Here is a 72,089-nt window from a genome sequence, read left to right on the forward strand (position 1 = left end):
AACCATGTATAGCAATAGCAATGACTACCCAAAATTCAGGGGTAAACAAGGTAACAAGATAATCAGACTAGGGTGACCTATTGGTGAGAGCACTTAGAGGGGGGTGAATAGGTGATCCTGTAAAATCAAATACTAAATAGCACAAACTTGGTTTATAAATGTTAGAAAGATTGAAGCCAAGTTGTTAAAGCGAGAACTCTTCACTTGATTGTTCCTTTAGAGTGAGTAATGAACTATGGAACAATATCACAAGTGATTAAGCGAGAACTCGAGAGAAGAAACCAATCACACAAAAGATGGCACAAGAGACTTGGTGATTTTATCCCGTGGTTCGGCCAATGCCTACTCCACGTTGTGGTGACCTCCTTCGGTCCAGGATTGCACTCAATCCCTCTCAAGTGAATCAACGATCAACCTTGAGTACCATGGTTTTATTCCTTAGTAGTCTTTTCCCATTTGCGAGGAATCTCCACAAGTTGGAGCCTCTCGCCCTTACAATGTTTGATCACAAGAAAAGCACAAGAGTAAGGGAGGGAAAGCAACACACACAAAACTAGAATCGCAGCAAACACACGCACACAAGCCAAGACATGAGCACAAAACACGGCGCAGGGAGTTTACAACTCAAATGGTGCTCAAATCTCTAACACGATGATCCGAGTGCGTGGTGGCGAAGTCTAGGCATCTTAGAATGTTTAATGAATGCTTGGTTCAGTGCTCCATGCGCCTAGGGGTCCCTTTTATAGCCCCAAGGCAACTAGGAGCCGTTGGAACTCCATTTGGTAGGCAATTCTTGCCTTCTGTTTGTCGGTGCACCACACTGTCCGGTGGTGCACTGGACAGTGAACAGTACGCGGCACAGAATCCCCTGATTGGCTATCTTCCTTTTCTATGGGGCACCGGACCGTCCGGTGCACCATGTGACCGTTGGCGCTTGTCGATGTGGCAGATAGCCGTTGCACGGTTGGAGCACCGGACTGTCCGGTGCCTCACACGGACTGTCTGGTGATTTTTAGCCGACGTAGCCAGCAAAAATCTGAGAGCGAGGAGTTCGCAGACCTTGCACCGAACTGTCCGGTGCACACACCGGACTGTCTGGTGATTGGCTCCGGATCGTCCGGTGCACACCGGACTGTCCGTTGAGTAGCTCCATACCGTCCGGTGTTGCGTAGTTCAGCACCTTTTCTTCATTTCTTTCTTTTTCTTCTTTTGATTCTTTTGGACTTCACTTAGCTGAGTCCCCGGCACTTAGACTATAGTGTTTAGCATATAAAATAATTGACCAAGTGTATAGAGCTTACCTTTACTCTTTATTTGCACCTCTTTAACACTTGGCACACATCACCTTGATATAATATGTCTTGGGCATCTAATCACCAAAATATTTATAGAAATGGCCCAAGGGTGCATTTCCCTTTCAATTGGGTCCCATCAAAATTAAGCCTATTCATGGATAAGTGATAATAAAGAACATTATTGGGTAATAAAAGTGGTCAACGGCACAACTTGCCTTCAATGAGCCCCTGCTCATTAACTTCTACCTGCTGAACACCAGACTCCTTTGCTAGTGGCTCTTCTACTCGCTACAATACAAACAAGCATAGTACAAAGGAGAAATCAACATCACACTAAACATGTATACAAAATACATATTAATAATCTACACATTAAAATGAGATCATAGGAAAAAGAATCACTAAATTCGGAGTTACGGATCTTAAGTTATTAATTTTCGAAGCTTTATGTGTTTGGTACAAGATAAATTAAAAGATCAATTTTAATACAGTGTTCATGTTAAAATAGAGGCACTATGTGATGAACAATATTATTACAAAATTATAGAAACTGGAATGGAACAATTTGGAGTTAATATGATTTTTTTAGGAATTAAACAAGTTCTAGGGTTATTTTTATACTTAGAAATTCATTTCTTAAATTAATTCCTGATTAAATCTCTGTTTGGACTGCGCGCGCAAAAACAGATAAGTACAGGGGCTTCTACGTAAAATCTTGAGACTCAGTACAAAGTGGCACTGGACTATGGGTCGATATCTATCTTCTGCGGGGTCTCTTTAATAAAATTCCCTGGCCCAAAGGTACCGCGGTACCCAAGCCGTCAGATCGGGAGCCAACAGCCCAGATTAGATCTAATTCTCCGCGAAGTGGTATGTCATCATGAGCGTTGGATTCAATCCTACGGCCTAGATTTTTATGCGGATCCGAACGACGCCGTTCATCAGATCAACCGTCAACGCTCCCGATTTTATTTCCCCCGAACCGGTGTCCTACATCTAATTCGAGCCGCATCTGAAAGATCTAACGACTCACACAAACTCGTGCACCTTCTTCCCTATACCGGCCGGCGGCGTCCTACGCACGGCGGCGCTCTCATCGGAGCTTAACGTCTCCCTCATTCTCGGCCCGATTACCCGCGCCAATGACTGCAAAACGTAGAGTACGGTACGACGAAACACGGGAAAGGCATCTCACCACTGCTAGACGCACGGACGGCCTCAACCGCGGGAGCTTGCAGTCGGCGACGGATTTCGATCGACGGTGAGCAATTCAGGCGGTGCTGGCCACGAATCCCATGCGACCCGGCTTTGTCAACCTTCCTTCAGGCCAGATGAAGCCTAGGGACACCACCTCGAGGACTGGGTCAACGGCAAGTAGATCTCTCGTGGTGGCACACGGCGCTCGGCTTCTCTCGGTCTCTCCGTGCGGCACAACTGGTGAGACGAGGAGAAGAGGAGAGGGGGGTCTGCCCACTTATCCGACGATGACGCGAAGATCTCGCCCGCAAGCTACGCCAGAACGAGCTGCGGGGTGGTCGTTATGGCGCCCACCACGTTGGAATTGCAGGCACGAGGACTAGGTGGACAGAGGGCGTGGGCGGGAGAGAACATATGCGCCGACGACCCTGGCCCACCCATCAATGCGTGGTTGATCATGGCAAGCGGAGCTGCGGAGCCCACTGGTCACCGCCTGGTGCTAGGGACGCACGGTACAGGCGTCAAACCGGACCATGCGGAGAGGGAATGTGTGTGTCTGGCGCGTGGGCCAGTGGTGTTGGCGCCGATTCCCGGAACTGGGTTGAGCGAATGGTAAGGGCTATGTGGGCCAAATTTAGACACAGCGAGGCCCAATTAGATGTTTTCCCTTTTTCTTTTATATTTCCCCTTTTCTTTTCTTTTCCTTTTTATTTCCAAATTCATAATTTAAATTCCATTTAAATTCAAACTTTGTGGTAGATTTATCTTCACATTAAATGTCCAACTTAAACATGGCATAGGCTGAATTTATCTATTTTAATATTTATTTTGTGATGACTAGTGCTTCTCTTTCTCCAAATTCTAAAATTCCAAATTTAGGTCTAAATTCCCAGTTTGAACATTGATGTCTTTCTATAGATTTTTATTATTATTATTATATGCACTCACAAATAACTCCAGCATGATGCATGATTTATTTTATAGGTTATTGGTTAATTACTCAATAAAAATGTGTTTGTTCACATGTTTATATTAACTAGAGGCAAACATACAAGTAATTCAATTCCACCTTCATTATTTACATTTTTGGGCATTACAGCCAGCATGCTGGCCAAGCGTCCCCCTGCCCCCACCCCCCATACTGCGGCTCCCCTGCTTAGGGATGGCAATGGGTACGGGTATGGGTAAGTAACCGCAGATAATTATCCATTGGGCATCAATATGGTGGAATTTTCTATCCATGGATACAGGTATGGATATAATAAGGTACCCATAGATAATGTTTTCGCGGATATGGATATCCAGTATCCATACTCATTACCCGATGGGTATCTGACATGTGGGCCATCCTAATTTAATATATTATCCTAAATTCTATTTTTCAATTTTCTTCCATGACATGTTGTTTGGTGCTAAAATTATCATTTGATGCTGCTAGAATGATCAAACTTTTGAAATATGATTAAATTATTGTTTGGTGTTGAATATAAAATTATATTGAGCAGGCGGGTAACTAGAGATGGCAATAGGTACCCACTACACGAAACCTGGTGGGTTTTTTCTCTATTAGGATATGGGTTTGGATCAATTTCTCTACCCATAGGTTTGTTAATAGGTTCAAATGGAAATCCAATGGGTACGTGGGCATGGGTTTGTTCTTCTACTACTCATACTCGCAAACCCATGGGTTTTTAAAATCCGCCTTAAAATCAGCATTCCTTATAAATAAGTCTCATAATATTATTAATTGAATATGTTCTAATTGAAATAAACTTCATGTGACAAAGTTTAAGCTAAAATTAGTTATCACTTGTTCCTTTTATCCTGGCTTATTAATGTATTGACTGTCATTTACATGATGAATTATTTTTTATGTTGATGTTAGTGGGTATGAGAAACCCGTTGGGGTACCGAAACCCCATAGGCATGGGTTTGTGTAAAATTTTATACCCGACATGGGTATGTGTTTTTTAGCGGGCATATTTTTTCTTTGTGGGTATGGGTTTGGGCAAGTAATACCCAGCAGGTTTTTAACCATTGTCATCTCTACGGGTAACGGGTATCCGCCGGGTAGCGGATACCCGATGGGTACGACTATGAGTATAAATCCATACCCACGAACATATATGGGTACGAGTATGGATTGAATTTTGTCTCACGGGTATGGGTTCACGAACCATATATCCGTGTCCTACCTGCCCGATTGCCATCCTTACCCCTGCTCCCCTTGTCGCCGAGCGCCCCCCCTGCCCCCACCCCCGCGGCACGACCCCCCTTCCTCGGTGCGGCCCCCTCCACCCTATGGCCGAGCTCGCCCCACCCCTCTCCTTGCCATGGCAGCTGTGAGAAGAGAGGAGGGAGGTAGAAGATGACATTTGTGCAAAAAGGACCCTGGAGTTACATCTAAATGTGCGTAGATATTTGATTTATTAGAATATTCGATATCTTTTGCGTTACAATTTCGATTCACTCCATTCAAGTCACGTTAAATTCGTATTAAAGTTATCTACATGTTAAAAATATTATTTTATAATGTCACATGTTTTAAATAATTTATTAAATGTTTGTTTGGCTAACGTTTATTAAATTAGAGTTCCAATTAAATCTAATTTATAGTTTTCAACTTGCGCTTTTATAAATAAATATCAACATGGTTAATATTAACTTAAATACTCTTTCATTAATAATTGTTTGGTATAAAAGTGTCATCTATTTAGTAGTTCTCGCTTGTCGCGTTTGTCCACGCGTCGTTCGGTCGTGTTGTTTCGCGCGTCGCGCGCTGCGAATTCGCCTCGCTTAGAATCGCTCATATTAATTAAATTACTTATTTAACCGAAAGTTATTAGTATAGCAAATTGATCGAAACAAGGTAATAGCTCTAATTTATATTTGATAAATGTTGATTAATACAAGTATGTCGAATTAAATGTTCTAGTTCATATTTATATAATGTAAACGCAATAACTTCTCAATCGTAGCTTCAATCTCAGCGTTTCTTTTTCTTATGTGACCGTAGAAGCGAGCTCTAATTTGTATTGCACGATTTTATAATGTTTCCCCTGTATGGTGTATTGTTCCTTTCTGTTTCAAGAATGTTGAATGTATGTTCACACTCGCCTAGATAACGTTCCGTCCACAGAGTCCGAAGAAGTTGCAGGAGAAGCCCCATGAGCAGCAGCTGTTTAGTGAAGGCAAGTGTTCTCTGACCTATTATGTCCTATTTACTTTATAATTCATTGTCCCGCATACTATCAGTAACCTAAGGATTGGCTATCTTTCTATTTATCTTGTCCTTGATTACCTTTTTGGGTTAGGCTATTATGATCAACTACATGCTAGTGCTTTACTATCAACGAACATGATGAGAATTACTTTATGATACGGTGATTTTATTCTGGATATGATGATGATCTTGTGACACTCTAGGGGGCTCGGGTTGTTTCCTGAGTACCTCTACATAAGGACCTGTTCATTGAGAGACCACTCGGGTAAACAGTACAACCATGAGGGTGGTATGGGACGCCCTTAGCCGATTAATTGGAGGAATCTAGGGTGTAGTTTGCTTCGCCGTTGTGCCATCAATGGGGACTAGGGCATAGTGCTTTCTCTGCTAAGGGTGGGGTGCTGAGGTTCATTCGATTTGGTTTTGTTAGCCATCCCTTTATGGATTATTGTGTTTGTACGAATGGCGAAACTAATGAGCAGCTATACACCAGGGGAATCTTTGTAAAGGCTACATAGTGTTACCTTGCCAGACCACCTATAAGTGATCAATGGGGAGTAGCGCTCCTCGGGCAGAAAGGGAATCATGGATCATGGGTAAAGTGTGCGACCTCTACAGAGGAACGAAACTGATATATCAGTCGTGCTCACGGTTAAGAGTAGCCTTGGGATCCTCTTTGATTAGAGTTACAGATGATCTGAGATACAATGGTTACAGATGATGATGATGGTTCTATTAATAATGACTCTTTGGGATAATAACTCGAGTTTACTAATAAAACTTGGCCCTTATTAATGTTAATAAATAAAACTTGACAAAGTAAAAGTAGTTTGCTTTTAGCCTAACCCCACATAAAGCTAGTCCACCTCAGCCCAACGGGACATTTGCTGAGTATATTGATGTGTACTCACCCTTGCTTTCATAAAATACCAGGTTGCCTTTGATACAACCTATTCTCAAGCAAAGAAGAAGAAGAAGAAGGGGTTGAGGCGGATCTCTATGAGTTCCAGGATGTCAATGAGTTTGAGGATTAGACTAGCGACCTCCCTCAGTTAGCTGCCTATGGTGGGTTTATTTACGTTGGTTACGTTTCTATTATGTGCACTTCGATATATATTACTGTCGGGGACCATTATTAGGGGTACCCTCAAGGCTCCTAATTCTCAGCTGGTAACCCCCATCAGCATAAAGATGCAAAGGCCTGATGGGTGCGATTAAGTCAGGGATCAGTCCATTCGAGGGACTCGATCACGCCTCGCCCGAGCCTAGCCTCGAACAAGGGCAGCCGACCCCGGAGGATCTCCGTCTCGCCCGAGGCCCCCCTCCATCGGCGAACATATTTCCGGCTCGCCCGAGGCCCTGTCTTCGCCAAGAAGCAACCCTGACCAAATCGCCGCACCGACCGACCAAATCGCAGAGGCATTTAATGCAAAGGTGGCCTGACACCTTTATCCTGACGCGCGCCCCCCAGCCGACAGAGCCGAAGTGACCGCCGTCACTTCGCCGCTCCACTGACCGGCCTGACAGAAAGACAGCGCCGCCTGCGCCGCTCCGACTGCGGTGCCACTTGACAGAGTGAGGCTGACAGGCAGTCAGGCCCGACCGTAGGCACCATAGGAAGCTCCGCTTCGCCCGACCCAAGGCTCGGACTCGGGCTAAGCCCCGGAAGACGGCGAACTCCGCTCCGCTCGACCCAAGGCTCGGACTCGGGCTAAGCCCCGGAAGACGACGAACTCCGCTCCGCCCGACCTAGGGCTCGGACTCGGGCTAAGCCGCGGAAGACGGTGAACTCCGCTCCGCCCGACCCAAGGCTCGGACTCGAGCTAAGCCCCGGAAGACGACGAACTCCGCTCCGCCCGACCCAGGGCTCAGATTCGGGCTAAGCCCCGGAAGACGGCGAACTCCGCTCCGCCCGACCCAGGGCTCGGACTTGGGCTCAGCCCCAGAAGACGACGAACTCTGCTCCGCCCGACCCCAGGGCTCGGACTCCGCCCTGGCCTTAGCCGACGGTCTCCGCCTCGCCCGAACCAGGGGCTCAGACTCGACCTCGGCCACGGAAGACAGACTCGACTTCGGCTTTGGAGGAGCTTCCACATCGCCCAACCTAGGGCGTAGACCAGCCACGTCAACAGGAGGCGCCATCATCACCCTGCCCCGAGCTGATTCGGGCCGCGGGGAACAAGACCGGCGTCCCATCTGGCTCGCTCCGCCAGATAGGCAATGATGGCGCCCTGCATACTCTGTGACGACGGCGGCTCTCAGCCCCCTTACGGAAGCAAGAGGACGTCAGCAAGGACTCAACAGCTCCGACAGCTGTCCCTCCGCCAGGCTCCAACACTCCTCTGACGGCCACGACATCACACCAGCTGGGTGCCAAAATCTCTCCGGCTGCCACGACGGCATGTACTTAGGGTGCTAGCTCTCCTCCGCTAGACACGTAGCACTCTGCTACACCCCCCCATTGTACACCTGGATCCTCTCCTTACGCCTATAAAAGGAAGGACCAGGGCCCTCTTAGAGAGGATTGGCCGCGAGGGGACGAGGACGAGACAGGCGCTCGCGTGGGGCCGCTCGCTCCCTCTCCCGCGTGGACGCTTGTAACCCCCTACTGCAAGCGCACCCGACCTGGGCGCGGGACGAACACGAAGGCCGCGGGATTTCCACCTCTCTCACGCCCATCTCCGGCCACCTCACTTCCCCCCTTCGTGCTCGGCCTCGCGTCGACCCATCTGGGCTGGGGCACGCGGCGACATTCACTCGTCAGCTTAGGGACCCCCCGGTCTCGGAACGCCGACAGTTGGCGCGCCAGGTAGGGGCCTGCTGCGTGTTGACGAACAGCTTCCCGTCAAGCTCCAGATGGGCAGTCTCCAGCAACCTCTACAACCCGGGACGGTGCTCCGTTTCGGGAGTCTTGAGTTCATGTCCCTCGACGGTAGCTACGACATGATACTCATTCCACCGCCGGGCGGCAGCGGCAACGGCGGCCGACAACCCGCCCGCCGGCGGCGGAATCGACGACGTCTTCCCCGCGTGGTGGAAGAACAACCTTCGAGCTCATCCCGCCCTCTTCCCCGCCGACGGGGGGAAGGCGGGGCAACCAAGGCCAAGCAGGAGGCAGCGCCTCGTCGGCTGTCGAGCGAGTCGACAGTGCCAGCACCCCAACGGGGGGCGCACCGGGCATCGACCTCGCGCTTAAGACGAAGACAAGCACCGTCTCCCCACAACACGCCAATCCCGAGCAAACGGACGACGCCAGCACGCTCACGGAAGGCTTGCTGGGTGTCACCCTCGTACCTGAGACGACGGTGCAGTCAGTCCCCGACGTGACTTCATCACTGCTCGTCGACCAAGAGGTACCGACCGATTCCCATCCCACGTCATTCGGATTCAGCCTCGACCCGCCTAGCGGCTTCGCTTTGGCGGGCGCTCTCGTAGAGGCGAGCCCAAACCCTCTGGGGTTTCGTATGCGGTCACCTTGGGACCGGCTGACGGACGTCTCGACCTACGGGCCCTCTGGGTCCGAGGAAGACGACGAGCCCAGCTTCTGTTGGGATTTCTCCGGACTTGGCAACCCCGGTGCCATGCGGGACTTTATGACCGCATGCGACTACTGCCTTTCCGACTGTTCTGACGGTAGCCGTAGCCTCGGCGACGAGGACTGCGGCCCAAGCCGTGAATTTTTCCACGTCGATCTAGGGGGTCCCTCCGAAGGCAACCATCTCGGCATGCCGGAGGACGGTGATCTCCCTAGGCCGGTGCCTCGCGTTGACATCCCACGGGAGCTAGCTATGGTCCCCGTTCAAGCGGGGGGCCATGACCCACAGCTCGAGCAAATCCGCGGGGTGCAGGCCAGGCTCGACGAGGGAGCAGGAGCGCTTGAGCTGATCCACCGGGACGTCGGGCAGGCATGGGCGGCTCAACCTCCGGCCGGAGAAATACGTCATCTACCCCAGGGCTTCCAGCACCGCATCGCCGACGATGTCAGGGTCAGGCCGCCGCCCGCATCCAGTTGGGTTGGCCAGAACATGGCTGCAGCAGCAATGCTCCTCCGCGCGATGCCAGAGCCATCAACCACCGAGGGGCGGCGAATCCAGGGAGAGCTCAAGAATCTCCTGGAAGGCGCCGCGGTCCGACGGGCCGAGAGCTCCGCCTCCCGAAGGCAGGGGTACCCCTCGGAACCTCATGCCGCGACTTCCCGATTCATGCGGGAAGCCTCGGTCTACACCGGGCGCACGCGCAACACAGCGCCTGCGGCCCCGGGTCGCCTCGGCAACGAGAACCATCATCGCGACCGTCGAGCCCACCTCGACGAGAGGGTGCGCCGAGGCTACCACCCCAGGCGTGGGGGACGCTACGACAGCGGGGAGGATCAGAGTCCTTCGCCCGAACCACCCGGTCCGCAGACCTTCAACCGGGCCATACGACGGGCACCGTTCCCGACCCGGTTCCGACCCCCGACTACTATCACAAAGTACTCGGGGGAGACGAGACCGGAACTGTGGCTCGCGGACTACCGTCTAGCCTGCCAACTGGGTGGAACGGATGATGACAACCTCATCATCCGCAACCTCCCCCTGTTTCTCTCCGACACCGCCCGCGCCTGGTTGGAGCACCTGCCTCCGGGGCAGATCTCCAACTGGGACGACCTAGTTCAAGCTTTCGCCAGCAATTTCCAGGGCACGTACGTGTGCCCCGAGAATTCCTGGGACCTCCGAAGCTGCCGACAGCAGCCGGGAGAGTCTCTCCGGGACTACATCCGGCGATTCTCGAAGCAGCGCACCGAGCTTCCCAACATCACCGACTCGGATGTCATCGGCGCGTTCCTCGCTGGCACCACCTGCCGCGACCTGGTGAGCAAGCTGGGTCGCAAGACCCCCACCAGGGCGAGCGAGCTGATGGACATCGCCACCAAGTTCGCCTCCGGCCAGGAGGCGGTCGAGGCCATCTTCCAAAAGAACAAGCAGCCCCAGGGCCGCCCATCGGAAGATGCCCCCGAGGCGTCAACTCAGCGCGGCGCCAAGAAGAAAGGCAAGAAGAAGTCGCAAGCGAAACGCGACGCCGCCGACGCGGATCTTGTCGCCGCCGCCGAGTACAAGAACCCTCGGAAACCCCCCGGAGGCGCCAACCTCTTCGACAAGATGCTCAAGGAGCCGTGCCCCTATCACCAGGGGCCCGTCAAGCACACCCTTGAGGAGTGCGTCATGCTTCGGCGCCACTTCCACCGGGCCGGGCCACCCGTGGAGGGTGCCAGGGCCCACGACGCCGATAAGAAGGAAGATCACCAGGCAGGAGAGTTCCCCGAGGTCCGCGACTGCTTCATGATCTACGGTGGGCAAGCGGCGAATACCTCGGGTCGGCACCGCAAGCAAGAGCGCCGGGAGGTCTGCTCGGTGAGGGTGGCGGCGCCAGTCTATCTAGACTGGTCCGACAAGCCCATCACCTTCGACCGAGCCGACCACCCCAACCATGTGCCAAGCCCGGAGAAATGCCCGCTCGTCGTCGACCCCATCATCGGCGACGTCCGGCTCACCAAAGTCCTCATGGACGGAGACAGCAGCCTCAACATCATCTACACCGAGACCCTCGGGCTCCTGCGTGTCGATCTGTCCTCCGTCCGAGCAGGCGCTGCGCCCTTCCATGGGATCATTCCCGGGAAGCGCGTCCAGCCCCTCGGACAACTCGACCTTCCCGACTGCTTCGGAACACCCTCCAACTTCCGAAGGGAGACCCTGACGTTCGAGGTGGTCGGGTTCCGAGGAACCTACCACGCGGTGCTGGGAAGACCATGCTACGCAAAGTTCATGGCCGTCCCCAACTACACCTACCTGAAGCTCAAGATGTCGGGCCCCAACGGGGTCATCACCGTCGGCCCCACGTACAAACACGCGTTCGAATGCGACGTGGAGTGCGTGGAGTACGCCGAGGCCCTCGCCGAGTCCGAGGCCCTCGCCGAGTCTGAGGCCCTCATCGCCGACCTGGAGAGCCTCTCTAAGGAGGTGCCAGACGTGAAACGTCATGCCGCCAACTTCGAGCCAGCGGAGACGGTTAAGGCCGTCCCCCTCGACCTCAGCGGCGACGCCTCCAAGCAAATCCGGATCGGCTCCGGGCTCGAACCCAAATAGGAAGCAGTGCTCGTCGACTTTCTCCGCGCGAACGCCGACGTCTTCGCGTGGAGTCCCTCGGACATGCCCGGCATACCGAGGGATGTCGCCGAGCACTCGCTGGACATCCGAGCCGGAGCCCGACCCGTCAAGCAGCCTCTGCGCCGATTCGACGAGGAGAAGCGCAGAGCCATAGGCGAGGAGATCCACAAGCTAATGGCGGCAGGGTTCATCAAAGAGGTATTCCATCCCGAATGGCTTGCCAACCCTGTGCTTGTGAGAAAGAAAGGGGGGAAATGGTGGATGTGTGTAGACTACACTGGTCTAAATAAAGCATGTCCGAAGGTTCCCTACCCTCTGCCTCGCATCGATCAAATTGTGGATTCCACTGCTGGGTGCGAAACCCTGTCTTTCCTCGATGCCTACTCAGGGTATCATCAAATCAGGATGAAAGAGTCCGACCAGCTCGCGACTTCTTTCATCACACCCTTCGGCATGTACTGCTATGTCACCATGTCGTTCGGCTTGAGGAATGCGGGCGCGACGTACCAGCGGTGCATGAACCATGTGTTCGGCGAACACATTGGCCGCACGGTCGAGGCCTACGTCGATGACATCGTAGTCAAGACGATGAAAGCCTCCGACCTCCTTTCCGACCTTGAAGTGACATTCCGATGTCTCAAGGCGAAAGGCGTCAAGCTCAATCCCGAAAAGTGTGTCTTCGGAGTGCCCCGAGGCATGCTCTTGGGGTTCATCGTCTCTGAGCGGGGTATCGAAGCCAACCCGGAGAAGATCGCAGCCATCACCAGCATGGGGCCCATCAAGGACTTGAAAGGCGTACAGAGGGTCATGGGATGTCTCGCGGCTCTGAGCCGCTTCATCTCACGCCTCGGCGAAAGAGGTCTACCTCTGTACCGCCTCTTAAGGAAGGCCGAGTGCTTCACTTGGACCCCTGAGGCTGAGGAAGCCCTCGGGAACCTGAAGGCGCTCCTCATGAAGGCGCCTATCTTGGTGCCCCCAGCTGCCGGAGAAGCCCTCTTGGTCTACGTCGCCGCGACCACTCAGGTGGTTAGCGCCGCGATTGTGGTCGAAAGGCAAGAAGAGGGGCATGCATTGCCCGTTCAGAGGCCAGTCTACTTCGTCAGTGAGGTACTGTCCGAAACCAAGATCCGCTACCCACAAGTTCAGAAGCTGCTGTACACGGTGATCCTAACGCGGCGGAAGTTGCGACACTACTTCGAGTCTCATCCGGTAACTGTGGTGTCATCCTTCCCCCTGGGGGAGATCATCCAGTGCCGGGAGGCCTCTGGTAGGATTGCAAAGTGGGCGGTGGAAATCATGGGCGAGACAATCTCGTTCGCTCCTCGGAAGGCCATCAAGTCCCAGGTCTTGGCGGACTTCGTAGCTGAATGGGTCGACACTCAGCTCCCAACAGCTCCGATCCAGCCGGAGCTCTGGACCATGTTCTTCGACGGGTCGCTGATGAAGACAGGAGCCGGCGCAGGCCTACTCTTCATCTCGCCCCTCGGGAAGCACCTACGCTATGTGCTACGCCTCCATTTCCCGGCGTCCAACAATGTGGCTGAGTATGAGGCTCTGGTCAACGGGTTGCGGATCGCCATCGAGCTAGGGGTCCGACGCCTCGACGCTCGCGGTGACTCGCAGCTCGTCATCGACCAAGTCATGAAGAACTCCCACTACCGCGACCCGAAGATGGAGGCCTACTGCGATGAGGTTCGGCGCCTGGAAGACAAGTTCTATGGGCTCGAGCTCAACCACATCGCTCGGCGCTACAACGAGACTGTGGATGAGCTGGCTAAAATAGCCTCGGGGCGAACAACGGTTCCCCCGGACGTCTTCTCCCGGGATCTGCATCAACCCTCCGTCAAGATCGACGACACGCCCGAGCCTAAGGCACCCTCGGCCCAGCCCGAGGTACCCTCGGCTCGGCCCGAGGCACCCTCGGTCCGGCCCGAAGTACCCTCGGCCCCCGAGGGCAAGACGCTGCGCGTCGAGGGGGAGCAAAGCGGGGTCACGCCTGATCAAAACTGGCAGACCCCGTACCTGCAATATCTCCACCGAGGAGAGCTACCCTCCGACCGAGCCGAAGCTCGGCGGGTGGCGCGGCGCGCCAAGTCGTTCGTCTTGCTGGGAGATGAGAAGGAGCTCTACCACCACAGCCCCTCTGGCATCCTCCAGCGATGCATCTCCATCGCCGAAGGTCAGGAACTCCTCCGAGAGATACACTCGGGGGCTTGCGGCCATCACGCAGCACCTCGAGCCCTCGTCGGGAATGCTTTCCGACAAGGCTTCTACTGGCCGACGGCGGTGGCCGACGCCACTAGAATTGTCCGCACCTGCGAAGGGTGTCAGTTCTACGCAAGGCAGACCCACCTGCCCGCTCAGGCTCTGCAGACGATACCCATCACCTGGCCTTTTGCTGTGTGGGGTCTGGACCTCGTCGGCCCCTTGCAGAAGGCACCCGGGGGCTACACGCACCTGTTGGTCGCCATCGACAAATTCTCCAAGTGGATCGAGGTCCGACCCCTAAACAACATCAGGTCCGAGCAGGCGGTGGCGTTCTTCACCAACATCATCCATCGTTTCGGGGTCCCGAACTCTATCATCACCGACAACGGCACCCAGTTCACCGGCAGAAAGTTCCTGGACTTCTGCGAGGATCACCACATCCGGGTGGACTGGGCCGCCGTAGCTCACCCCATGACAAATGGGCAAGTAGAGCGTGCCAACGGCATGATTCTACAAGGGATCAAGCCTCGGATCTACAACGACCTCAACAAGTTCGGCAAGCGATGGATGAAGGAACTCCCCTCGGTGGTCTGGAGTCTGAGGACAACACCGAGCCGAGCCACGGGCTTCACGCCGTTCTTTCTAGTCTATGGGGCCGAGGCCATCTTGCCCACAGACTTAGAATACGGTTCCCCGAGGATGAGGGCCTACACCGACCAAAGCAACCAGGCTAGTCGAGAAGACTCGCTGGACCAGCTGGAGGAGGCTCGGGACAAGGCCTTACTACACTCGGCGCGGTACCAGCAGTCCCTGCGACGCTACCACGCCCGAGGGGTCCGGTCCCGAGACCTCCAGGTGGGCGACCTGGTGCTTCGGCTGCGACAAGACGCCCGAGGGCAGCACAAGCTCACGCCCCCTGGGAGGGGCCGTTCGTCATCGCCAAAGTTCTGAAGCTCGGAACGTACAAGCTGGCCAACAGTCAAGGCGAGGTCTACAGCAATGCTTGGAACATCCAACAGCTACATCGCTTCTACCCTTAAGATGTTTTCAAGTTATTCATATACCTCGCTCTCACGCAAAGTTTAGTCATCAAGGAAGGGTCAGCCTTGCCTCGGCAAAGCCCGACCCTCCCTCGGGGGCTAAAAGGGGGGAACCCCCTCTGCGTCGAATTTTTTCCTCGAAAAAAGATCCTTTCTGCCAGAATGTCTTTCGTGATTTTTGACTACTTCGAAAGTGGATCCTGAAAACGACGGAGTACACGTAAGCAGCCAAGGCTGACCGAGCCGAGGGACTCCTACGCCTCCGGGATATGGATACCTCACTCATCACCTTCTGCGATAAGTAACTCATGTTCGGATAAGCGATTCCGCGGACCGAACAAGTCTTCACGTTCGGAAGCCCTTCTGCAGAAGCGATTCTTCGAGCCTTCTCGACTGCGTCGGTAACAGAACCCCATGGACGGGTAAGAGTGCGCGTAAGCGGCAAGGCTGACCGAGCCGAGGGACTCCTACACCTCCGGGATACGGATACCTCACTCATCACCTTCCGTGAGAAGCAACTCTCGCTCACACAAGCAATTCCGTTACCGACAAAAGAGTCCAGATACTCAAAACAAGAGGAAAAAAGACGCAGCTTTACAACACAGCGAGGGTGTGTTTTGGCTCGGCGGCCGCAGGAAACACACGCTACAAGACAATCCGATCCTGCAGGCTCAGATCTTGACGCTTGAAGGGAGCAGCAGCACCCTCGGCGTCGACAACACCTTCAGCGAGGTCCGACCTAGCCTCGGACGGCGACGCGGTCCAAAGATCTCCACTCTGAAGGACGACGTCATCGCCACGCCCGGGCCATCGCCGCCAGGGTCTTCTCCGAGAATCCGGCTCGGGCAGGCGGCTCGGCTAGTCACCCCGAGGCCTCGGCCGGCTGTCCCCCGCGGACATCAGCCCGACCCGAGGCCTCGGCAGGTCAATTCTGGCGTCGGTCCCGCTAACGGACGACCCGGCCAGGCTCCGGCCGACCAGGTTTTCTTCTCGAGCCAACTCTGCCTCTGTTCATGCTGACACCGCTACCCCTGGCCTCGGCTCATCAAAGAGCGGCCGAGGGGTTCCTTTAACTAAGCTAGAGAAGCCTCGGACAACAAGGCCGACCGAGCCGAGGGACTCCTACGCCTCCGGGATATGGATACCTCACTCGTCACCTTTACACGGGGCGACTCACGCTTGGTGAAGCGGTTCAGACAACCAACAGGTGAGTCTTAGTGCTCGAAAATGAGGAAAAAACACGGCTCTGTGCCGAAATTACATACATGTTCAGGCCTCGACAGCCACAATGAACAAAAACACTGGCATTCGAAGTGCCATTACAGACGGAACTCCGGTTCCACCTCCGCAGGTACGAACAACCCCACTCGATGGGGGGGGCCTGCGGAGCGACAGAAGACTGACGGGCGGCTCGCCGTCACCCGCTCTGGCAGCAGCGACAACGACTCCCGCTCCGGGTGACCGAACTGCAGCAGCGAGGGCCTCACGGCGGATGCTGCTGCAATCTTGCCCTCGCCCACGCCGACGCTCGAGGGGCGAGGACAAGTACAAAGAGCCGGAGTCCCGTAGCGCGGATGGTGGCGGTGATCCCGTCGGCAACGGGGACTTCTCGAGCTGCCTCCACCTCGGCACCGACGACAGGGGCCGTCAGCCCTCCGGCAGATCCCCACTCAGATCCTCCCGGACGAGTGGGGCACTGACCTCCGCGCGGAGGCGCCGTACCGGTGCAAAGGCAGGACCGCCCCAGAACACGAACGCCGCCCTAGCAGCGCGCGACATCTTGGGCGGTCCTCCCGTGCACACGGCGCGGCAGCCGCCTTCCGGCAGGAGGGGGCACCGGGAGCCAAGTCGACGAGCCCGACGCGCCGAGGCTGACAATGCCCGCCGTCGACCAGCCCCGCGTTGTCGAAGTCTGACCCGCCCGCAGGGCCAGTGAGCGCCCTCTCCCTCGAACGCCGCAGGAGAGGCCGACCCACGAACCCGTGCGGGAGGTAGAGCTCCGGCTCAACCCGGCCTCCACCCCAGCGAGGATGATGAACATCTTTGAAGCTGAGGGTGGGACCAAGATCGCAGCCCGGCTTGCTTCTCCCCACCCAGGGGCTGGTGGTCACCGTCTCGGGTGATCGCCGGCGGAGGGGTACAGCTGGGCTGGCTGATGAAAATCCTTGAAGCCGAACGATGGCTGAAAGGTACCAACTCCCACGGAGTTGCGTTCCTCCAACGACGAAGCGGAAAGACGGCGGGAATCCCCCATCCGGGGGCTTGGAAGGTGGAAGGACACGATGCATAAGGGAGCGCGAAGACATGGTCGCCTTCCAAGGGGGTCACCCTCCTTTTAAAGGCGACTCTCCCTACTTGCGTCCCCAGCCGTCGCGGGCTGAGTCTTCTCCAACACGCTCCAAGGTCTTCCCCTACGGCGCGGGGGCTGGGTCCCACATGTCATGCAAGCCGGCTCAGAGCAGAAGAAGCCAAACCGCCGTGCGCGGTGCGTACAACCGCCCAACGGTTACAAGCGGCTCTCCACTTTTGCCCAGACCAGCGGGCGAAAGGGCGGGCAGGCATGCAGGCGGCATGAAACCGCGCCAAGTGGGCGCACTTCTCCGACTCCCAACACGCCCGGCATGGAGGCCCAGGCCCACGCGTCATACAACCGGCGCGCTGAGTGCTTCGTGCATGCAACTGCACCGCCACTTGCGCCACCACCGCGCCTCCTCGACTGCGGAACCGATACCGCGACTCGAGGCGACCCAGAGCACGACCCAGCGGCGCCAGCTTGGCACGACGGTCAATGCGGCCAAAAATGGGCCGGCAGTAATAGCGGTGGCAGGCAGGCAGGAGCAGCGGTCACGTCGCCAGCCAAGCCTACGTCCCATCCAGGGGCGACAAGAGGACCCTCTCTCACGGCGTGAAGACAACGCGCCTGTGTTCCGTTCCTCGAACGGCTCGCGCACGCGCAACGGCCGCCCCGCCAACCACTCGCCCCGTCACATTAACTCCGCGGCGGAACAGGCGGCGCATCTGGCAGGGGAAGCGGGCGATGCTTCGCCTTCGCCATAATGACCGCGTCAGAAAAGGTACGCCGCGTCGTTCGATTTCGTATCCTTTTCCTTTTTTCCTCTTTCTCTCTCTTGCAACAGGGATCGGGAAAGGGGGATACCCCGAAAAGGATCCTTCCCCGTGAAGGAACCAGGCTCCGAGCCTCCCTACTGATCAGAGGTTTGAAGGCTGGCCCCTCGGAAGGGTTCGACAGCCGCCTCAGATCACGTGGGCCCTACACCCACTACTGGTCAGAGGTTCGAAGGCCGGCCCCTCGGAAGGGTTCAACGGCCGCCTCAGGCTACTCAGGCTCCGCGCCCACTACTGATCAGGGGTTCGAAGGCTGGCCCCCGAAGGGTTCACAGCCGCCTCAGACACAGAGCGAGGGATGACCATGGGTACGTTCGATACATAACCAAGGCTCGGGCTGCGCTCCTGAGGTACCCTAGGACATTTCCGAGACCAGCGGGAATGATCTTGTAACGGAATCCCATCAGAGGGAGGCATCGAGCCCTCGGACCCCGTCGCCAGGGGACCGGGTCCGGTAGATCACCCGCAGGTACTTTTGGGCGTGCCTCCGGGCCCCTAGCCGACCCCTAACGAATGGGGCACGGACGTCCACTCGGATTACCCGCCTACAGCTCACCGGAGACACCATGTTCGGCGCCCATCGAGGGCAACATGGCGCTTTCCCCCTCCCCTCCTCCTTGCGGAAAGGCGACGCAGGGGCGTATGTAAAAAAGTCGAGTCTGTCCGTGATCGTCCTCTCGCCCTGTGCAGAGGCTCGGGGGCTGCTCTCGCAAACCCGGCTCCGGCCGAACCGTTGACAGCGTCAACATACCAGCCCGAGAACTTGGGACCCGACCGTACACCCGGGCTACGGCCAGCTCGCATGAGGGAACGACCAGACCAGCCGAAGCATTGCGCAAGGCATTAAGACCTCGGAGGAGTGAAACCACCCCTCCGAGGCCTCGGGGGCTACACCCGGCGGGTGCGCTCGTGCGCACCCACCGGAACAAAACGCAACCGAGAAAGGCTGGTCCCCTTGCAAAAAAGTGCGACGAAAGCCTCCAAGCGAGTGCTAACACTCCCTTCGAGGCTCGGGGGCTACTGTCGGGGACCATAATTAGGGGTACCCTCAAGGCTCCTAATTCTCAGCTGGTAACCCCCATCAGCATAAAGCTGCAAAGGCCTGATGGGTGCGATTAAATCAGGGATCAGTCCATTCGAGGGACTCGATCACGCCTCGCCCGAGCCTAGCCTTGGACAAGGGTAGCCGACCCCGGAGGATCACCGTCTCGCCCGAGGCCCCCCTCCATCAGCGAACATATTTCCGGCTCGCCCGAGGCCCTGTCTTCGCCAAGAAGCAACCCTGACCAAATCACCGCACCGACCGACCAAATCGCAGGGGCATTTAATGCAAAGGTGGCCTGACACCTTTATCCTGACGCGCCCCCCCCCCCATCCGACAGAGCCGAAGTGACCGCCGTCACTTCGCCGCTCCATTGACCGGCCTGACAGAAAGACAGCTCCGCCTGCGCCGCTCCGACTGCGGTGCCACTTGACAGATTGAGGATGACAGGCAGTCAGGCCCGGCCGCAGGCACCATAGGAAGCTCCGCTTCGCCCGACCCAAGGCTCGGACTCGGGCTAAGCCCCGGAAGACGGCGAACTCCGCTCCGCCCGACCCAGGGCTCGGACTCGGGCTAAGCCCCGGAAGACGACGAACTCCGCTCCGCCCGACCCAGGGCTCGGACTCGGGCTAAGCCCCGGAAGACGGCGAACTCCGCTCCGCCCGACCCAGGGCTCGGACTCGAGCTAATCCCCGGAAGACGACGAACTCCGCTCCGCCCGACCCAGGGCTCGGACTCGGGCTAAGCCCCAGAAGACGGCGAACTCCGCTCCGCCCGACCCAGGGCTCGGACTTGGGCTCAGCCCTAGAAGACGACGAACTCCGCTCCGCCCGACCCCAGGGCTCGGACTCCGCCCTGGCCTCAGCCGACGGTCTCCACCTTGCTCGAACCAGGGGCTCGGACTCGACCTCGGCCACGGAAGACAGACTCGACTTCGGCTTCGGAGGAGCTTCCACATCGCCCAACCTAGGGCGCAGACCAGCCACGTCAACAGGAGGCGCCATCATCACCCTACCCCGAGCTGATTCGGGCCACGGGGAACAAGACCGGCGTCCCATCTGGCTCGCTCCGCCAGATAGGCAATGATGGCGCCCCGCATACTCTGTGATGACGGCGGCTCTCAGTCCCCTTACGGAAGCAAGAGGATGTCAGCAAGGACTCAACAGCTCCGACAGCTGTCCCTCCGCCAGGCTCCAACACTCCTCCGACGGCCACGACATCACACCAGCTGGGTGCCAAAATCTCTCCGGCTGCCACGACAGCATGTACTTAGGGTGCTAGCTCTCCTCCGCTAGACACGTAGCACTCTGCTACACCCCCCATTGTACACCTGGATCCTCTCCTTACGCCTATAAAAGGAAGGACCAGGGCCCTCTTAGAGAGGGTTGGCCGCGCGGGGACGAGGACGAGACAGGCGCTCGCGTGGGGCCGCTCGCTCCCTCTCCCGCGTGGACGCTTGTAACCCCCTACTGCAAGCGAACCCGACCTGGGTGCAGGACGAACACGAAGGCCGCAGGATTTCCACCTCTCTCACGCCCATCTCCGGCCACCTCACTTCCCCCCTTCGCGCTCGGCCTCGCGTCGACCCATCTGGGCTGGGGCACGCGGGGACATTCACTCGTTGGCTTAGGGACCCCCCGGTCTCGGAACGCCGACAATTACGTAAATGGCTCTAGTCTGTAATATTATTACTTACTCTTTATTATTATTCGAAGCATTCTGCTATGATGAGTCATTTATGTAACTGTTGTGTATGTGAGTTCTGATCCTGGCACATACATGGTTCGTATTTGGTTTGCCTTCTAAAACCGAGTGTGACACAAGCTTAGTCCATTTATGGTAGTATATGGTTTTAATCCTCATGCTTCCAATTGATTTGCTACCTTTACCAACTTCTGAAATAGTGAACTTGGATGCTACACAACGTTCTGAATTCATTCTTAAGTTACATAAAACAATTAAGTTGCAAATTGAAAAGATGAATGAAAAGCATCACATTGCTGCTAGTAAAGGTATGAAGGAAGTAAAATTGGAACATGGTGACATGGTGTTGGGTCATTTGAGAAATGATAGGTTTTCTAATTTGAGAAAGTCTAAACTCATGCCACATGATGCTGGTCCTTATAAAGTTCTTGCAAAAATCAATGATAATGCATATACACTTGAGTTGCCTCCAGATTTTGGGATTAGTCCCACCTTTAACATTTCATATTTGAAGCCATATATGGGTGAGGAAGATGACCTCAAGTCGAGGATGACTCCAATTCGGTAAGGGGAGGACGATGAGGACATCACTGCAATACATACAATGCATGGACCGATAACACGCTCACACGCACGATAGCTAAATCTCCAAATTTGTTCTAACCTAGTCAATTATGGTTTAGAGCTTACACTTGGACCATGGATGTTTTTTTGATTAGGAACCTTGGAGAGGACCAGCAAGGAATTGGGAAAGGCCAAGGTTTCGAGGAGGAGCAACAAGGGCGTCCACAACAGGAAGGAGATCAAGTCTGACTTGGCTGTGATTCCATCTCGGGTTTCAGGAACAGTCTGCACTAAAATGGACACCTAGGACGCATCCATACTCCGATTGCAACAGACTTAATATGGTTGGAAAGATAAGGAGATTATCTTACCAACACAACTAGTCCTACCTTAAAATTCATCCAGAGTTAACGGGAATCATCGAAACAAGTAAGCCTTCAAATCCTATTTTGGTGCTGCGACACCGTTTGTTGGGCCATTGGGCCGTGTAACACGTCGGAGCCCATTAGGGGTGAGACCAAGGGTCATGCCCGCTATAAACCTCTATTTATTCAGCAACCGACATCACATTAGGGTTGGGTTTTGTTTAGATCATATCTGTCATCGATAGTGTCGCCATTTATCGGTTTGTGAGACCCACCTCGTGATCAATACAGTTTTGATTGCATTCTTCCTATTCTTGCTTGTGTTCTTGATTGCGCTTGCAGGTATAAGCCTTCATGGTGAGGTCCCTCATGTGTCACAGGTGATAACCAACAGAGCAGTGGTATAGTGATTGCGAGGATCCATTCGCTCGGAGCCTTGGATCATCAACGTCGAGTTCTCCACCCAATCAAGTTATCCTACCTCACGGAAGATCTCGTCCTCTATCACTATCAGAATTGAAAGACTGAGTTGGGTCATCTGTTGATTGTACATTCTGATCAGCCTTCCCTTCATGTCAATATAAAACATGGAAGTTTCTCTCCTAGCTTTTTGGGTACAACCTCTACCTTACTAGGGCTGATTACATTAGGCAATGGTGGGTTAGGGTAGGCCATCACATCATCCCAGTTGACACCTCCAATTTGGTCCTCAATATCAAAATAAACAATAAGTTCCTTAACTTTAGCAGATACCTGAGACATCACAATTATGTCCTAGTCACCAACAATGACCCTTAACCCATCCGACAAGTCTTTCCTAGGTAACCAATAAAATTTTAGACTTTTGTGATCCTCATAGCCTAGCATCTGAACAAAGTCTTCAAACCACAAGGTAGACCAAGTGTATGCCTCTATATGATCGAACCAATCACTTTTCCATCAACATAGGTCCTAAGCGATAATAACCCACAAAGAAACCCCCATGGTGAACCTCTATACTAAACTCATCACTGCCAACATCTATAGGTCAAAAATTTGTGCATTGTTATACCCAAACCCTAATCTCAAACACCGAACGACATCATCGATTAATAAACCAAATGTATAGCCCACAAAAAATCTAGATTCATGAATGATTAGTGCAAATGTGTAGGGTTCAAGTGTCCTTACCATACATGGGGCCGAAGATCCCCTTGGCCATAATCATGGTGCCATCTTCCTTCAGTGTTCCTGACCGTCGAGTAAGCCTTGAAGGATGACTCCTAGGTCTTCATCGTCAGACCTCCATCGCTCCACGTTCGCTGTCATGTGCACCAACCACCGTCGAGAGCGATGGAGTCGAGGAGACGTCGGGGAGAAAAATAAACATAGGAAAGGAGGAAACACTTTTCTAATTGGTTGTATCGGTCTGTTTGGACCCGTTAGGACTTAATTGAAACCCGAATAGTGATCAAGATTTTAAGAGGCATACTTTAAAAGTTTATGGACCAGGATGATACAACCAAACAAGTTTAAGGACTGGAATTGTATTTTACTCTTTTTACAAACAAAGCCCTAATGATCTACCTGTCAACACTAGTTACATTACATATAAAAGCTTGTGATATATAATATGTATGGAAACTAGGTTATACATGTATAACATTTTTTGGGAGGGGACACATAACATAGCAGCGTCCGACCGGCTCATTCCTATCGCCCAGGTCATCGCCGACCATCTTGATCGCTAGTGCCTCCGACTCCTCTGCCCGGTTCTAGTTGCATAGGTCATTGCGGATGCGGCCATGGCCGCTACTATCATTCTCTTCTCCAACAAAGACGACCACTGAAGTGGTGAAGAAGAGGACTTGCCACCAAAGGCAGATGGAGCTTTCATAAGTGCAAGCTAGACATGTTGATGTAGTAGACACAGAGCTGACAAAGAATAGTAAAAGTATACAGGAGACGTGTCTTCTTTTCTAGACAGCAACGACTACCCTTCCGGTGCTTCAGCGGGACTCCAAGGAAAACATAAAAAGGAACATACTAAAGAAGTTAGGGAGTGTTTGGTTTAAAGAATCAATTCATTCTAGATGAGGTGGTGCATCATGAGTCCATTCCCCATGTTATTACTAATTATTAGCCTACAAGGAATGAAATGGTGATGGATCAACTTATTTGAATCCTCAAACCAAATAAGAAAGTGAGTAAGAGGATGATAGACTATCTCTTTCCTCAAACCAAACACGTTGTTAGTTTAGGGTCATCATCATGAACATCTGATGGTGCATCAAGATGAATGCACAAAAGCACATATGCATCCAAATCAGCTTAGCGCATAATTCAAAGATCGGGTCATGTTTGCACTACTGAAACTGTTAAAGAATAAGACCACGTTTAGATCCTTGGAATTAAATTCCCTTATTATAATCGTAATTTAGACATATATCAATTAAGCTAATATAGTTTTATACATGATATATTTGTATGTTATCGTTGGCTATATGGGAAAATATTTATATACTACATTTCTACTATAGATGAGCAAACCGAAAGAATAGAATATGTTATGAGTTACAAAGTAGAAATATAGACTAGTGATACATATAATCAATTTTCACCTCTTGAATTTGGGATATACTTATACTAATATTTGAAAAGTGATGAAATGTCAAATTACAAACCAAATAATCTACTCTATTAAGTAAATTCTAATTCATTCAAAATGAAGGGATTTCCAAACGCCCCCTAACAGTTTATTTGAGGAGGACATTTCTGATGCACATATTAAACCATTATCATCCATAATATAGCTAACGTCTCTGGTTGATCATTGCAATTTATAAATAACATCTTTCACCACTACATCCCACCACGCCGAAGGGTGTCCTTAGCAAAATATATCAAACAACTAGAGACGTTAGATCTAAAATGAGTGATGTTGATTTAATATGTGCACCATGTGCACTAAACTTCCATTTGCACCAGCTAAATTCTCTTATTTGAGTCTGAATATTTTAAATGAGATATAAGAAATGCTATTTCAGTTCAAACCAACAAAGGAACAAGGATATAGATGAACCTCTTGTTAGAAGAAGAATAGCCATCCCTGGTGCAAATGCCGAGGACTGAGTATGCAATACGAAAAAATCATAATACACTTCATATGGTTTTTACCAATGAATTCTACCGAAGACCATAGAAGGCCAGAACAGTATGGACCAGACATAGGAGAGGAAGAAACAAAAACTAGTTACGAAATGGAAGAAAACTTATTACAAAGGGCAAGTACCATGCCAAAAAAAATGCAACACTTCATGCAAACCAATTTGTGTCAACAAGTTCGATGAATGATGACAATCTATGACGTCGCTTGACGAGCAAACGGTCATCTTGCATCCATCAATGGCGTGACTTGTGAAACCTAGGTCGGTTAGTGAACGTGCGGCCGTTGGCTCTGACAAAATGTGAGATGCCAATACAAAGACCGGCCCAAAGAAATGACAGCATCAAATGGCGAGCATCATTCCGGGCTGCAAAAAATGATGTAGCAGTCAGCTGTGAACATCAACTAACAAATTCCATCAGCCTGTATAGTCGACTTAGTTTGCACAATTAAATTAGTCAAAATCAAGGATGCATATAACAAAGCCATGAAAAAAATCTCATATTTGTCCTTAGAATGGTGGTGCAATCTAAATTCACTCTCAACTCCCAAATTGATTCCTTAACATCTTCCAAATCACTGTTGCAACGCAGACTTCATGGCCATTATGGTCTGGTCTCTAGCAAGAACATCATTAATTTTGCCATGCTGCCCAGGCACATCATTAGTCGACTTAGTTCACACACACAATGACACAAAGTTGAATCATGGCACAACTCTTCATTGACCCATAAAAAAGATAAGAGAAAGAATACACATTTGTGCAACTGGAATACATTTTTTATTACCCAATATAAAAAAGATAAGAGAAAGAATACACATTTTTCTTGATTTTTTCAAACAAAATATCAAGGCAGCATATTTAGTAGTAAAGCTCTTTTCCAAAGGATGAGACTAAATAGAAGACTTTTAAGAAATTGTTCCTTTATTTAACCCGTGAATTATGTTGAATAGAAAAACAGAGAGCAAATGCTGCTGCCTGCCAAATCGCAGGCTTAATCAGCAATAAATTTATAGCAGAACAACCCCAAATGTCTGTTTCAGCAGATTCAGAATTCTTACCTTGTCTTAGTGACATCATCATGAACACTAGAGCTCCCATAACCAATGCAAAAGCAAGGCGGAAGGACTGTGAAAGAAAAACTGCACAAGTTAGTCCACGTACATAAAATGCAACTTCAAACTATAGCTAATTGTACCCACCGCATAACTCTCCAGAAGTCCTGATTTGCTTGGCACTGCCATGTCTCGACTAACAGATGTCATGTTATGTCCTTGAAGAAGATCCATGGCATCCTATGTAAGGTAATAAATAAATAAATAAATACTGAGGCACTTCCTATAAAGCACACAAGTCAGATATTTCAATGAAAGCTAAACTGGAACCTAAAAGAAAGAGAGTTGAGCTTCACATGAAGTCAGTTAGACTGGAGAGTCGAGACATTGGCGACAGATTTATAGAGGATGCATTGATCATAATTAGCATATAGTCCTCTTACACTAGTGAAAATCCTTACCACTAATTCAATTATACAGCGTCATGTAAGCTGTCATTTTCATCATAATTTTTTCAGCACTTCTTTCTTATGCTTACCCCACTGTAAGAATTGCACTGGTACTAATATATGATTAACATAATATAGAACTAGGCTAGGTTATGGAGATGCGACATTTGGGGCACCATCAACAAAAATAAATTGTTTACCTGCTTAGTCCCATCAACGAAGTTATTCAAGTAGTATCTAGCAAGTGCATTCCTCAAATCGTTTAGAATTCCCTGAGTAGTTCGCTTCCCGTACCTAATAGACAAAAAAACAGATTCATACTATGGACAAAATATTCCAGAATAAATAATATTCCACATTTGTCTTTATTTAAAGGCTTAAAGCACCCAACTATGAACAGAATGAATATAACTTAGGTAGCAGTAATCTAGAGACTAACAAACAAAAATATACTACTTAATATGCACTTGGTCACCAAATTATTAATGTGGACATGTGGAACCATCTTGTGCCCTGCTGCACTGAAATTTAGACTTTTCCCCAGATGACTAATAAAATTTAACAGTAGCCCATGACATCGGTGATACACATTATAGGGATCACTGTAAAAGTGGCTACAAGCTACAAATGTTTTTAATTACTGTAGCTAACAAGAAAAAGAAAGAGATATAAATAGAATAAATGAACTCAATATTACAAATATGATTTTTTTTCTAAATAAATTACCGAACAAAATCTCCCTTCAGAGCAGGAGTTCCAGAGTACTGAATGCTTATTGCATCTCCATGATTGGCCCACACTGAAAAAACCTCATTTTACTACAGCACCATGATTATATGGCATGAAATAAATAGAACCAAGAACCTGAATTAGTTAAATGGCAAACATAATACTCACAAATTTTGTAGTTTGTATCAAAGGCTGGATGTTTGCTTATTGTATCACCAGCACTAAGAACTCCTATACGTTGAAGTTGGCTTTCCAGAATTTTCCCCCCAATCATGCTCTGTTTAGGAATGTCAGAGTTTAGATATAGAAGGTGAAAATTGAACAGGAAGTGTGTAAGCAAGGGGACTCTAACTCTCATCAAGAGGATGACACTATGAGTTGGGGCAATTTTCTGTTTATTTCCTCAAACACTGCACAATACCATACCCATCTAAGGGTTGGAGACCCATATTTATAGCCCTAGAGGCTGCACTACCACACCTTCTCACACACTACACAATAGGATTGTCCTCTAGATGCTAAAGAGACTACAGAGGACAGTCAAAAGCGACTGTTGTCCTCTAGATGCTAAAGAGACTACAGAGGACAGTCAAAAAGCGACTGTTGTCCTCTAGATGCTAAAGAGACTACAGAGGACAATCAAGCTGTCCTCTAGATGCTAAACGACTACAGAGGACAGTCAAAAGCAACTGCTGTCCTCTATATGCTCAAGACTTATTTCATCATTCTCCCCCTAAGTCTTGGGCGTCGTCTTGTGGGAAAGTTAGGCCATCCCGGACCTGGAGCAAAGCTCAACAAACTTGATCTTCCCAAGGGGCTTGGTGAGCAGGTCTACTAGCTGATCCTTGGTACTGATGTAGCGCGCCTTGATGCTCCCTTCTGCCAAGCAGTCTCGAATGAAGTGGTATCTCATCCGGATGTGCTTGCTCCGTTCATGGAACACGGGGTTCTTGGTCAATGCCAGAGTGGACTGGCTGTCCACCCTGAGTTCCACCGCTCCAGTGTCTCTCCCGAGGAGATCACCGAGCAGTCGAGCCAGTCAGAGCACCTGAGTCGAAGCAGTGGAGGCCGCTATGTACTCGGCCTCGCAGCTGGACATGGCCACCACCTGCTGCTTGACCGACTGCCAGCTAATGAGGCACTTGCCGAGAAAGAAGAGGATCCCGCTTGTGCTCTTGCTAGTGTCGATGTCACCGGCGTGGTCGCTGTCGTTGTACCCGACAAGGTGTGCCTCCACAGGACACCTCGGATAGTAGAGACCGTGGTCGAGAGTCCCCGCAACATAGCGGATGATCCTCTTCACAGCCTGCTCAAGCTCCGTCGTCGGTCGCTGCAGGAACCGACTAACGTAGTCGACGGAGTATGCTAAGTCAGGTCGTGTGTGGACGAGGTAGCGAAGGCTCCCCATAAGTCGCCGGTACTGTGTAGCATCCACCTCCTCCGTCGTGCTATCGCGACTCAGCTTCAGCCTCTCCTCCATCGAAGTGAGAGCTGGGTTGCAGTCGGTGAGCCCATCCAGCTCAACAATGCGCTTGGCATAGGCGGTCTGGCGAAGTGTGATCCCGAAGTCTCCCTGGTGCACTTCAATCCCCAGGTAGAAGGAGAGATGACCCAGGTCACTCATTTGGAAGGTGGCCTTCATCTCTTCCTTGAACGCTGCCACCTCTGCATCCTTGGCGCCGGTGATCACCAAGCGTCGACGTAGACACCCACTAGCAGGGCACTTCCTCCATTGCCCCGTCGATAGATGGCCGCCTCGTGCGGGCTTGGCGTGAAGCCCATTCCTTTGAGCGTGGAATCCAGCTTGGCATTCCACGCCCTCGGTGCCTGTCGCAATCCGTAGAGGGCCTTGCGCAGGCGCAACACCTTGCCCTCCTTGCTGGGGATCGCAAAACCTGGCGGCTGATGTACATAGACCTCCTCCTTTAAGTCGCTGTTAAGAAACGCCGACTTGACATCCATGTGATGAAAATGCCAGCCCTCCTGGGCTGCCAGCGCGAGGAGTCGCACGGATTCCATCCGTGCCACAGGGGCGAAGGCATCGTCGAAGTCGATCCCCTCCTGCTACAAGAAACCGCGTGCCACCAAGCGAGCCTTATGCTTGACGATGGCGTCGGCTTCATCCCTCTTCAGTTTGAACACCCACTTAAGGGTGATCGCGCGATGACCATGAGGGAGATCAGCGAGCTCCCAAGTTAACCGTCTCAACCGCGTCCATCTCCGACTGCATCGCAGCACGCCAAGCCGCATGTTTCTCGGCCTCCGCGAAAGACCGAGGCTCACCATCGTCGCATGCAAGATGCAACTCTCCTGCCAGAATGCGAGACGCTGGACCCGGCACCGACGGGTCGATGAGAAGGCCCTCCACCCTTCGATACCGCAACAGCTCGCCGTCGTAGCACACGTCGACACGCTCCTCGTCGTGGGAGAGCGGGGTCACGAGCTCCACTGGGTCGTGCTCGACACGAGCTGGTGTCGGAGAGGACGTTCCCGGAGAGGGTACCGTCGGTGCTGGAGTACGTGGTGGCGAAGAGCTCGCTGTAGCCGGAGTTGTGGCTGGAGTGCGTGGTGGTGAAAAGCTCGTTGTAGCCGGAGCTGGAGAGCGTGGCGCTGGAGTCGGTGGAGACTTGGGGGCTGGGGTAGACCTGCTCGGAGAAGAGTTGCCTACTCCCCCAACTCCCTCAAAGTGGACGTACTCGATGGTGAAGTGGTCGTACGTCGGAGTCGTGTCGTCATCCACCGCCTTGTCCCACGCCCATCCTCGCCCTTCGTCGAACACTACGTCGCGTGTCGTGCGCACACGCTGTGTTCCTGGGTCAAGGATGTGGTAGGCCTTCGAGCCCTCCGCGTAGCCAATGAACACCCCCGGGGTGCTCCTATCGTCGAGCTTGCTGATGTGGACAAGCTCCTTGGTGAACGCGAGGCAGCCGAAGACCCGTAGGTGAGAGACCGCCGGCTTGCGCCCATGCCAAGCCTCGTACGGTGTCATCCCGTTGAGAGCCTTGGTGGGCGAGCGGTTGAGGATGTAAACCGCTGTCACCACCGCCTCTCCCCAGAAGACAGTCAGCATTCCCCTCTGTTTGAGGAGAGCCCGAGCCATCCCCACAACCGTCTGGTTGCGCCGCTCGACGACGTCGTTCTGCTGCGAGTTGTACGACGCGGAGTAGTGGCGCTGAATGCCCTCATCCGCGTAGTACGACGCGAACTCAGCCGTCGTGAATTCGCCGCCGTTGTCGGTGCGCAGCACGCGCAGCTTGCGGCCGCACTCCGCCTCCGCAGCGACCTGCACACGCCTGATGGCGTTCGCAGCCTCTCCCTTGCTGCCAAGGATCATCACCCACATGTAGCGGGAGAGATCGTCAACGAGCAGCAAGAAGTAGCGTCGTCCTCCTGGTGTGGCTGGTGTTACCGGGCCACACAAGTCCCCATGCACGAGCTCGAGCATCTCCTTGGCTCGGAAGCTCGACTGCTAGGTAAAGGGGAGCCGTCTCTGCTTTGTCAACACGCAGACATCGCAGAATTGCTCCACATGGTCAAGGCACGGCAGGTCTCGTACCATCTCCTTGGCACTGAGCCGCTTCAGGGCCTCGAAGTTAAGGTGTCCGAAGCGCTCGTGCCACTGCCATGCCCCGTCGTCTCGACAAGCAGCAAGACAGCAAGGTTGTGCCACCTTCACATTGAGAATGTATAGCCGATTTGGACTCCTGCGTACCTTGGCAAGAAGGCGACGAGAGGGATCCCAGATCCTCATGACTCCGTGCTCGACCTCCACGCGCGAACCGTTCTCATCCAGCTGTCCCAAGCTGATGATGAGTTCCTCAACGCGGGGATGTAGTAGACTCCGGTGAGCAGCCTGTGCTCACCAGACGCGGCAGTGAAGACAACTGAGCCGGCGCCCTTGATCTCTACGCCGGAGGCGTCCCCAAACTTGACAGAGCCTCGGACGCTAGAGTCAAGCTCGGTGAAGAACTCCCGTCGGCCGGTCATGTGATGAGTGGCGCCGGTGTCGAGGCACCATCCTTCGATCATGTCCTTGCTGAAGCCATCGCCGAGGAAAGCGCGTGCTTTCGACTCATCAAGGTGGAGGAGTGCCGCTGCGGCCGGTGCCGCTGGAGATGGCTCGATGCTTCCATGTTGATACACCTAGCCCAGGTGGGGTTGGCCGAGGCCCAACAAATTAGGGTTGCCCGGAGCCCAACAATTCATTATGCACACCCAACTCAGGGAAAGGCCCAATCGCCCCAAAAGACTAGTCCAATGGGGAAGGGTTGCTCTCCCTTTTAAAGTGGCTTCCTCCTCCCAAGTTAAGCGAGGTGGGATAATTCTGAGGCTCACACGGTCACCGTTCGACTACAATTGGGCCAACTGAGTCAATTGCGTCTTTGCCAACGGGTAATAGTGGAGGATGTCCTCATCACATGTGCTAGGAGCAGGGCCTCCTCCTCCGCCTCCGTCTGTGCGACGTTGGCCTGGCCACGTCGTGGCTGCCGACAGTCCCTGGCCCAGTGGCCAAGCTTGCCGCAGTTGTGATAGCCGTCGTCTCGTGCCGGCTTCTTGTTGCCGATGGCGCTGCCTTGGGCACCTCCACGTGCACCACCCTCAGCATGTCCTCACGCTCCGGCCTGGGCGCCTCCACGCGCCTTGCGCGGCATGCCGCGTTTGCGGCCTCGTGTCGAGGACTCCCCATTCTTCTTGTCACCCTGGCAGGCCTCCCACTGCTCCCGAGTGAGATATAGCTTCCCGCCGATAGTGATAGGCCCAGAGGGAGCCTGTGGTTCGTCGTCGTCGACCACCTTGAGACGACCTATCGCCTCTTCGATTGTCATCGTGGAGAGGTCTAGCAGAGACTCGATCGAGCGAGCAATCTGCTTGTACTTCTCGGGGATGCAACGGAAGAGCTTCTCAATAGCTCTCTCCTCATCGTAGGTGTCGTCGCCGAACTGCACCATCTTCTGCAACAGAGTGTTGAGGCGGAGAGCAAAGTCATCAACATCCTCACCTGGCTTGAAGGCCAGGTTCTCCCACTCCTTGCGAAGTGCCTGCAGTGTGGTCTTGCGGGCACGGTCGCTGCCGATGCGGGTCGCAGCGATGGCGTCCCAGGCCTCCTTGGCAGTCCGCTTCTGGGAAAGCGAAAACTGTATCTCGGGCGGGACTGCAGCAATGAGGGCATTCAGCGCCCATCGATCCTCGTGGTAGTCGACGTCGCCGTACCGAACTGCTTCCCACATGTGGCGAACCTGGAGCCGTACCCTCATCACCACGGCCCACTCAACGTAGTTGGTCTTGGTGAGGGTAGGCCACCCACCGCCGGGACCGATGTCCCTAACAATGGCCTGGGCCATGCGGTGACCAAGGTACCGATCTGGGGAGGGAGAGCCGCGCTGCCTGTAGAGGCCGCGATCTCCGTCCACTCAGTCGCCGCCGCCGGGAGCACCGCCGGCGTGTCTACGCCCGTCTAGGCTGCCACCGCGTGCGCCCTCGCCCGGAGCGCCGTCGGCGCGTCGGCGCCTATCTGGGCTGCCGCCACGCGTGCCCCCATGGGGATGCGCGGCTGCCCACTGTGCCGCCTACTCTCGCGCTGCTTCCCTCGCCAGCCTGAGCTCTTTGCCGGTGTTGTCGTCGACAGAAGCAGAGCTGCCGGCTCTACTGCCGTGTAGAGCCTCGAGTTCTGCTGCCGCCGCATGTGCGGCATCCGCCGTCTCCGCTGCTTCTACTTCCGCTCTCGCTGCTGCCAGTTCCGCCGCCGCCAGCCGTGCTGCCCTCGCCGCTGTCGCTGCAGCCGCCGCTGCTGCTCGCTCGCATTCTTGTGCCGCGGCGACCTCGGCCTCCTGCTGGCATCGCGCACTCGAAGTGACCGAGCGTAGGGACATGGTGGGCTAGTGAGGGGTCGCTGCGTGTGGAAGAGGTTGTCTCAGACGAAAGGCTGCTCGTCTGAGAAGGAGAGAAAGGAACAGTTGGATCTCTTGCTACCGACTGAGTGTGGGGAGAGGCGCGGGAAGGAGATGAGGAAGAGATGTTTAGGCTGCAGGATAGTTTGGCTCCGATACCAATTGTAAGCAAGGGGACTCTAACTCTCATCAAGAGGATGACACTATGAGTTGGGGCAATTTTCTGTTTATTTCCTCAAACACTGCACAATACCATACCCATCTAAGGGTTGGAGACCTATATTTATAGCCCTAGAGGCTGCACTACCACACCTTCTCACACACACTACACAACAGGATTGTCCTCTAGATGCTAAAGAGACTACAGAGGACAGTCAAAAGCGACTGTTGTCCTCTAGATGCTAAAGAGACTACAGAGGACAGTCAAAAAGCGACTGCTGTCCTCTAGATGCTAAAGAGACTACAGAGGACAGTCAAGTTGTCCTCTAGATGCTAAAGGACTACAAGGGACAGTCAAAAGTGAATGATGTCCTCTAGATTCTCAAGACTTATTCCATCAAAGTGGACTTATAACATAAAAAATAGCAATAGTAATGGTATCTCGTAGAAGTATGAAATATCAACAAGGGTGCAACGATTATCTATTTAGCAACTAGCAAGTCCAGCCATATGATTTTTTTTCTCGAACAACGCAGGAGATCTGCGTGCCATTTCATTAAGAAGAAAGAGAGAAAGTACCACATACATCAAACGACTGAAAACAACCAACAAGACCTTTACCCCTACAGCTAGGGACTAGGCAACTAAAAGTTTTGGCTGTTACAACGGTGACACCTAGACCATTTGAATACAAAAACCACAGAGGGGTAGGCCATCAAGACCTACACATTCGTAGATCGTGCCCAGACCAGGAAGTCTTGCAGTTTGAAGGCTCCAGCCCACCTCCAAAGCCGACATTCCTCAACAATCCTTGTGATCAAAGTGAGTGTGTTAGGCTCTGAATTCTCAAAGACACAAGAATTCTTGTGCTTCCATATCTCCCAGGCTGTTAAAATGATAAGGGAATTCAGCCCTTGCCTCCTTTCTTTTGGTATTAACTTGACCACCTTCCTCCACCACATAGGAAAGCAAGTTTCAGCAATGTTGGGTGCCAGCTCTGGCATCTTTATAGCCTGGAAAATATAAAACCAAAGTTGTCTGGAGAAAACACAGCCCACTAACAGGTGCTGAATATTCTCATCCTCTTGATCACAAAGGGGACAGGCATTGGGATGGGGCAGCCCTCTTTTAGCCAGATTGTCTGTAGTCCAACATGTTTTTTAAACGCCAACCAAATGAAGAATCTGCAGTGAAGGGGCGCCCAACTTTTCCAAATCTTTTTACATGGGGCATAACGAATTGATCCCATGAAGAAGGCCAAATAGGCTGACTTGCTGCTATAATCCCCTGATTGGTGTTAGTTTCCACCTGAAAGTGTCAGGGTTTTCAGGCTGTAAAATAACTCCTTCCATCTGGTCCCATATCATAAGATACTCTTGTAAGACTTGGACAGTTAAGGCCCCTTTTATATCTGATATCCATCTCCTGTTGTTCAGTGCCTTAGCAACTGTTCTCTTGTTTACGGTTCTTTTGCCAATAGTTGTGATCAGATGGGGTGCTTCAGCAATGCATTTCCCTTCTAACCACCCGTCCTTCCAAAATAAAAAATTTTCACCATTACGTGATGGGAATCATAGCCATGTTGAAGAGAGCTTTGACATTTCGTGGGACCTCCACTTGAAAACCATCCCAAGGACGTGGTCGATCCACTTTTTGAGCCCATAGCCATCTTATTTTCAGTGCCCAACCTAATTTTTCCAGATTTAAAATCCCTAATTCTCCATAGCTTAAGGGGTGTTGAACCTTTTCCCATGACACTAGGCAATTCCCTCCATTGGCCCTTTCTTGCCCTTTCCAGAGAAACCCTCTCCTTATTTTGTCCACAGCCTTAATGACCCATTTTGGCAGATCAATTGCCAGCCATAGGATTATTATTGCATCAGTATTGCTAGTATGTGTATGTTCCAGTAAAAAGAAAATGTATCACTAATTCACTAGTGTGTACTGTTTTAGAACAAACAATCTGAAAAACCAAACAAGTGTGCAACTTAAACCATATGATCAATATCGAGCATGCTGTCCTAAAAGTACATGAATCCATATTCCATGCACAGTAAAACAGTTTGGGTATGATTCACAAATCAAAAGATGGTTTTGCAATTTCTATACCTGTCTGGTAATACACTAATGCTATAATAAACCATGGCGGGCCCTTAGAAAAACAATAAATCATGTCTTACGTTGGTTTGAAAACTAGGTAACTGTTAAACAATGTATTAGGCAAGTCCTATGCGGCTGGACTGAATAGGCAAGGATCCCTTGATTGATGCCTTGCCTTGTGCGCTGTAACACAATAGGCAAGGATCCCTTGATTGATGCCTTGCCTTGTGTGCTGTAACAGAATAGGCAAGGGTCCCTTGATTGATGCCTTGCTTTGTGTGTTGCAACAGAATAGGCAAGGATCCCTTGATTGGTGCTGTTTCTATAAACCCGATCTGGTTCCTTGTGTATAAATATGTATGAGCTTTGCCTCTCAATAATCAATTTACTATTTGGCGGCAAACTTTCCTATAGTAACTGGATGACAAATGGTATTGCATAGACAGATTATTTGATAAACAATAAATGTTGAAGTATGAGTGAATGTGATAAATACTTGTAAGTACCTGAGTCACATTGGTACGATCCAGACAATCTATACAATTTGTTCTTACAGTGCCAGTCTGCTCCTCAATTTTCTCTCCTTTATCATTTATAAGGAAGTACCTATCACATAACTGTATCAGCAAGACCATGCGAAGGAAATGATAACAATATAACATCCAGAGATGTAAGCTTTGGAAACAAAGTTTAAAGGAACATATCGCTAGATATACAGAAGAACTCTAGACAAGACGATAGCAAACCAATAACAGTATGACTAGTGATTGAATGCACTACACTTTTACTACTTAGGTCGTGCTCAGCAGAGCGTGCATATGGCCGTGCAAAACACTGTTTTGCACTGTATACTGCAATGTTTACAGAGTGGACATTGAAATAGGGAGTGAGAAACGGAGGCTCCTGGAGATAGCCTTAATCAGAAACTCTGAAGATGAAAAAAAATGCCCGGTAGGTACTTAATGCATCTGTACTATAGCCCCTAAAGGCTCTAGCCAGTATTTTAGGTGGCAATGTGCAAGATTTAGGATCTACTTCAAGCAGAAAGTTAATTCTGCATCAGTCTGAATCAGCACAAATTATATACACCAATAGATTAAACTAAATGATTCATTCAAGTGACTCCTGTGCATTTATTTTTGCATTCAGATTTGATGCAATTGGTGGTTTTGTGTTGACCAAAGCACGGTGGTGATTTTTTTAACAGGCACCACAATGATGATTGATTTGACCCAAATATAACAAGGTTCCTTCAACAAACACCAAGAATATACACGAATGATAAAGGGTATGGCGTTGAATATAGTGTATCATCTAGCAGCATACTTATGTTTCTGAAGATAGTCCTTGATCTGATCATATAGCTGAGAAAGGCGCTCAAAGTGAATATGACCACAAACTCGGTGGAAGTCGAAGTGCACATATCTGCAAGACATGGCAGTCATACATGCTTAGCTCCAATATAACATGATAGGAGCAGTGAGCATTCAATGGTGGACAAAGAAATTGTTACCTTATATCTTCACTAAGAATAGGTTCAATAGATTTTGCATATTTTTCACGGAGGCGACCCTCACCGCCACCCTGAAAGATAGAATAAAGCCAATATGCAAGTAAAATACTATATGCAACATAAGTGGAAGGAGTTATCATATTACATTTCAACAAAACAAACATGCTCACTTGGGGGAAAAAAGCATGCAAGTATACTGCATATTAGAGGTCAATCCTAATATGAAGAAAATGAAATCGATTTTGGAAAATAGAAATCTGAAGAGGAGCAGATCCCATAAACAATGATCTTGGAGTGTATACTTCTGACTCCCTTAGTTTTGAAAACCATAGCACTAAAGTTAGTTCGAAGTCCAAGAGCAGTGCACTTACTGTATTGACAAGATCAACAGCTAAGACAGCTCCGTATTTCTTTTGCAAATCATGGAAATGCCTCTCAAGCACAGAAGGCTGTACCGCAGAAACAGATAGCATATAATTTCACGGAAAGGCATAGTGTCGAACAAGATAAGTGAGCTCACCGCATCCTCTTGTCTAACAATGTCAAAACTAGGTTTGTATGTCAAATCAACAATCTGCTCCCACAAGAATGGCATAGAACCTCGAACCTACAAAACATATAATTTGTTAAAATGTTTGAGAGATCAGTATAACAACAAACTAATTCCGAATGAAGCACAACTTAAAAGTGTGGCAACCAAAAAGCAATGTTAAGGGTTGATTTAAATTGTGTGAAGAAACCTACTTGTACATAGGATGCTGTAAACCCTTTTGACTGCATTATCTGCTCTGATTCAACGAAGTTTGCAGCAAAACCCTCTGCATCAGCTCCTCGTCTCCACATTCGAGTACCTTAAAAAGAACCAGAGAATTATTATTCAATCCTATGAAATTGAGTTTACTGAAAATGAGACAGATGTAGTTAAAACTGATCATGTACAGTAAAAACATAGAACTAAATGTTAATGAAATTTGAAAAAACTGACGACAGACCCTCACCTATCCTTCGTGTGCACCTTCGTGCAATCAGGATCACATTTACCTTCTCTGACCCAACTTCTGCTTGGATATTTTGAAAGCCTGATGTTTAGTTAAGTTGCAGAAACTCACAAAACTTGACTCAAATATTTAATAGAACACATATTTCCCCACAGATTTGCTATGGTTCTCTGAAATTACCATGGACCATCCATTTAGATAGATCTAGATGGCTATGATCAACTATTACCTCCTAGAGGTTACTATGTGGAAGAACGAATCTCTCCCCTTGTGCGCTCCCCTAGATGGCTATGACCAAATATTACCTCCTAGAGGTTACAGCAACGATGACAGTGGTCCACGGCCCGATGTTAGTGTTAGGGGAACACCTTGGGCAAAAGCTTTGGCGACAGTGTCGTTTGTAGGTGCCTTAGGCATTGCTTTCTCTTGGGGGTGCCGAGCTTTTTCCCTTCTAGAATTGTCTTCCAGTGGCGTTCGGTGTCGTGTCCTTTCCTAAGACGTCATTATTGGAATTTCGTCTTGATTTTGATGGATGTCACCTTCAATGATTGCCCTTCACTTCTCAGTGTCCACTTGAGGTGTGGAGGTTGGTCTTGCAACGTGAAGTTGGGACTTGGCTCAACAATTAATGGTTTATTACATAGGTCGAACTCTTTTTCGACGACTTGGGGTTTCTGCATATGAGGTTTGGCAACCGTTGAGGGTGGGGTGTTGGTTTGAGATAGGAAGTCAGATTTGTTCTTCGCATTGTACTTGAGCTTGGCAACGATGATCTATAGCGGCCTCATGCTTCTGCTGCCCCACAACGATAGGGTGGGTCATCTAGGATCTGCCACGGGAAGTCGGAGCTACTGGCTACTCTACAACTATAACCATGCTCGACAACGATGACCCTTGGTAGTTTCGTGTTTTGCCGCATCGCATGGGTGAGTTAGCCATTCAGGTGTTCTGTTGTAGGCATCACATGGTTTGGCTGCCCTTTCCTATACATGAAACTTCTATTTCTTCTTAATTGAAAGGCAGAGCTCCTATCATTTGTTAAAAAAACTATTAGCTCCTTGGAGGTAATGGGAGAAATATTATATTTATATATTTCTTTTGTTTCAAAAAATAGGAGAAACGGTTAGTAAAACTTGGCAAAACATCTTGTTATGATATCTAGCATGTAAGTGATGTTTTTCTCGAACAAAACAGGAGAGTTGCGTGCTATTTCATTAACGTAGGAGAAAACAAAAGGAAAATAAACCAAAGGAGAGGCATGAGGCACATTCCTAAAAATACCCACGACAAACTCCAACTCACACACACCCACGCCCGCGCCTAAAACTAAATACAAATGCATACGACCACAAACATGTAATTGATAGAGTGTTCTAATTCTAACATGACTTCCTATTACTTCTTGTCAGAATATGTCTCTTCCTTAAAATCTTTATCTTTTTGCGACGTGACACTTAGGGGGTGTTTGGTTCCCACTTCCTAAACTTGAGTGACTAAAGTTTAGTCACTTTTAGTACCTAAATTGCCAAACAGTATGACTAAATGAGGCATTTCAAATAGAAATTTTAGGAACTAAAGTTTAGTCCCTAAAGTTTAGGAGGGTGACTAAAGTAACCAAACACCTTCTTACATAATTCTTCCTTGCAATGTTTTTGTTTGAATGTGACATAAACAAAGGAGGCGAAAGGACCTCTAGCCGAGTTGGTTAGGTGGTCTGAGTAGAACTCCTCAGGTCCTGGGTTCGACTCCCCGTGGGAGCGAATTTCAGGATGTTAAAAAATCCCCTCGCCTGTCCCACATCAAATAATAGGTCTAAGGCCCGGTTGCGGTCGTGTTCTCACATGGGCTACGGTGCCGCGGTGTATGGGTGGGGTAGAGGTTCAGGGGTTTTCTCGACCTGCGTGAGGTCTTCTTATTATAATACCCAAGGCTGTCTTACCCCCCATAGGTCGAGTGACATAAACAAAGGAGAAATGTGTAGAGGTGTGTATGCTAACATGACTTGATATGTCACAGATGTGTGACATGTTATAAAAAAGGTAATGATAGTTGCATGTTAGATGTATTATATACAGGTAGCATTTTTTCTATAGAAGTAGTTGTAACGTGATTTCCTAAGGGGTAGTCGGTGTACCATAGCAAGGCCAATTTCTTAGTAGTAAAATTGTTGAAAACGTCACAATATACCAAGGATACTGCCTTGAATTACCGGCAATAAGTACTGGTTCAGCTGTCAAGGGAGAAAGAAGAAATCAGAATACTTTGCAGATACCATCTCTTAAATCAAAAGTAAAATGAACCAGGGGCCTGCCTGGAAAGGAAACTTTTTTATCAAACACAAAGGAAAGTTGCATAGCATTATATTAAAAAAAGAGAGAAAATTACTAAACAAAATTTTAGGATTTCATTCAAATATGAGCTGAATACTAAGGTGACCTGGTTAAACCCCTCCTATCCAAAAAGGATACCTGGAGATAATCTTACCTTGTTCTCAATTAGAGGTTCTAACAAGTAAGCATTCCATAGAAATCTTGGTTCCGCCTGAAAATAATTGTGTTAATTGATCAGTAATAGTAGTCAAAAAAGCAGAAGGCGTCATGGATTTAGTACAAGAAATTTTTAAGCAATGCTTAACTTGGTAGAGTTAGATTGCATATTTCTGCACTGATCATTCAGGTGATTACAAGAAGCTACTGTGAAAAAAGCTCATAACCAACTTTACAAGGTTGAAATCAAATACATTTGATTTTTCTCACACCATAAATGTTCTACCAAAAATTAAAACGGCCTTGCAAATTATCGATGTTGAAGGATGTGGTTATTAGTCATATAAAAGTTACCATCATCTTGTGAATTTGCAGTGTGCTACTATGATTACTAAAGTCATTAGCCATTACCAACAGCAGAATGACACACTTCGATTAGGTGTTGAAGGAGAATGCAAACTTTGTCGTCAAAAGGAATAGTCAGATTATGTCACATCAAGCTCTGGAATTAGAATTAGAAATGGAAAACGAAAAAACCTGTCTCCAGAGAGGAAGAGCTCTATACTCATCGCCTAGATCATGTAGCCTCTGTGCACTGGATTAGAACAGACAAAGACAAGCATGCGGTAAGCAATCAATACAAGGAAATATTCCAAATACTTAAATAATTAAGACATGCATATTCTGCTATAGCTTCTCTCTGCCTAGAAAAAGCTAAAGCTTTTAGACTTTTCAAGTGTAGAGCTCAAGAATGTAACTGAAAGTCTGAAAATGTTAATAAGATACTCACGAAAGTGTTAGGTTGATATCGTAGGAAAAGTGAAGGCCAATAGTCCTCTCTGCAGCATCCAGGAGTTCTGAGAATTCTGTTTCCATTTTTTTCTGCCAGAAACATATTTGGATGTTCAAATGGAATCTTGAAGGACTTTGGAAGTCAATTCATAAAAGCAAGCAAAGCACCACAAACAACTTAGGTGAGAACAAAAGAAGTATATGTTAGACCTGCTCAGCAGAGGTGGTGTTATGTGCACTATTGCAGGGAAGAACTTTTAGTCCTGTCACTTTAAAAATTGCGTGTCCAAAGTAGGATCCCACACAATCACGATCCGTGATCACCACAAAATATGATCCAACTGCAAGTTTGAGCACTCCTATCACACCATATACTGTTTGAACTTTATGTTTTGTAGTGGGTCCACGTGGTGGCAAGTCTTGAACTAGATTCATTGTTCCGCTGGCCCGGCTAACTGACAAGTACAAGTCAGCCAGGCCATCAATTGGTTCAAATATATAACAGTCAGGAAACTCCCAGAGTCTCAATCTTGTATGGAGTTTCAACGAAGTGCTTGCATCAGTTGTCTCATCCATGGCGGTATAACCTGAAATAATTGGTGGAGCTGATGATAGTTAGTGTCACAATGACATGGCTAGATTTTCATTTAGAGTACTGGTCAATTTGATGTCAGAAAATATCATTCATGTCAAGATACTTGGAACTGGAAGGTAAATATATGAAAAGAATTAAATTGAATACTTTTGACACATGACATCTAATCTGAAAAAAAAAGATAAGATGTTCAAAAGGAAGTTATCAACATCTTGATAAGACATGAGCATGATGGTTGCTCAATAGCTTGCCTTTTGTTTTCTTCCTTCTCTCCTTTGCTCCAAATATTTCTCTCATTGCCAAAAAAAAATTGTATATCTCTATAGTCTCCTCCCAGTACCTATTTTTTATAACATTTCCATCTTCATATAATTTATCACATTGTATAGCATATTCAGATTATGTTTGATACAAATGGATAACAAGTAGTGCCTTAGGACCCACTATATACTTGTGGTGTGGTGTTTAGCATATAAGAAGTTGCCTTGTCTTTTTTGAAACTAAAAATTCTCGAGTGTACAATAGCAGAAGAAATGCCCCCACAGTGGCAACCATCAGAGCAAGCCTTCTGGAACCTTGCAACACAGAGGAGCACTAGGCCTTGCATAATCATCTTTCATGGAAAAAAGAAATAGACAGCTCGCCAGCTCGGCCACAAACAGGAGCACAGCCGACCAATTGGCTTATATGTGAGCCTGGAAAATGAGGTCTAACACGGTTTTGCAAGACGGGCGGGCTGTAAGAATATCCTATAACTAGAGCAGCAGAGCTAGCCATTGGCCCACAGTGTGATAGCTAGCACCGAGATCTTGGGTGATGAGGAATCAGAATGTCTTTGCGATCCTATATGGTGTTGGATACGACAGATCAGGGCTGAATGAGGTGAGAATCAAGCAATTAACTCAACAACATGCATTATTGGCCTTATATAGAAATCAGGAATCCCGAGCTTGCATCGCAGACACGAAATTTGAGGCTATATCCACGGTGTCCGGTCGATCGGGGAGATCGATTGGACGCTCGCACGCAATTTCTGTAGGATTTAAGCGACGTGGAGTCCGCACCGCCCAATCGAATCTCATACGAGCGGCTGATCCACGGCGCCCTCAACCCCCAGCGCGCCCCAATGTTAAGCGACAATTCCACCGTCGGAGAAATGAGGCGTACCACGACGATAAGAAGGCCACTACTGCTGCAGCGGCTAGCTGGTTGTCGGGGATCGCTGGGCTGTCTTGCCGGTGTTGTCGCCGGAGCGGGACGGCGACTCTTCACTCGAGGCCGGCGATGCAGATCTTGAAGGGGCCCACATACAGGGTTATAAAAGCTTGTCCCACTTGTGTTTTGTCTTTCTGCATGCGGCCCCCGCGTGGAGTCCGATTGTTTTGCGGGAAGGTTGACTGGTATAGAGGTTGGCCGAATTAGTAGGGAATTTCTCCATGAGCCATTTTTTCCCTGCACTATTTTAGCTCGGTACTTTCCGACACGATCCATTGTGCATCGTTCTTAAGCTGGACCGGCACAGCGATCGTGCCGTGTTTAGGCTCAAGGCTAGCACGTCGTGCTCGATCTGGCTTGGCACAGAACAACAGGAGGCACAACACCAACTCGACTCCCCCGATGCCCTACACATGCATAACACCGACGCCCCCCACGTGGCCCCACACTCACTCATTTCTGGCACTCGAAACCATAATCCTAATCCCTCCCTCCTGCTCCTGGCGATCGGCGAAATTCCCCTCTCCCAGCGACGACTTGTTTGGACATCTATACTCTCGATTCTCTTCTGCTTCTCCTCATCCTCTTCCATGTCCTCACATCCCGACCCCTAATCCCCATCCTGGCTCCTCCTAGCCTAACTAGTCAACGAATGTGGTGTTCCTCCTCACGGTTGTGCTCTCAAGCGACTCAGGTGCTCCGGCTACGCAGGTGAGATCCCAAACCCTAATCCCCATCCCCTTCTTTTGTCATAGATCTTGATTTTAATCTCTTGGATGTGATGAATCTTGTAGTTATCGGTCTCATACATGTTCTTGTGCAATTGTGCCGGTGTCACGTAGCCGTCGAGAGATCATAGTCGCCGACGAGGAGCCAGTCATCTACGGCATTGACGATGACCTTCAACCGGCCGTTGTGGATGAGGAGCACCGGCTCGAAGACCATAACGAAGCAAAGGATGCTCGGGCCCTGTTCGGCAGCAGTGCTGCCATCGACATCGACAACGATAATGAGCTCCTTGGTGCTGTTGCCGGTGGTCAGACTGTGATAGGCTCCACGAGCCTGATACCGACCGGCACAAGCACCGCTACCACGAGTTGTAGTAAGTGTCCTGCCAGATCTAAAGGGTGGAAGGACTTCGATGAACTGACCCACCTCGTCAATGGTAAGAGGGTAAGGTATGACGTCGTTTGCAAGTACTGCAAGGTTACATTAAGTGGTAAATCTAGTTCTAGAACTGGCCACTTGCTTCGTCATAATTGCTCTGCTAAGAAAGAATAATAGTGCACTAGTATAGTTCAATATATGCTCAAGTATAATTCTGATGGTTCCTTGAAACATTGGGCGTATTCTCCTTCTGTAGCACGTACTGAACTCTGTCAGCTAATAGCTAAAGAGGACCTACCTCTATGGTTTGGAGAGTCTGATGTTTTCAGGAGTACATTAGTAATGCCCATAATCCTAAATTTATCGAGTCTTCTAGATAGACCACTACTAGAGACATTGTCAAGCTTTACAATGAGCATGTGGTTAAGCTAATTGAAACTTTTAAAACCTATGTTTCATTTGTTGCTCTTACATCTGACATCTGGAATGGTAAGGCTAAAGAGGAGTATCTATCTGTTGTTGCTCATTTTGTGAATTCCAATTGGGAGTTAGAAAAGAGATCGATTGGTCTTAGGCTACCTGATGAATCACATACTGGTAGAAATATTGTTGAAACATATTGCAATAGTGGTTGATGAGTATGGCTTGACCAATAAAATATTTCCTACAACTCTAGACAATGCTTCATCAAATATAACTGATATGTCTTTTCTGAAACCATTGTTTTCTGGTTACCTTGGCCTTGTTTTTCCTGAACCATCTGATGATAATGCTTATGATTCTAATGATCCTGATGATTTCTCTATAGTTTTTTTACATCAGTGTTGTGGTTGCCATATAATTAACTTTATTGTGAAGTCTTGTTTAACAATCATAAAGCCTTATCTGGATGATTTTAGAAAAGCTATCAATTTTTAAACTCTTCAAACCAAAGAATTGGTGCATACAAGAGTTATTTCCTCAGTATGGTTTTTACACCTAGAAAGTTTGGTCTTGATATTGATGTTAGATGGAATTCAACATTTTTATGCTTAAGTACATTCTTCCACATAGAAGCACTTTTTTGGTCTTTATCCAAATCCAATATCCTATGGAAGAAGGTAGTCCTCCTTTACTCGCTACTAATCATTGGACTATTGTAGAGAAAGTGGTATCTTTTCTACAGTTATTATATGATTCTATTATTGCACTTTCTGGTGTTTATTACCCTACTTCACCTTTAGTGTTGCATCAAATTTTAAAAATTGCTAGACATCTCAACACTTATGAAAAAGATGAACTACTGAGACAAGTTGTAGTTCCTACGAAAGATGAATTTCTAAAATAATGGAGACAAATAGCCTTGATGTATGCCTTTGCTTTCATTCTAGATCCTAGGGCTAAAATGAGAGGTTTTCATAAAATCCTTCTTCGTTTGTCCTCTAACTGGTACAAATTACTCTAGGTTTCCACAAAAGGTGAGGTCTTAGTTAACTAATACTTTTCAGTTGTATGAATCAAAGTTTGGTGATGTACGCTTGCAAGCACAGCACCAAATGGCCAAGGCTAATGAAGGTAGGAACAAAACGACTTGGGATGACATCTATGGTGATGATGATTTTGATTTTGAGTCCTCTGCTTCATAGTATGGTGCAAGATCAGGTAGTATCACGTCCTCTTCTTCTACCTTTGCAACTGTAGCCTCTATATTAGAGTTGTCTTCATTCTGGACAGTGTCATTGTCTCCTAATTCAATGAAGACTTCAAAATCTTGAGTTGGTGGCATGAACAAAAGCTTACCTATCCTATTCTTTCTATCCTTGCTAAATATGCCATGATTGTTTCTACTTCTACTATATCTTCTGAATCAAATTTTAGTATGGTTGACAAAGTGATCGAGGAGCGTCGCTGCTGGCTCACAAGTGATATGGTGGAGATTTTTTCATGTATAAAGGACTGGGAATTAGCAGACTCACATATGCAACACAATGTGGAGAAGGACACCAAAGAGATGTAAGTTATCCATGAAAGCAAGGTCCTTGAAGATGCACATCATGAATGAGTGTTTGAAAGTTTGTTTGGATGGTAACTTATTTGTTTTCTATACTGTGGACTATAATGAACTTTAATACTTTAATTTAGAGCTGGATGTACTATTTTTTCCTTTCTAGTGTTTTCTCACGAGGTGTGAGTTTTTACTTAGAAAAGTTTTTAACGAGGCAGCATTGCAAACCTAATTTAGTATTTGTAAGTGCAATCAACCCTAATTGAGGGTTTTGGTGATTAAATGACAAAACAAACAGAGATTCTAACAAGTTTGTTCCTAGCATGTACACAGTAATTCTACAGACAGGAGAAGCACAGATCTTATGAGCATAAAAATGTAAAGCACAGCGGATTTAAATTCTACATCATATGGCGTGCTCCAAGTGCTTGGAAACAATGGCAGTGTTCATTTTATAATTCTTGAGTTATAGGAATCGTCGTTCAATTAAGAGGGATCCGAAATGGTTAAGTAAGTTATGCAATGAGCTAAGTTCAAAATCCTTCGAAATCGTCTTAGAGAACACTTTTCCAGATCATGAATGCCTTTGAGAAAAACCATTTTTACTTCCCACAAGAGTTCCACCTTTGTTCACTTCAAAATGTTCAAAACTTGCTTTTCAGCCTTTGAAACCGGTTCAACCGGTTTCTGGACTGTTCCTCTGCCATCCCTGCTCTGACCTGTCTAACAGTCAGAGCTGTCAGAAAATTCGTTGCAGATATTTTTGAGAAACCGGTTCAACCGGAATTTTTCCTGGCTCAACCGGTTTTGGATCCGGTTGAGTCTCCGGCTGAGTAGGTTAGTGAACCGAGATCTTCCTAGTGGAAACCGGTTCAACCGATTTTCGGCTCTTTTCTCCCAACGGCTGCCAGCTTTTGGGGGATCCTTTAAATACCCCCCCCCCACACACACTCTCTCTTATTTACTTCTGCTCTCTCCATGATTTCTCAGCTGACCAAACCCCAAACAAAGGCATTCAATTCTCATCTCACACCCGAAATCGCATCTCCTTCAATCGCTTGAAGGATCCTTGGTGTGAGGTGAAGTCGATCTAACGCGCTGTCAATTTCATCTTGATTCTCGCATTCTCTTTGTTCTTGAGCTCATTGCAAACTTGACCTTGTGCGGATTTGTTACTCTTGGAGCCTTGTGTTCCTTGACGGTTAGAGGTTGCTTGGAAGTCTCCAAATTTGTGGACGACCCCAAGAAGTTTGTATTACCCGCTCTTTGAGCAAATTTGAGAAGAGATTGCCTTGACCTTTGTGGTCGGCTTGTGGAGGATTAGGGTTGGAAAATACCCGACCCTTTGTGGGCTCCTCAACGAGGAGTAGGACACCTTGGTGGTGGTTGCCGAACCTCAGGATAAATCACGTGTTCTTGTGCTTTCTTGTTAAGTGCCTTAAATTGTTGGTTGGTTCATATTCATCTATTTGAGTGGATTTTCTGTAGGGCAAGTCATTAGCAAAATCTTTCACTACTTCGTAATATTTGTTTAACTGATTATTTAATCTAAGTTGAGCAGGTTCAAACTTGTTCAGTTGTAAACAAAATCAACTGAACTGGTTTGCACCAGTGCAACTTTAATTTGACCTATCTCGAAGTTTTTAGTGAAAAATTTCAGGTGTAGCCTATTCACCCCCCCCCCCCCCCTCTAGGCTACTTTCAATTAGTATCAGAGCTTCGTACCTCGTGTTATGCTTAACCGCGTGAGGAAACGATCATGTCTACTCAACAGGACAATGTGGATCCTCTCCTCGAGGAAATCCCCGTCACATCTTCCGGCGAGGAAGTGGACCCCAAGGTCCTCGACCTCGCCATGAAGATTGCCGAGAAGATGTTCCTCAAAATGAAAGAGGAAGATGCTAAGAAAAAGGTCGAAGAAGAAGAATCAAGAAGAAAGGCCGAAGAAGATAAAGGTAAGGGAAAATTTGAATACAATGACGACCTAGTGGAACTTTTGGTGTCGAAGGTGATGAGCAAGGTAAGTCTCAACACCGAAGGATCATCTACCAAAAGTAAAGGTAACGAATTCAGTGAAGTTCAATTTGATTATTCTAGAAATTTTATTCCCAACTTGTCTTCCGCCCCACTTGGAAAGTTACCAACTCTTAGTGAGTTGAACTATGACGAGTGGGCCGATAAGATGAAGTCGCATTTAATCGGTGTACATCCTAGTCTTTGGGAGATTGTCAATGTAGGTATCTATAAGCCCGCCCAAGGAGAAGAGATGACTCCGGAAATGATGCAAGAGGTTCACCGCAATGCTCAAGCGGTGAGCATAATTAAAGGAAGTCTTTATCCGGAAGAATACCGGAAAGTTCAAGGAAGAGAAGATGCCCGTGACATTTGGAATATTCTTAAAATGTCACATGAAGGAGATCCCAAAGCTAAGAGACATAGAATTGAAGCTTTGGAGAGTGAGCTTGCTAGATATGATTGGACTAAGGGTGAGTCACTTCAATCACTCTTTGATTGGTTAATGGTGTTAGTAAACAAAATAAGAGTGCTTGGAAGCGAAGATTGGAGTGACTCCAAGGTCACGAGACTATTCATGAGAGCATACAAAAAAAGGAACAAGAAGCCAAGAAGGAATACAAGAAGGACAAGTTCAAAAAGGGAGGCAAGAACAAGGGATATTTCAAGAAGAAGAAATATGGTCAAGCCCATATTGGTGAAGAATGGAACTCCGATGAAGAGAGTTCTAGCTCCGAAGAAGAGGAAGTGGTGGAAAACGTTGCCATCCAATCTACTTCAAGCTCGCAACTCTTCACCAACCTACAAGACGACTCCTACACTCCAACTTGCCTCATGGCAAAAGAAGATAAGGTAACTTTATTTAGTAATGATTTTCCAAATGATGATGATGATGAACAAATTGCCATGAAAAACAAAATGATTAAAGAATTTGGCTTGAATGGATATAATGTTATCACCAAATTAATAGAGAAGCTAGATAAAAGAAAAGCAACTCTTGATGCTCAAGAAGACTTGCTTATCCTTGAAAAGGAGAGAAACCTAGAGCTTCAAGAATTGCTACTCAATAAAGATGAATGCTAGATGCCTTGACAAAGGAAGTATCCTTAGTCAAGATAACTATAGAGGATAAAGAAAAAGAAGTAACAAATATGAAAACCTCTATAGCTAATCTTGCAAATGAAAAGGATGCACTTGAATCAAGCATGTTAAGCTTGAATGTCCAAAATCAAGAACTTCAAGTGGAACTTGAAAATTGCAAGAACATCAATGCCTCATCTTTATCGATTGAATCTAAGTCTAGCTCCTCAAATAATACCTTTTGCAAACATTGTGCCAAATATCATGCGTCTTGTTGTTTAACTAACCATGCAAGGAAGAAGAGCCCACAGGTGAAGGTCAAAGAAATATTGAAGAGATGCTCTAGCAATGATGGGTTAAAGAAAATTGAACCCAAGTACAAGTCCCTAAAGCCCAACAATGGAAAAGGGGGCTTGGGTTCAACTCATCCAAGGAAAACCCTAGCATAGTGCATAAGGGGTGGAGATCCCCCAAGTTCATAGAGGGAACCACCCTATATGATGCCTTGGGGAGGATTCACTTGAGTTCCACAAAGAGTAAGATGAAGGAAGTGGGATCCACAAGTGGAGAAAAATTTAATGCTCCCATTTCTCACTCTTATCTTTGTGATTATATGTTGACTTGGGATTTAGGGAAATTGGTTGTTAAATATGTGGGTGCCTACACTAAAAGAAAAGTCATGAAAAGAAGTGTGTGGGTACCCAAGGCCATAACTAACACTGCAGGACCCAATTCAATTTGGGTACCTAAAAGCATAGCCTAAATTTGTTTTGCAGGTCTACTCCTCTGGTGGGTCAAGTTGGGTGCTTGACAGTGGATGTACAAATCACATGACCAGGGAGGAAGACATGTTTCATTCCTTGCAACTAACTCAAGAAGCATAAGAAATTGTGTTTGGAGATAGTGGCAAGAGTAAGGTGATTGGTATTGGTAAAATTCCTATCTCTGACCAACAATCACTTTCAAATGTTTTACTAGTAGATTCTTTAAGCTACAATTTGATGTCCGTTTCACAACTTTGTGGAATGGGTTATAATTGTTTATTTTCTGATGTGGATGTGAAGATCCTTAGAAGGGAGGATTCCTCAGTTGCCTTTACGGGTCGCTTGAAGGGCAAACTTTATCTTGTTGATTTCACAACAAGTAAAGTGACGCCTGAGACTTGTTTAGTGGCAAACTCCGACAAGGGTTGGCTATGGCATCGCCGGCTAGCTCATGTCGGTATGAGGAATTTGGCCAAACTTCAAAAGGATAGTCACATCATTGGACTAACAAATGTTGTATTTGAGAAAGATAGGATTTGTGGCGCATGCCAAGCAGGAAAGCAACATGGAGTCCCACATCAATCAAAGAATGTGGTCACAACAAAGAGGCCATTGGAGCTTCTTCACATGGACCTCTTCGGACCTGTGGCTTACATTAGTATTGGTGGTAGTAAGTCTAGCTTAGTTATTGTTGATGATTTTTCTCGCTTCACCTGGGTTTTCTTTTTGAGTGACAAAGGTGAAACCCAAGAGACCTTGAAGAAATTCATGAGAAGAGCTCAAAATGAGTTTGAGCTTAAAATCAAGAAAGTGAGAAGTGACAATGGGACAGAATTCAAGAACACAGGTGTCGAAGAATTCTTAGGCGAAGAAGGAATCAAACATGAGTTCTCGGTTCCCTACACTCCACAACAAAATGGTGTTGTGGAAAGGAATAACCGAACTCTAATTGAAGCCGCTAGAACCATGTTGGATGAGTACAAGACTCCTGACAACTTTTGGGCAGAGGCGGTCAACACCGCCTGTCATGCAATCAACCACCTCTATCTTCACAAGATCTACAAGAAGACTGCCTACGAGCTTCTCACTGGTAACAAACCTAAAGTTGATTATTTTAGAGTATTTGGTTGTAAATGCTTTATTCTAAACAAGAAAGTCAAGATCTCAAAGTTTGCTCCTAGAGTGGACGAGGGTTTCTTGCTTGGTTATGCATCAAATGCGCATGGATATCGTGTTTTCAACAATACCACCGGTCTTGTTGAAATAGCAATAGACGGGACATTTGATGAGTCTAATGGCTCACAAGGGCATGTTTCTAATGGCACTGCAGGAAATGAAGAATCACCTTGTGAGGCCATAAAGAAACTTTCAATAGGTGAAGTGAGACCTCAAGAAAAGGATGATGAGGAAGGAACTTTGTGGATGACCAATGAGGTTTTTGATGTGGGTGCAAAGGTGGTGGGTGACAAATCCTCCACCCAAGCAAACCCATCAACCTCAAGTCATCCAAGTCTTCAAGAAAATCATCAACCCCAAAGGATGCCAACCATGGTAGAAGATGAACACGAAAGTATTAATGGTGAAGTGCCTCTTGATCAAGTGGATGATGAGGAGGAGCAAATTCAAAGACAACCATTAGTGTCCCATCCTCGAGTCCATCATACCATTCAAAGAGATCATCCGGTGGACAACATCCTAGGTAGCATCAGGAGAGGGGTAACAACTCGATCCCGTTTAGCAATTTTTTGTGAATTTTACTCGTTTGTTTCCTCTCTTGAGCCACTTAAGGTTGAAGAAGCGTTGGGTGATCCAGATTGGATAATTGCCATGCAAGAGAAATTGAATAACTTCACCCGGAATGAAGTCTGGTCCTTGGTTCAAAGACCCAAGCAAAATGTGATTGGGACAAAATGGGTCTTTAGGAACAAACAAGATGAACATGGCATTGTTACAAGAAATAAAGCATGGTTGGTTGCCCAAGGCTACACTCAAGTGGAAGGACTTGATTTTGGTGAAACATATGCGCCGGTAGCAAGGTTAGAGTCAATTAGAATATTAATTGCCTATGCTACTAACCATGATTTCAAGTTATATCAAATGGACGTCAAGAGCGCATTTCTAAATGGACCACTACAAGAGAGGGTCTATGTGGAGCAACCACTGGGCTTTGAAGATCCAAGGAAGCCAAACCGCGTCTATCTACTTCACAAGGCGCTCTACGGGCTTAAACAAGCCCCTAGAGCTTGGTATGACTGTCTTAAAGATTTTTTAATTAAGAATGGATTTACTATAGGAAAAGCTGACTCTACATTATTTACTCGCAAAGTTGACAATGAGTTATTTGTGTGCCAAATATATGTCGATGACATTATATTTGGTAGTACTAATGAAAAATTTTGTGAAGAATTTAGCAAAGTAATGACGAACAGGTTTGAGATGTCTATGATGGGCGAGCTCAAATACTTCCTAGGATTTCAAGTCAAACAACTCAAGGAAGGTACATTTCTATGCCAAACCAAATATACACAAGACATGCTCAAGAAGTTTGGCATGGAAAAGGCAAAGCACGCCAAGACTCCAATGTCATCAAATGGACATCTCGACCTAAATGAAGAAGGTAAACTGGTAGATCAAAAGTTATATAGATCAATGATAGGGTCACTGCTTTACTTATGTGCATCTAGACTTGACATTATGTTAAGTGTTTGCATGTGTGCACGCTTTCAAGCTAATCCTAAAGATTGCCATCTTGTTGCCGTTAAGAGAATCCTAAGATACTTAGTCCACACCCAAAACCTAGGATTATGGTATCCTAAAGGCTCCCTTTTCAATTTACTTGGCTACTCTGACTCAGATTATGCCGGTTGCAAAGTAGATCGAAAAAGCACTACTGGGACTTGCCAATTCCTTGGGCGGTCCTTAGTGTCATGGAGTTCCAAGAAACAAAATTGTGTTGCACTTTCCACTGCAGAAGCTGAGTATATATCAGCTGGGGCATGTTGTGCATAGTTGTTATGGATGAAGCAAACCCTTAGAGATTTTGGTTGTGAGTTTAATAAGATTCCACTATTGTGTGACAATGAGAGTGCCATAAAACTTGCAAACAATCAGGTGCAACACTCTAGAACCAAACACATTGACATTAGACATCATTTCTTGAGAGACCATGAAGCCAAAGGAGATATTGAATTGTTTTATGTGAGCACCGAAAATCAACTAGCCGATATCTTCACAAAACCCCTTGATGAGACTAGGTTTTGCTTTCTTAGGAGTGAGCTAAATATCTTGGATTCTCGAAACGTGTCATAAAACTAAAATTTTGAACACATGATTGATGGATATAAAATGGTTGTATGCACAAAATGTCATGAGAAATACTGTTTTTATTATTAAAATTACTCATGTCATATATGTTAAGTGTTGTTAAAGCCTTACCGGGCAATATCTCAAAATAGGTTGAGTAAATCGGCTGAGTAGGCCACTCAACCGGTTTTCCCCTGGTGGAAACCGGTTGAACCGGTATAAAAACCGGTTGAACCGCTTTTGGCCGCCTCTGCGTCCGTGCTGTCAGTCAGCGCCGCAGTCTGTGCCGTCAGTCTCGCAGACTGCGCTGTCAGTCTGGCAGAAATTCCGCGCAGTCAGCAACTTTTTCTGCGCGGTTTAACTGTTCACTCTGACGCAAAACCGGTTGAACCGGTTTTGGTCCGCTGACCAGCCGACGCCGCCTCCTTTTTCTTCTCTCCTTCCTCCTTTCACTTCTTACCCATTCATTTCTTCCAGCCGTCGTTGCCTACACTTTTCCTCTCTCTCCCTCTCACTTTCACCACAAACCAAAGCCCATTTGTGCCATCAAATCCTTGGGAGTTTGTTGGAGATTCGTTCCTCTTGGCTTCCTCCATCAACTCCCTCACTTTCGTTGGGATTTCTGTGGTTCAATCTTCAGATCGAGGTATTACCTTATTTCCTCATGTTTTTACTCGATCTCACTTGTTCTTGATTATCTAGTGTATCGTTTCAAGGATACATTTTAGTTTAGGTGCTTGCAACACTTAAATTATCCTCTTTTGTCTCGAACATTGTTTGAGTTTAGTTGTTTGGTATTGTTCGTTGTAGTTGAACCGCTCGCATGAACGGTTGAAGTGCATGCTCAATATCATACGCGTCTTTACTCAAACGTGTTTGTTAAAATCCTTGAGCATCGATCTCCTCGCTCACCATAAGTTCTACTTTTTATCTTAAGGATGGTGCGTCGGAGGAACCCATCAGTTGTTGAATCCGACTCTGACGATGATCAAGAAAATCATGAAGAAACTCCCCCGCGTTCCAGATCCAAGCGCGGGCGAGGATCCGGAAACGTAATGCAAGGTGGTGAGGCCTCTGGGTCTCATGGAGCTCGCGGTCGGACGGCCCGGAATCCTTCCGGTCGGTCTCGACCCGTGGCAAATCCACAGGCTTGGGAGCCAACAAGTGATGATGATGGTGGCAAGGATGATGAGATTGACCTCCCCTCTGCCAACGCTCCCACTATCCGAGGGTTGGTTCTCCATCGGGCGGAGGCTCGTCGATCTGCCAATGAGCCTATCACTGATTTTACTGCCAGCGGAGGGTCCGCTCTTCTCTAGGACATCCGATTCCAGAACCCTACATTGCGTATTCGTGATGCTAGGATCGATGGTAATCGGTTTTGGACCCTTCAGCATGTGGATTTTTACAACTCTGTGATTCTTCCCAAGAAACATCAGCCTATTCTGCATCAGCGGTACATCAACTGGGAAGGATGTGAAGCTATTGGCGATCCAGAGATGACACAGGCTTTGAGGGCCTGTGAGAGGAAGAAAATGAAGAATACTATGACCTTCCAATATGATTGGAATGATGAGGTCATTGCTCAGTTTTATTCCACTCTTTGGATCAAGCTGGCCGATGAGGAAAGTCCCTATAACTTTCCTTATCTAAATTTGTATATCGAAGGCAGCTGGTACAAGGTGAGCTACCAGAGGTTCGCTCACATTCTTGGATTCTCTGACGAAGACATTTCTGGGGACAAGATCAAAATTCATGATTTTCGGCAACCCACCAAGGATGAAGCCCGGGATCTTCACATATCTGAGACTGGTAAATTTTGGGAGTCCACAAATCTGCATAAGTTTTATAGATATATTAATTCTCTATGCAGAATGACCCTCATTCCCAAAGGGGTAATCAGATGAACATCCTGGGAGAGAGCAAAGTCTTGCTCTCGTTTATGAAGCCCAATAGCTCGGAAAGCATCAACGTTTTTTACATGATTTGGCAAGAAGTTATTCATGCTACCTGCTTCCCTCTTAAGGGATGTCTCCACGCCCCTTCATCATGAAGATGATTGAAGTGGTCACTCAATTTCGCTATGAGAAAGGCACAAGACATCTTTCTTACACCCCTTCTGGATTGATCCAAACAATTCAGCAGGGCGTCTGAGGAAAGCGCCCTCCAGCTCTCGTGGACCAACTGCTGCCGGACCCTCGCGTCCATCTCCTGGTCGCGGATCTCCCACACCACGTGGTCATGGTCGAGGTCGTGGTCGTGGGATGGGTGCTCGTCTGGCCCATGGCATTGCAGCATTCTTTTCCATGTGCAGAAATATATCTTCAGATGTACATGAGCTGGCTCGGCGGAAGCGGGAGACTGGCGACAATCTTCGTCGTCAAGCTTCCTCTATGGGTATGCCATTTGCTCCCCGTTCGCCTGATGTGACTCTCCATACGCCTCCTCCAGAAATCAATGAATGGCACCAGCAGGCATATGGGGTGCCTTTCATGTCTCCAGAAGATGAAGAAGAAGATGAAGAATACTTTGATGATCGTGAGCAGTTTGCCCCACCTCCCCACCAGGGGGATCCGGGTCAATCCTCTTCTCATCCTCCACCCCAGGATCCTTCAGGAAGCTATCCTCCCCCAGATCAGTCTGGGGAAGAACACTTTGCATCTCACCTGGCGCATCAATTCTTTGCTCCGCATCATCCTCCTCAGTGGTGATCTTTGGCTTGGTGGCTCTCTCCTTTTTTGGTTCTTGTTGCCAAAAAGGGGGAGAAGGATTCTCATCTTGGCAGCACCTTTAATTTATGTAATGAACACCTGGTTTGTAATAATTATTATTCGTCTGACTTGTGATGCATGTGGTGATGGCTTAGAGCCACAAACTTTTTAATGATGTGATGTGATGACATTATTGTAATAGCCAGTAGTAACATTTCATATCTTATGCTATGCAATGATGGGCTTGTTTGTGTAGTACTATTCTTTTTATCATCACATCCTATATAATTGTGTTGCATCCCTCAGTTTTTGTGTATTATGTTGGTTGTTCACTCTCTCTAAATATGTTGCGAATTGACATATCAAGTCAATATTAATATCACAAAACTCATGCACATATTTAGGTGGAGCTGCACATACACAAGTACTTTTATCTCGCAAGTGTTCTTACTTTTTAATTTTTATCTCTACTCTAGTTTGTTTTGGCATCAATCACCAAAAAGGGGGAGATTGTAAGTGCAATCAACCCTAATTGAGGGTTTTGGTGATTAAATGACAAAACAAACAGAGATTCTAACAAGTTTGCTCCTAGCATGTACACAGTAATTCTACAGACAGGAGAAGCACAGATCTTATGAGCATAAAAATGTAAAGCACAACAGATTTAAATTCTACATCATATAGTGTGCTCCAAGTGCTTGGAAACAACGACAATATTCATTTTATAATTCTTGAGTTATAGGAATCGCCGTTCAATTAAGAGGGACCCGAAATGGTTAAGTAAGTTATGCAATGAGCTAAGTTCAAAATCCTTCGAAATCATCTTAGAGAACACTTTTCTAAATCATGAATGCCTTTGAGAAAAACCATTTTTACTTCCCACAAGAGTTTCAGCTTTGTTCACTTCAAAATGTTCAAAACTTGCTTTTCAGCCTTTGAAACCGGTTCAACCGGACCTGAAATCGGTTCAACCGGTTTCTGGACTGTTCCTCTGCCATCCCTGCTCTGACCTGTCTGACAGTCAAAGCTGTCAGAAAAATCGTTGCAGATATTTTTGAGAAACCGGTTCAACCGGAATTTTTCCCGGCTCAACCAGTTTTGGATCCGGTCGAGTCTCCGGCTGAGTAGGTCAGTGAAACGAGATCTTCCTGGTGGAAACCGGTTCAACTGGTCTGTAAACCTGTTCAACCGGTTTTCGGCTCTTTTCTCCCAACGGCTACCAGCTTTTGGGGGATACTTTAAATACCCCCACACTCTCTCTCTTATTTACTTTTGCTCTCTCCAGGATTTCTCAGCTGACCAAACCCCAAACAAAGGCATTCAATTCTCATCTCACACCCGAAATCGCATCTCCTTCAATCGCTTGAAGGATCCTTGGTGTGAGGTGAAGTCGATCTAACGCGCTGTCAATTTCATCTTGATTCTCCCATTCTCTTTGTTCTTGAGCTCATTGCAAACTTGACCTTGTGCGGATTTGTTAATCTTGGAGCCTTGTGTTCCTTGACGGTTAGAGGTTGCTTGGAATTCTCCAAATTTGTAGATGACCCCAAGAAGTTTGTATTACCCGCTCTTTGAGCAAATTTGAGAAGAGATTGCCTTGACCTTTGTGGTTGGCTTGTGGAGGATTAGGGTTGGAAAAGACCCGGCCCTTTGTGGGCTCCTCAATGAGGAGTAGGACACCTTTGTGGTGGTTGCCGAACCTCGGGATAAATCACGTGTTCTTGTGCTTTCTTGTTAAGTGCCTTAAATTGTTAGTTGGTTCATATTCATCTATTTGAGTGGATTTTCTGTAGGGCAAGTCATTAGCAAAATCTTTCACTACTTCGTAATATTTGTTTAACTGATTATTTAATCTAAGTTGAGCAGGTTCAAACTTGTTCAGTTGTAAACAAAATCAACTGAACCGGTTTGCACCAGTGCAACTTTAATTTGACCTATCTCGAAGTTTTTAGTGAAAAATTTCAGGTGTAGCCTATTCACACCCCCTCTAGGCTACTTTCAGTATCTATTTTGCTGAAGTTTGTGCTCTTTTATGTGTAATAATGTGTTCAGGATTTCTGTGGACTATAATTGGACACTTGGACATGTAATATTGTGCTTTATAATCTGGATTTTGTAGACTTGTAATATTCTGGTTTGTAATCTAGATTCTAGAGACTTGTAATATTGTGCTTTGTAATATGGATTTTGGACACTTGAACTATAATGCTTTGTAATATGGATTCTAGACACTTGCGCTATAATTGTGATTTGGACTTGTATTTTGACTTATATATGAATCTGGATTCTGTATTTTGAATTTGTGGTCTAGACTTGTATTGTGACTTGTATATGAATTACTTGTTTCTGAATTGGATTTTAGGTTTCGGGCTATTGGGTGGCCTAGCACTAACAGGCCCATCGTGTTCGCGTCATGGCACGACATGAAAACAGGTTGGTCGTGTCGGGCCCGGCCCGAGGAGTCGGCATGGTGTGCTGGCACGACCCTGCATGGGCCTGTGGTCGTGTCGTGCCAGTTCAGTACGTTCATGTTGTGCCACTCATGAGCCCGTGTTGGGATATGCCGAGCGGCACGTTTGGACATCTATATGCTCAATGTAATATCTCACTCATCCAACCGCTATGGTCAGCAGGGTGAAGCCCGTTGAAAATATCCAACCTCTATGGTCATAGGGTGAAGCCCACTGAAAATATACTCTAGCACACAACTTAAGTATGTGGTGAACTTGAGATTAACTAGTAGCATTTCTCATTTTTACCCTGTTGCACTGGTACCAGAGAATGTTAACATGGTGTTGCCCCTGATGGTTAGTATGTGGCCACGCTCGTTGACAGTGACATCCCAACACGACGGTGTTAGGCTGGATCGAGCGCTAATGAGCTATATGCCTATATCTACCTCTATCAGCATCAACCTTTATATGTCCTAGTTTTTCAGTATTCGGTCTTTATAGCAATTTATAACTACATCATCACCACGTCAATTTTTCTTTTACAGATTTATATGCACAACAAAACACATTTTTTAATTCAAAACTATTACAATGCTCATGCGTTGCAATGGCACACAAAAATAAATATTGCGCTTTATCTTAGCCAAAGGGCCTAGAAAGAGAGCCCGACCCCCTTTTTTATAGCTCGCTCGGTCGCTCGTCCTTCTTTAGCTAGCGGGGTGGTACTATGTGGGAGCGCTGCGCTGCGTGTGACTTCATCTCATGTTGGGTTTGGGTAATCACGACCCATCTGTGGGATAATGACCCACTAGCTTGGATGGTTTTAAGGCCTATCTATGGGTAACGATCCACTGCTAGGGGAGAGGAATAAACATACATGCTTCGCGCATAACGTAGGATGACCGTCGAAACTGGTGTTTTATAATAGTAGAGATAAAATATGAAAATACAGAAAAACTTTTAAAAATACATAGCTTGAAAATAATAAATTGCATAAATTAAGCAAAGTTCATTAAATTTAAAACAATAAAAGTACAAAGTTCTACTATAGTGTGGCGACTACAATCATATCCAAGAATTGGTTTCTATTGTACCACATGGTGTTCTTATGCTGGATGAATGTCCTGTAAATGGCAGGCCATATGAGTTGCGGAATCATGTGGTACAATACAAACTAGTTCTTGGTCGGATGTGAAAGTTGCTTAGTTGGGACTCTACCATGGATTCATATGGAAATAGAGCTTTGGAAGATACTAAACCCTAAATGGAGATGGAAGCGCATGACTGAAAGAGAAGACTTGAGAATTAGAGGTAAAAGTGTGTGAACGAAGGGAAGGACCCCCTATATTTATAGGATGAATTCATGATTTTCTTTGGATTTTTTTAAAATTAAAACTGTTGAAATTGAATGGACGAATTACAAGCTGTCACGTAGAAACCAGGTGATCGATACCGACCGTGCCGGTCAGCAACAACCTTAAATCGAATGTGTCGTTCGATACTGACCGACGGTACCGACTGCATCCTCTCCAACATGGACGATGACGCCTAGATCAAATGGTGGGTAGCCCAGCCAACCGACCGACTGTGCAACCTCACGTTGCACTCGACCAGGTCAATGTCAACCAGTTGAGCCACCACACCATTAGTCTTTACCGCTTGTCATTAACACCAGTTTTATGGGTCTACGACCCTGGCTGCCTTGCCCCATCCGCCCTATCAAGTGATGTAGGCGAAGGGGAACCCTATTGCGATCTTGCTAGGCCTATTTGTTTGACCAAATGTACTATCTTTTCGAGGGTTGACATAAAAGCTAATTTTTGGCCTTTGACTTTTTGCTGATAATTTGTTAATAAAACTTTAGTTTTGTCAACATGTAAAAAATAAAAAACTCTTTTTAATTTGCTATTTAGCTTTTGGTTTATTTCATCAGAAGCTAACTTTTTAGCTTTTTAAAAATTGCCTCAGTAACTAGAGACCACTCGCAAATGGGAGATATCGTAATTGACCTTGTTAGCACCCACAAACAAGTTAGCCGATATCTTCACCAAGCCCCTGCATGAAAAGAGATTTTGTGAGCTTAAAGGAACTAAATGTACTTGATTTTCGGAACCTTGATTGAAATATTGGGAGCGCGAGCGGGCGAGGTCGTGGGGCCCGATACATGTAGGCGAGGCGGGGTACTGGGTGGCTGAACGGGCTCCGTAGCTTGCGGCTGGATACGCGACATGCACGGAGGTGGGCGTTGAGCGGGGAAGACGGCAGCGCACGGTCGCTGAGGGACTGCTCAGTGGGCCCCGCGGAGCAGCCACACGGGTGAGAGAGCGTCTGCCAAGGGGCCTCGCCCGTTAGAGTGACAGCGCGCGTGGGGAGAAGAAGCTGGACCGTGCGGGTAAGTGTGCCGGCCGAGGTAAAGTGAGCCCGAGCGCAGCTTTTGCCCTTTTTATTTTCTTTTCTTTTCTTTCTCTTTCTCCTTCCTTCCTTTTCAAATTTAGATTTCAAATTTGAGTTTATATTTGTGGAGTTCTTACTTAGGTTAAATTTAAATAACCATATGAACCAAATCTAATTATTTTATATATTTATTTTATCTCATTTGTATAGTAATTCTTCTCTTTTCTCAAATTCTAGAGTTTCCAATTAGATATTTATTTCCAAATTGGATACTAATATATTTCTATTGAAATTATTTATTGATACCAAATGCACACAAAATAAAAACTTCGGCATGATGCAAATTTCATTTAGTAACATTTGTTTTAATTAACCACTCTTGGTTATAGAGATGCTCTTGTTATGATGAATATATGGCACACAAAATAAGGAGGTCACTATATTCTCATTGTATACATTTTTGGGTATTACACATATCAATTGAAAACAACTCAGTTTGAATTATTAATTTCCAATAAAAGGAAAAATATTTGGGTTTTCAAAAAAATGAATTTGGTGATAGAAACAAATTACACATTTTTAATAGATACAAATTTATCAAGTGTTTGATGCATTCATGTTGAAACATATATTTTGTTCGATTTGAATTTTAAATCCATTTCTAGGATTTCATTGTGTAAGAATGATCTCGTTTTACAAAATAATAATGAGTTGTTGAAATATATTTCTTGGACTATGTATTTTTGATGAGTTATTAACCTTTGTTTGAAATTATTTGCAAGAATCTCATTTTATTGATTTATCTCTTTTTATAAAGCCCACTTTACTTAATTATTGGAATTGTTCTAAAATAATTTAATTATTTTGAAAATGGACTATTTTTTATATAAACCATTACTTTAGATTTATTTTAATTTTTAGAATATATAGATTTGTTTACTATATTCACAGTTAAAAAAAAGAGAGAAAAGAATTTCCAAAAAAATGAATTGCTCTCGTCCAAACATGATACAGCCCCAAGAGCCCACGTCTATTCCTTCCCTCTTTCTATGACCGGTGGTCCCAGCTCTGGTCTTCTTCGTTTGGGAGTTGTTGAGTGTCCTTGCTGTATGAGATGAAGCGGCCACCGCCGCCAGTGCTGCTCATGCCACCGTCTCGTGCCTCTCCACTCTACCGCCACGCCAGCGACTTCCCTCCCACAACTCCCTCTCTTCTTCCATGATGGAACGTTACTACCCCACCGTTTTCCTGCTGCAATTTCACACACAGTTATGATGAGCGTTGCTGAATCCCATTCATATCGATTAAATGTCATCAAAGTGCTAATGCTCTCTGCATCCTATTAATCCGGGCACGGAAGGTGCAGCAGGGGAAGGAACGAGTCATCTCGTGCCCGGATTTATAGGCTGCATAGGGCATTGGCACTTTGATGACATTTAATTGATATGAATGGGATTTAACAATGGTCACCATAACTGTGGGTGAAATTGCAGCAGGGAACGGCAGGGTAGTAACGTTCCATCGTGGAGGAAGGGAGGGAGTCGTGGGAGGGAAGTCGCTGGCGTGGCGGCGGAGAGGCACGAGACGGTGGCATGAGCAGCACTCGCTGCGGCGGCCGCTTCATCTCATACAGCAGGGACACTCGACAGCTCCCAAACGAAGATGACCAGGGCTGGGACCACCGGTCATAGAAAGAGGGAAGGAATAGACGTGGGCTCTTGGGGCTGTATCATGTTTGGACGAGAGCGATTCATTTTTTGGAAATTCTTTTCTCTCTTTTTTTAACTGTGAATATAGTAAATAAATCTATATATTCCAAAAATTAAAATAAATCTAAAGTAATGGTTTACATAAAAAAATAGTCCATTTTGAAAATAATTAAATTATTTTAGGACAATTCCAATAAATAAGTAAAGTGGGCTTTATAAAAAGAGATAAATCAATAAATGAGATTCTTGTAAATAATTTCAAACAAAAGTTAATAACTCATCAAAAATACATAGTCCAAGAAAGATATTTCAATTTTCAACAACTCATTATTATTTTGCAAAACGAGATCATTCTTACACAATCAAATCCTTGAAATAGATTTAAAATTCAAATCGAACAAAATATATGCTTCAACATGAATGCATCAAACACTTGATAAATTTTTATCTATTAAAAATGTGTAATTTGTTTCTATCACCAAATTCATTTTTTTGAAAACATAAATATTTCTTCTTTCTATTGGAAATTAATAATTCAAACTGAGTTGTTTTTAATTGATATATTTTAGGGTATTACAAAATCTACCTTCATAAAAGAATCTCGTCCTCGAGATTAGGGAAGGCTAGCAAGAAAACAAAGGTGATCTATGATTATTTGTAGGTTCTTAGTTCACAACAGACTGTTACAAACTTAAGGAGCTCATCGTTTCTTCATTCCGCAATTTATGCTAATCTAGCGACCTTCATCATTGTACTTCTAATCTGGCTGGTCTTTTGAATTATAGCTTTTGTCTTCAGGCGTGGCTTTCATCTTAAGTCAGTCTAGATTCTTCTAATGGCATTGGTGGATGGTATGTCCTTCATCTTGCAGTAGAAAGCACCTCTTTCTATAAGCTCTTTTGTGATTCAACTTCATTTGACTGACAGCAGATGATGCTTATTGGGTGTCTGTATCTCAAACAAGTGAGAGGCCGATCGTCTCCTTGTATGCCACAGTGGAGCAGCCGATCGTCTTCCTCCCTCCCCACTCGTGCTCCATTCAAACGACTGTTTCTACCACTGTAGCTACGCCATTGATGACTGATGCTACTGCTCCTCGATCGGCGCCTCCTCATCTCCCTACGCTCTCTGCTCGATCTATAAATCCGATGCTGTGTCCCTTACTCAGCCATTCAAGCTCTGTTTTCCTCTCCCTGACCGCTACTGCTCATTTTGGTTCATTCCGCGCCAGCCGAACAGCCACGCCCACCTTGTCTGGCTGTGCCCCCCCCAACAAGTTTTCTGCTCGCACAACCTCCTTGCTACTCGCCGCCACAGTGGTGTGCTAAGCCTGCGCTCATCGGTGTCTGTGACGTCGCATAGTCGTCGTCTGTTGTCACCGTCATTCTCGTGCCCACGCAGCCGCTCCTCGCCAAATCCCTTCACTGGAGTTTGACGACGCCCAGCTCAGCCCTGCCATGCTGGAAATCAATGCCATGCAGGTGTCGCCATTCTTCGTAGGCGCGCTGCTTCCTCGTCAAGTTGTATGCCCTGGACCGCTATGTTGTGCCGCAACGCCGATGTCAAAGACTACCTCGGTGTTCATTCTCACGTCGAAGCTTCGTCGGTAGTATCACTGTTTCCCCGAAGGCCTCGACGTCGTTCTTCTGCTGCAGCTGCTCGTCGTGCTGGTGCTGCGCCGCTCGCTATGTCGCTTCGCCACCGTGTTCCATGCTACCGAGATCTCCCTCGATGTGTCCCGTGACACCGAGTGTCCCTGTCCGAAGCTCCCTGCGCTACGCCAGTCTCCCTCGTTAGCGCCATCAAACCTGCCATCGTCGTCGTACCTTGTCGCCAGTTGTTGCTCGCCTGCTACGTCGTCGTGTGTCGTAGCTGGAGTCATCGCCATCGTCGTTCCGGGCACCTCTTCGGTGCTCTCTTCTCGCCGCGGCGATCTGTTTCTAACCGCAACGCAGCCTGAAGGTAGAAAAAAGGTCTAAATTTTACATGCTACCCCTTATCGTCTACGGATAATTTTGAGCTAACACATGCAACAATTTTCTCCATTTTAAAATATACATGTGAGACTCAAATAAATTAAATATTAATTTGTTAACTTCGTAAATTTATGGTACACATTTGAAATCAGTGATTGCAATAATTTACATGTTTTCAAAAATAAGTTTAAATTATGGTTGTTATAATGGATTTATGTGCAATTTATCCGATTGGGAAAGTAAAAGAAAAATATAACACAAGTTTCTTAGTTAAATAGTAGAAAGACATTCATACTTCATCTTAAAGTTTAAATTAGATTTATATTCAAGTTTTATATGTTGCATGCATAACTATATTGTTTATTCACACTAAGGAAATAGAGTTTTCTAATAAAGTTAAAATGTCTTAATTAAGTGCTTACATCTTCATAATAACAGTAATAAAATAGTAAATATTGTAGAATGTAGTTTTTCTTATTGATGAATTAGATCATTTGTTCCTAATTTAAAATGACTTAATTAGCTTTTTATGCATGATTATCCTGTCCATCAAATTGAGTCCACATTATTTATGTAAATCATTTAGTTTTTTCCTAAAGGATAAGATAAATAAATTAGTGTTCATGATCTTTTTATAATTAAAATGTAAGTTTATATATTGACCTTAAGTATAATTTTCTTAAATCATAGACCATGTGCTTTCCTAATCAAACTAAGATAATTAATTGTTTTTGTTTCTTTCTTTTGCGTGAAAATCCACTTAAGGCTTATAACCTAGTTTTTCATAAAATAGGTGTTTAATAATAATTATCTTTTCACATAAAACATATTTAGACTTATATCTTAATTTGTCATAAGTGAATGTTTAACAATGTTTTATAATATGTTTCATAATGCCTCATAAATCAATGTTTAATAATTTGTTTAATAACTCATTAACCTTAGATATATAACATATATCTTTTCTAAAAAGGTTTAATAATGTTTAATAATGTGTTTTGCATAAAGCTTCATAAATAAATGTGATTTATAATCTCTTTACCCCATAGCCTTAGTTATTCTGTAGAACTTTTCTAAAAAGATTTAAAGGGTTCACCAAACAATCATAAATTTATAGTTAAATTATTTTCACGCTTATGTTTTGTTTTATAAAATAAAACCTAACCTTTGCTTGTGATATTTTTGAAAAGCAAATGCTCTTTTTTTATGCTTTCTTTTAGTTTGTCTATGGTTAATGTTGTATGTTATTGAATGGTGTTTGTTTTTCTTGTTTGTTTGCGTGATATTCAGTGGTTGATCTAGTAGTTGAGAATCAAGTTCTATTCCGTGGAAGAATCTCAAGTTTTCTATAAGCAAGGAAAGTGGACTTCTCCCCTGCTTATTCTGCCTGATCCCATACAATACATTTAATAAAGTTTACTTTTGGATATGTGCATGATTTGATGTGTTACCTATTCAGATACATCTAACCTTTCCAACCTTATTCCTTGTTTAACCTGGGATTATGATTTAATCAAATAGCTATGCTATTGCTACAACTTTATTTTTATGATGTCACTCTTTAATCATATTAATGTTCAAAATGGTAAGTTTACATTATTGTTGTTAATTCGATGATTAAGCAAGATCATATTGTGTTAATTGGAACATGGAGTGACCACCCAGGAAAACAATGCAACCACGAGTGCTATGATGGTTCTGGCTTTGGTAATTATCTTTATATACTTAGTGCCTAGCAACCTTATCTGAAAGATGGGCAAGAGGGGGCGGCATTGGTTTGGTGGCAGCTCACGTTAACATGGGGTGGTAGTCTTGGTTAAGGTAGCTCACCCAGAGGGTCACCAATACTGACGTGGAAACCTTAGCGGGTTGTTTTGTATTAAGTGTATTCTGTGAAAGCCTCATAGTGGATCCCTAGCCATTCACCTTGGAAGTGTTTACGGGTTTGGCCGACCCAGACTAGAGGGGATACACGACTTGTGGGTAAAGTTGTACCACCTCTACAGAGTGTAAAACTGATATATCAACCATGCTCACGGTTAAGAGCAGCCTGAACCCTAACATGATAATTAAACTTGAAGATGGAAATAAATTGTGATCGATTTTGTTTAAGCTGTATGCTTAAGTGGTTCGCTCAAGAGGTTGAGTTTCATGTTGATGGTATTTGCTCAAGTGGTTTGAGCTTATGTTGCTTATGAATTATGCTTACTTGGGTTTGGTACTTACTTATACCTAGTAATCAGGTGTTGATAATAAAATGTTGACCAACTAAAATGCTAACCGCAATAAACTGCCTTACCTTATTAAGCTTGCATTTTCACCCCACTTGCTGAGCCCCGACCATAAGTGAGTTCACCCTTGCCTAATTTTGGACCAGAAGTTTGCAGATGAAGATTTTGATGATAAACTCGATGGATGCTAGTCTAGTGATTCCCCTGGTCATATTTCTATGGAAGGATGTCCATGTTTCGGTGTACTTTGATGAATCAAGGTTAAGACATTATATCTGTTCGAAGTGTAATATGTTAATATAATCTTTATTTACGCTTTTATGCATTGTTCTTTTGATATATTACACTTATGACGTCAACATATGTGTGGAAATAGATCCTGGCACACATATGCTATGCATTCGGTTTTGCCCTTAAAACCGGGTGTGACTGTCGCCAAAAAGTGTGTTGGCGCCGATTTGGGCGCCAATCACTACGATGAGTATCGGCGGCGGTGCTCTCTACGGAAGCGCGGATGACCCACGGTCGAGGGCCAAATGGTCCACGACCTAGCAAAGAGGCTAGGGTTTCTGCCCGATGAGCCAGACGGTCCGCGTGTGCGTAGGGCGACGAAGTTCGGCAACAACACCTGGATCTCGCTCTCGGGAGGGACCCTGTCGGAGAGAAGAGATCCTATGGTTTGTCTTGGGATCAGCAGGCCACTCAAGACGCCTCTAAAGGACGTAGAGCCGGAGAGAGGTGAAGATTGGAGGGAGGAAACTATCTTACCATCTACTCCTAGGAAAAAATGTAAAGGACTAAAGGTATATTGATTGTTTGATCGATTGTTGGTTGTTCAATTGTTTGTACCCCTTCAAATATATGAGGGGAAGGTCTAGACCCGTTCCTAGATGTTCTCCAATAGCTCCTATGTGATTAGAGGCCTAAACACGTGAGAAGAATGGAGTTTTAACCGCCTGATTCGATCTATTCGCAGACAGTCCGCCCCTATGGGTGTACCGTCCACGAGCAGGGCTGGACCGTCCGGGCCTCAGGTTTAACGCCTCAAATCCATCAATTAAAATAATACATTAATAGTCATTTAAAATTTAGTAGATAGTAACCTAAAAAAATTTATAATCAAGTGTTTGATCTTGTTTATCTTTTTAGAATGATTTTTGGTTGTTCATTATTGATTGTATTCATAAAATTTCTTTTATAAGAAAACCCAATTAATTAATATAAAAATATTGGTCCGCAGCGACCCATTAGGGCAACCCAACCGGCCGTCGCATCCCTCGCCCCCTTTTCCCTCTCTCTTACAGGCGGGGCCCACCCTGGCCTCTTTCCCCTACCTCCAGCCACGTCCGCGCCTGGCGGACCATCCAAGTGTACCCGCGCCGCGCCTTCGCGCCCGACCCCGCTCTCCGGCCAAGCCGCCCGACCGTGCCCGACCCCTTGCCTCCCTCCGCGCCTGAAACCGCCAGCCCTTCCTCTCCCCTCTCCCCCACCTTCCCTCTCTCTATCGATGGAGAAACCGACGCCATTAATAGACGCCGACACTCCCTCTCCTCGGCTCTCCTTCTCCTTCCTCCCCTCTGATAGTCGCCTAGAGGGGGGGGTGAATAGGGCGAAACTGAAATTTACAAATATAAACACAACTACAAGCAGGGGTTAGCGTTAGTAATAAAGAAACGAGTCCGCGAGAGAGGGCGCAAAACAAATCCCAAGCGAATAAGCAAGTGAGACACGGAGATTTGTTTTACCGAGGTTCGGTTCTTGCAAACCTACTCCCCGTTGAGGAGGCCACAAAGGCCGGGTCTCTTTCAACCCTTCCCTCTCTCAAACGATCCATGGATCGAGTGAGCTTTCTTTTCTCAATCACTTGGAACACAAAGTTCCCACAAGGACCACCACAAGATTGGTGTCTCTTGCCTCAATTACAAGTGAGTTTGATTGCAAAGAATGGATCAAGAAAGAAGAAAGCAATCCAAGCGCAAGAGCTCGAAAGAACACAAGCAAATCACTCTCTCTAGTCACTATGGCGTTGTGTGGAGATTGGAGAGGATTTGATCTCTTTGGTGTGTCTAGAATTGAATGCTAGAGCTCTTGTAGTAGTTGGGAAGTGGAAAACTTGGATGCAATGAATGGAGGGGTGGTTGGGGTATTTATAGCCCCAACCACCAAACTTGACCGTTGGCTGGGCTGTCTGTTCGATGGCGCACCGGACAGTCCGGTGCACACCGGACAGTCCGGTGCCCCCTGCCACGTCATCACTGCCGTTGGATTCGACCGTTGAAGCTTCTGACTTGTGGGCCCGCCTGGGTGTCCGGTGCACACCGGACATCTACTGTTCCTTGTCCGGTGTGCCGGAGTGGGCGCGTCTGCCATCTGCGCGCGCAGAGCGCGCATTAAATGCGCGGCAGAGAGCCGTTGGCGCGGAGACGACCGTTGCTCCGGAGTCACACCGGACAGTCCGGTGCACACCGGACAGTCCGGTGAATTATAGCGGACTAGCCGTTGGAGTTTCCCGAAGCTGGCGAGTTCCTGAGGCCGACCTCCCTTGGCGCACCGGACACTGTCCGGTGTACACCGGACAGTCCGGTGAATTATAGCGGAGTCGCCTCTGGAAATTCCCGAAGGTGGCGAGTTTGCGTTGGAGTCCTCTGGTGCACCGGACACTGTCCGGTGTACACCGGACAGTCCGGTGCTCCCAGACCAGAGGGCCTTCGGTTCCCACTTTGCTCTTTTGTTGAATCCAAAACTTGGTCTTTTTATTGGCTGAGTGTGAACCTTTTACACCTGTGAAATCTATACACTTGGGCAAACTAGTTAGTCCAATTGTTTGTGTTGGGCAATTCAACCACCAAAATAAATTAGGGACTAGGTGTAAGCCTAATTCCCTTTCAATCTCCCCCTTTTTGGTGATTGATGCCAACACAAACCAAAGCAAATATAGAAGTGCATAATTGAACTAGTTTGCATAATGTAAGTGTAAAGGTTGCTTGGAATTGAGCCAATATAAATACTTACAAGATATGCATGGATTGTTTCATTCTTATATAACATTTTGGACCACGTTTGCACCACATGTTTTGTTTTTGCAATTTCTTTTGTAAATCTATTTCAAAGTTCTTTTGCAATAGTCAAAGGCAAATGAATAAGATTTTGCAAAGCATTTTCAAGATTTGAAATTTTCTCCTTTTGTTTCAAATGCTTTTCCTTTGACTAAACAAAACTCCCCCTAAAAGAGATCCTCCTCTTAGTGTTCAAGAGGGTTTTGATTTATCATTTTGAAATACTACTTTCTCCCCCTTTTGAACATAATAGGATACCAATTGAAAATATTCAACACTTAGGTTTTTGAAATTGGTGGTGGTGCGGTCCTTTTGCTTTGGGCTCATACTTTCTCCCCCTTTTTGGCATGAATCGCCAAAAACGGAAATTATTAGAGCCCTCGAAGTGCTATCTTCCCCTTTGGACATAAAATAAATGAGTTAAGATTATACCAAAGACGAAGTCCGGTCCTTTTGTCTTGGGCTCATTTCTCCCCCAAGGATGAAGTCCGGTCCTTTTGTTTGATGCTCATTTCTCCCCAAAGAATAGAGAGTTTCTTGGAGTGATGGCGAAGTATGAGTTACGAAGTGGAAGCCTTTGTCTTCGCCGAAGACTCCAATTCCCTTTCAATATACCTATGACTTGATTTGAAATAGACTTGAAAGCACATTAGTCATAGCATATGAAAGAGACATGATCAAAGGTATATAAATGAGCTATGTGTGCAATCTAGCAAAAGAAGTTCCTAGAATCAAGAATATTGAGCTCATGCCTAAGTTTGTTAAAAGATTGTTCATCAAGAGGCTTGGTAAAGATATCGGCTAATTGATCTTTAGTATTAATGTATGAAATCTCGATATCTCCCTTTTGTTGGTGATCCCTAAGAAAATGATACCGAATGGCTATGTGCTTAGTGCGGCTATGCTCGACGGGATTGTCGGCCATTTTGATTGCACTCTCATTATCACATAGCAGGGGGACTTTGGTTAATTTGTAACCGTAATCCCGCAGGGTTTGCCTCATCCAAAGCAATTGCGCGCAACAATGGCCTGCGGCAATATACTCGGCTTCGGCGGTGGAAAGAGCGACCGAATTTTGCTTCTTTGAAGCCCAAGACACCAAGGATCTTCCCAAGAACTGGCAAGTCCCCGATGTGCTCTTCCTATTGATTTTGCACCCCGCCCAATCGGCATCCGAATATCCAATCAAATCAAATGTGGACCCCCTAGGATACCAAAGCCCAAACTTAGGAGTATAAGCCAAATATCTCAAGATTCGTTTCACGGCCGTAAGGTGAGCTTCCTTAGGGTCGGCTTGGAATCTTGCACACATGCATACGGAAAGCATAATATCCGGTCGAGATGCACATAAATAGAGTAGAGAACCTATCATCGACCGATATACCTTTTGATCCACGGACTTACCTCCCGTGTCGAGGTCGAGATGCCCATTGGTTCCCATGGGTGTCTTGATGGGTTTGGCATCCTTCATCCCAAATTTGTTTAGAATATCTTGAGTGTACTTTGTTTGGCTAATGAAGGTGCCCTCTTGGAGTTGCTTCACTTGGAATCCTAGAAAATACTTCAACTCCCCCATCATAGACATCTCGAATTTCTGTGTCATAATCCTACTAAACTCTTCACATGTAGACTCGTTAGTAGACCCAAATATAATATCATCAACATAAATTTGGCATACAAACAAGTCATTTTCAAGAGTTTTAGTAAAGAGTGTAGGATCGGCCTTTCCGACTTTGAATCCATTTGCAATAAGAAAATCTCTAAGGCATTCATACCATGCTCTTGGGGCTTGCTTTAGCCCATAGAGCGCCTTAGAGAGCTTATAGACATGGTTAGGATACTCACTGTCTTCAAAGCCGGGAGGTTGCTCAACATAGACCTCTTCCTTGATTGGTCCATTGAGGAAGGCACTTTTCACGTCCATTTGATAAAGCTTAAAGCCATGGTAAGTAGCATAGGCTAATAATATGCGAATTGACTCAAGCCTAGCTACGGGTGCATAGGTTTCACCAAAATCCAAACCTTCGACTTGTGAATACCCCTTGGCCACGAGTCGAGCTTTGTTCCTTGTCACCACACCATGCTCGTCTTGTTTGTTGCGGAAGACCCATTTGGTTCCTACAACATTTTGGTTAGGACGTGGAACTAAATGCCATACCTCATTTCTAGTGAAGTTGTTGAGCTCCTCTTGCATTGCCACCACCCAATCCGAATCTTGGAGTGCTTCCTCTACCCTGTGTGGCTCAATAGAGGAAACAAACGAGTAATGTTCACAA

The 72,089-nt window shown here is 46.9% G+C and overlaps 1 protein-coding gene across 1 annotated transcript; it reads right to left on the bottom strand.

Moving 5' to 3' along the window:
* Positions 1 to 24,955: 24,955 nt before the first annotated feature.
* On the bottom strand, positions 24,956 to 43,304 carry LOC103653626 (phosphoinositide phosphatase SAC7). The gene is made up of 19 exons (XM_008680470.4): positions 42,985 to 43,304; positions 41,433 to 41,809; positions 41,221 to 41,312; positions 40,968 to 41,025; positions 40,429 to 40,485; positions 40,141 to 40,174; positions 37,945 to 38,025; positions 37,691 to 37,797; positions 37,467 to 37,553; positions 37,318 to 37,395; positions 36,947 to 37,017; positions 36,760 to 36,858; positions 35,940 to 36,039; positions 27,455 to 27,563; positions 27,284 to 27,356; positions 26,758 to 26,851; positions 26,256 to 26,348; positions 26,115 to 26,181; positions 24,956 to 25,419 (listed from the first exon to the last, which is right to left on the bottom strand). Exons 2-19 carry the CDS (start codon positions 41,796 to 41,798, stop codon positions 25,289 to 25,291), a joined length of 1,797 nt encoding a protein of 598 aa, XP_008678692.1. The 5' UTR covers positions 41,799 to 41,809; positions 42,985 to 43,304; the 3' UTR covers positions 24,956 to 25,288.
* Between the last annotated feature and the right edge of the window lie 28,785 nt (positions 43,305 to 72,089).

This window comes from Zea mays, chromosome 4 (assembly GCF_902167145.1).
Source record: "Zea mays cultivar B73 chromosome 4, Zm-B73-REFERENCE-NAM-5.0, whole genome shotgun sequence".
NCBI classification, from domain to species: domain Eukaryota; kingdom Viridiplantae; phylum Streptophyta; class Magnoliopsida; order Poales; family Poaceae; genus Zea; species Zea mays.

Coding starts and splice junctions, on each gene's coding strand:
- LOC103653626 (XM_008680470.4), bottom strand. CDS start 41,798: ATGGATGAGACAACTGATGCAAGCACTTCGTTGAAACTCCATACAAGA. Junction 40,486..40,967: donor CTCTTCCTCTCTGGAGACAG/GTTTTTTCGTTT, acceptor AATTATTTTCAG/GCGGAACCAAGATTTCTATG. Junction 36,040..36,759: donor GACTATCTTCAGAAACATAA/GTATGCTGCTAG, acceptor GTTATGTGATAG/GTACTTCCTTATAAATGATA.